The sequence below is a fragment of the Conger conger genome, chromosome 6, assembly GCF_963514075.1.
Source record: "Conger conger chromosome 6, fConCon1.1, whole genome shotgun sequence".
NCBI classification, from domain to species: Eukaryota; Metazoa; Chordata; class Actinopteri; order Anguilliformes; family Congridae; genus Conger; species Conger conger.
Window position 1 is genome coordinate 41,532,393 of NC_083765.1, and position 72,089 is coordinate 41,604,481.

The 72,089-nt window shown below is 41.6% G+C and overlaps 1 protein-coding gene and 1 long non-coding RNA gene across 2 annotated transcripts; one reads left to right on the forward strand and one right to left on the reverse strand.

Moving 5' to 3' along the window:
* Positions 1 to 27,170: 27,170 nt before the first annotated feature.
* ugt8 (UDP glycosyltransferase 8) lies at positions 27,171 to 55,224 on the reverse strand. The gene is made up of 6 exons (XM_061246502.1): positions 54,865 to 55,224; positions 44,251 to 45,077; positions 38,233 to 38,375; positions 32,805 to 32,881; positions 29,517 to 29,736; positions 27,171 to 28,135 (listed from the first exon to the last, which is right to left on the reverse strand). The coding sequence occupies exons 2-6, from the start codon at positions 45,073 to 45,075 to the stop codon at positions 27,781 to 27,783; spliced, it is 1,620 nt and encodes a 539-aa protein (XP_061102486.1). The 5' UTR covers positions 45,076 to 45,077; positions 54,865 to 55,224; the 3' UTR covers positions 27,171 to 27,780.
* An 11,327-nt stretch (positions 55,225 to 66,551) lies between these two features.
* Positions 66,552 to 70,648, forward strand: LOC133130321 (uncharacterized). The gene is made up of 3 exons (XR_009708945.1): positions 66,552 to 66,659; positions 67,331 to 67,430; positions 70,491 to 70,648. It is a non-coding gene; the product is annotated as an uncharacterized LOC133130321 (long non-coding RNA).
* Positions 70,649 to 72,089: the final 1,441 nt, after the last annotated feature.

Here is a 72,089-nt window from a genome sequence, read left to right on the forward strand (position 1 = left end):
CGTGGTCAAGAGGTTTAGTTGTTTTTCAGACCAAATGGGGCAGAAATGTGATCGTGACTTTGACCGTGGAATGATTATTGGTGCCAGAGAGGTAGGCTTGAGTATCTCAGAAACTGCTGATCTCCTAGGATTTTCACGCAAAACAGTCTCTACAGTTTATAAAGAAAATCAAAAAACATCCAGTGAGCAGCAGTTCTGCAGGCAGAAACGTGTTGTAAATGAGAGAGGTCAAAGGAGAAGGGCCAGACTGGTCGAAGCAGAGAGGAAGGTGACAGCAACGCTAATAACCACACATTACAAAAATGGTATGTAAAAGAGCATCTCTGAACACACAATACGTCAAACCTACAAGTAGATAGGCTACAGCAGCAGAAGACATAATAAGTATAAAAAATAAGTACTAATAATAAATTATTCTTTTTAATAAATACCTAGTAAAGAGCTTACTGAGTGTATAAAATACTTTTATTATTCTTTACCTTTTTTCACAAATATTTTTTGTTATGATTTACAATGTGATGTGATTTTACCAATAAAGTTTTATTCTTCTTCTTATAATTATTATTATTAGTAGTAGTAGTAGTATCGTAGTAGTAGCAGTTGTAGTTGTCGTAGTAGTCATAGTAGCAGTAATCATACACTCCTAGAAGAAATGGTCTGAAAGTGTTCTTTGGTATGGGTGACAGTTCTGTGTCGAACCTGTGCTATAAGAAGGGCCCTCTGAGGTTTCACGGAGAACCTCCTTAAAGGGGTTACATGTGAAACCTTTTTACAATCTCACAGAACTATACACATGAGGGGGTTCTGCATGGAAGTGTTACCCCGTAGGGACGAATGAAGAACCCTTTTTAATTAGAGTGTGGTAGCACTATTTGTGGCGTGTAACTGTTGCTACGGAGATACATGCGAGCATTTAATAGACGTGACTGTGAAGGTGTTGACAGCACTTCAAGGGACCGTGATTGTTAATAATGAGCTCATCTTTTTAACATTGCTGCTCAAATGTAAGAACTACGGAACAAGCTGTACGCGGGTAGTGAAAGAAGTAAAAAATCTGACACTGGAGACAGGATTGATAAGATCAAAGCATTTACCCAGAATGGCGAGGGATAAAGAAAGCACGGTGTAATTTAAAGGAAATTTCTCAGATAGCATCGGCACTGCCAGCCCTTAAACTTCACGGCCGCAACTGTCAATAGCCGGGCAGATAAAATTTAATAGAGGGGCTGATTGCCTCCGTTTCTCATAAACTTTAAAGTTGTCACTGATAAAGAGGAGTAAAAAGGCCACGTTTAGTATGCAGACTCATCCTCAGGGAGAACTTCCAGAACTTTCTCAGGGCTGCAGTCGCCAGGGCCTGTGAGGCGGTAAACAGCACGGCGGCTTGATCCGTGCGATCCGGTCGGCAGCACAGCACCTGCGTTTCCCCGTCACGGTTTCCCGGAGCAACAAGCGCCTGCCGGACCTTGGCTTCGCCGAGTCGCCCGGAAAGCGGAGGAAACGTTCACTGCGATCGATCGCGTCCTCATCATCCCGTTAATGGCGAGACTAAGACGTGACCGGCCGGATAAATCATCGGTTCCCCAGAACAATTAATCACGCCACACGGTCGATCGGCCAACGGCTTTTCATTAACAATAAAGACTTGTTATTTACTAAACCTCGCACAATGCTTCAAACTTCAACCAGCCAATCAATGCCAGTATTGGTTCGATGTGATCTGATTTTGAATGGGGGAAGTTCCAGTGGCCCAATGCACACTCTTGCACTAAGGCTGTTCTCTGGATTTCTGTAAAAAATAAAAAATAAAATAAAAAGAACTACTGAATAACATTTCAAGTATGCAAGTCAACCCCTTTTCCCATTCAGTCCACAGAACATGAACACACCTGTCGAGCTCGCTCAGGTCCCAGGTGAGCCTATATGCTAGGTAGTAAGGTAGTAAGTCTGTCCCACAAAGCAGGATTACTGAGTTAGCTGATTAAATACACAAACTAAAACAGAGAGCGGCTCTTTTTACTTCAGTCTGTTTCAGATTTGGGTGGGGTCTGCATATCAGTGTCGATATAAAGTCTGATCAAGCTCAGTTGACGATGATGTTGAGAGAATCGCATAACATTCCTCCAGGAAGGCCTCAGCTGGCAGTACAAGCTCAGACCAGGTAGGTCAGACTCGGCCACACTGTGCTTGTACATCATATTCTTATGGCTTTGTTTGTCTGCTTATTTGTTTGTTGTTGTTTTTTTTTCCCAGGGCATGGAAGGGGGGGGGGGGCGCCCTGCTAATTAAGCTTCACACTGAAGGCCCCTGTTCACAGCTGCCATCAGAATGAACACAGAGCTTAGCTGAATCACGGCGAGTATTTCACTGCACAGTCCGCAATCATCCGATCTATTAAATAATACCAGCGGCACCCAACACCCCCCCACCCACCCACCCCTTCCCCTAGTTACACCTACACTACATTCCTTCAATATGGAACTCTCTAAATGACTGTAGGCATATTTTAGCTTCTGCAAATAATACTAGACACAGATATGAATAGTTTCCATTGTGAAAAAAAACCTTAATGTATTAAAGTAGTTTATGATATTGAACAAAACCATCATTTCATTTATTTTTCCCTTTGCATGCTAATGTTTAACTATGTAGCTTTAAAATATGACTGGGACCCAGAAAGTTAGTGGTTCAAGCTCCGGTGTAGCCACAATAAGATCCAGACAAGGGATCAAGGTCCTTAACCCCGGATTGCTCCAGGAGGCATTTGTTCCTGCTTTGTCTAATCAACTGTAAGTCGCTTAGGATAAATGCATAAGCTAAATAACAAATTATTTAAATTATTATAAAGTAAAAAGGAACTCATTTCACAGGACAAAACAAGAAAAAAAATGCAAATGCTGGAGGCAACAGCATTTGACTGCTGAAAGCCTTTGAGGTACCCTTGACTGCCTTTATCACTGGTGAAATGCAGAATATTGCAGGTATTTTCTGTATCCAGAGTGACTATTATCCTCCTCACAGTAATGGGCATTGGAGGTGGAAAGGAGGGAAAAACACTTGTCTGGGTCGGTTCGGGTTTTTTTGTTGCATTAATTCATTTTTCCCAGTTAAATTTTCAATCACTATGGTATGGTATTTTGGGTATATAATTTCGAAGCTGGTGTCAAGGAAAGGCGTGATACTTAAAGTTAATGTATGAAAAGTTTGGGTGCAATTTAACCAGCCTTTTGAAGGATGACGCCTGTCGCAGTATTGGCTCTGGGATAAGGGAGGCTCTATTGAGCACCATAGAAAGTGTTGGGGCATCTCATTGTCTTCATAAGGGAAAAAGCAACTGTGCATTTGTGTGTCTATGTACTGCAAACGCATACACTCCCCCTACAGGATGGGCTCAGTATTATATGATACCATTCTGAATACCTGCCAGCACCGAAAAGTTCCCTGCTGAATCAGAAATTTTTGGAAGGCTCCAGAAGCACTTTCAAACCCAGCATGAGATATTCCACTAATTATTTTGATATAAATATTCATGCGAGCGAAAATACTCACGCTTTCATTTATTATGATAATCACATCTGGAACTAAACAGAGGATTGTGTCTGCAATTATGGTAGTCTCTCTCCCTGCATGAATCTTTCATATTGATGAGGTTCTTTGGAAACCTGCAAGCTTGTTAATGTGGAACCGGACGGTGTAGTTAAGGAGAAGGACATCCACTCGTATTCATATTCAACTGTTGACTTTCAATTTGCTGTGTGTGACAGTAAATCCTGGTTTTATAAATGAGAAATAATCATAATATTAAGGGGAAAAATATGTGTTGCATGTGTTATGAAAATAAATAATAAAAAAGCAGTTTGAAGCTTGTGTCGACTCGGTACACTTTGAAGTTGGAGAAGGTCATTTCTTGTTCACTGAAGTTGTGCACTCAAACCTGTCATTGTGTGGTAATGGAACAGATAGCTGAAGAGTCTTTTCAGTGCTAAAATGATATGACGGCCAATCATATGCATGAGCTGGTGTTCAGAAAATTATTTATCTGTGGCCCGGCTGCTAATTCAGCTGAGTTGTGATGCTGTTCGACCATGACGTCCGAGCAAAGCTGGAAAAAATCAGGTTTAATGTTTAGTGGTGCCATGGAAACCATGATTAAAGAAGCTGGCTAAGTAAAGGTTGTAGATTCAAATCCTGCCGGCACTGCGATGGTGCCCTTGGGCAAGGCAATTCGGTGGAATTGCTTCAGTAAATATTCGGCCGTATTAAGAGCTGAAATGTAAACTAAGTACTGTATCTTGCCCCAAGGTTAGGGCAACTGCTAAGTAAGTAACATAATTAGTGTTGACACTCGAGACGTCTACACACAGGTGGAAAATGCTAATGCTCTGTGACATGGTAATAAACAGACGTAGGTTTTCTTTAAGAGAAAGTCAACAAGCTTCCTCTTTTTCATACATCTCAAGCTGCAGGCTATTCAAGCAGATAAGGTCTGTAGGGTGTAAAATAGTCGTCACCGGCTCTCCTGTAGTACTGCGAGGCCTGCAGGATGTAAAATAGTCACTGGCTCTCCTGTAGTACTGTGTGACCTGTAGGGTATAAAACTGGTTCTCTCTTGTTCTTGATTGATTCATTGTGCACATAAGTCAGTAATTTACCGTACGGTATTTGGAATGAGCTAATTGTGATAAAACACAAAGGAGACACGGGCACTTAACCCAGCTTCAATAACACTGAATAAAAATGCAGAATTTACATTATGCCACAGCATATGCCATATGCTTTTGAAGGGAATAATATGTGCCCTTGAAGGAGTATGCACCTCAATCCGTTCTGTCATGCGGTCCTGGCCTGCCATCACTGTTAACTATAATGTGTTTTTGCTGTCATAGCTCAGAGAAAAGAGCATTTGTTTTCTTTGATACGAGACACATAAAGATGGCCCACTCTCTTGTCCAGATGGAGATTAAATAAGCGCTTGTGTAAGAGATTCTGATTGGCTGAGGCTAAGACAAATATATCTCATGGCACTGCATGTTTTCCCTGGTCTGCTTCCTGTTTGTTTCCATGGCGACTCAGAACACGCTCAGTCCCCTCTATGTAAAGTTCACCCTGTTTAACCGTTTAAAGCAACCTGCGATTACACAAGTTGAGTCGCCTGCAATAGATAGTGTCGGTATCAGACATTCTGAGATGTGCAGTTCACACTGCTGCAACTCCTCTCTGTAACATCCTAAAACAGTTCAGTTGCGCCGTGAATCTTTGGTCAGAAGAGGGGCAGCCTGTAGTATAGTGGCTAAGGGACATAACTGGGACCCGGAAGATTGGTGACTCAAGCCCCGGTGTAGCCACAATAAGATCCGCGCAGCTACTGGGTCCTTGAGCAAAGTCCTTAACCCCAAATTGCTCCAGGGGGGATTTTCCCCTGCTTAGCCCAATCTAACTTAGTCTAACTGTAAGTCACTTTGGATAAAAGTTTCAGCTAAATAACATATTATTTTTTAACTTCACTAATTCTAACTGAAAGCTATTGAGTTAAAAAAAAAACAGGTAAAATAAATTGTGCTTTTTCTCACACAGAAATAATGAAATAATGCAGGCTTCTGAACAATCTTAGGAGTGTATCCACTGGAAGGCATGCAATATGAAGGGGCACTCAGAGAATGTGTGTCCACATACTGACATGATCACATTAAGGACCATGAGATGGTATGTTCCCATCCCCCAAAATATCAGTACATTCTCAGACGACCCTCAACAGCTGCTAACATAATATTTACACTGTAGGGTGTAAAATAGTCACTGGCTCTCCTGTAACACTGTGTGACCTGCAGGGTGTAAAATAGTCACTGTCTCCTGGAGAACTGTGTTCCCCTGAAATATCAGTACATCCTCAGATGACCCTCAACAGCTGCTAACATAACAGTGGTCCACAGAAAGGCTTACAAGTGGTGCACTTGTAAATGAGCATCTTCTTAACAATGCAAATTTACATTGTTAAGACCAAACTATACACATTACATACTACATGGTTAGAGCACAACCCATGGTGTTTGTGATTAAATTATGTGTCATAATTGCAGCCAGCTTGCCATAATTGCAGCCAGCTTTATTTTCGCACGGAGAAAGTTTTCTGAGAGCAGGTCTGAAGTGTTATTACAGAGGGCGTGCTAGCCGTTGCAGACACCCTACCCGTATCCAGACACAGACGGAAAAAGACACCTCTTCAGCATACAGCACGATCCCCTGACCCTCTTCAGCTCTCCTCTTTCTTTCTTCCTGTGTTCCCTTCTGGGACAGTAAGGCTATAGGTGTATCTGTACAGGGATAGGTTAGCCGTGCAGCGGTATTTACCTTTGTTTATAATACAATACGATTTTGGTTTCTTAAGCTAGCCTTACACTTATCGATCGGAAACGGATAAGAGCACCTGAAAGCGAATGTAATGTAATAATGTTAGGTACAGTGTAACTCTGTAGGCTGCAGGAAAAAAGATGGATGAGGATGCACAGAATAACAAGAGGCCTGTTCCACAAAGCAGGATTACTGAGTTAGCTGGATAACTGCACTGAGTAAAACCCACAAAGCAGGATTGCTGTGTTAGCTGGATAACTGCACTGAGTAACACCCACAAAGCAGGATTACTCAGTTAGCTGGATAACTGCACTGAGTAAAACCCACAAAGTAGGATTACTGAGTTAGCTGGATAACTGCACTGAGTAAAACCCAAAAAGCAGGATTACTGAGTTAGCTGGATAACTGCACTGAGTAACAGCCACAAAGCATGATTGCTGAGTTGGCTGGATAACTGCACTGAGTAAAAGCCACAAAGCAGGATTACTGAGTTAGCTGGATAACTGCACTGAGTAAAAGCCACAAAGCAGGATTACTGAGTTAGCTGGATAACTGCACTGAGTAAAACCCAGAACAGGGCACTGTTCCACAAAGCAGGATGACTGAGTTAGCTGGACGACTACAGGGATCCTGCCCAAATCTGGAGCATGTGTATGGGCAGGTGATAGCTTATTGGGTAAAGTGCTTGACTGGGACCTGGAAGGTTGGTGGTTCAAATCCCAGTGTATCTCTGATAACATCAGTGTAGGGCCCTTGAGCAAGGCCCTTACTCCAGGGGTGATTGGCCCCTGCTTAGTCCGATCAACTGCAAGTCGCTTTGGATAAAAGTGTCAGAGAAATGATAACTGTAACTAAAAAGAGCTGTTCTAGGCTTTACTTTTTGCAGTTATCCAGCTAATTCAGTAATCCTGCTCTGTGGAACAGGGCCCTGTGCCGTCGTTAGAATTGCTAATGCTTGCGAACACGCTGGCCAACAGCAAATATGTTCACTGCAGCTCGACATGTTTCTGGTCTCTGTTTGTTCCAGAGTCTGAAAGTGTAGTCGCCTGGAACCTGACTCATCTGATTCTCCAGGTGTCAGCTCAAAGCTGGCTGAAAGTCCTCTTGGAGAGAGGGTGGAACATTTATCTCCAGGTCCAGCCCTGGAAACCTCTGATATCTGAGCGCACTTGGCAAATATGTCCAGAGATATCTGCTGCCTCAGTGAAACTCATTTATCAAGGTCAGGAAAGTTGGTACCTGGGTTTACGGACATCGCCTTGCAGGGTCAAAGCAGAATTTGTGCCAGGAGTGCTCCTGGTGCATAGAGTCCTCTGCTCTGAGGTAGTGCATATTTTTGTGTGGACTTTAAGTTAACTCTGGACTTTTATTAACTGTCTCAAACGTAGCTCAACATGTTTACAATAGGCTTTTAGGGTTTAGGGCAAGGCTGCTCAGCCCTATTTCTAGAACTCAACCTGAAGGTTTTCATTTCAACCTTAATTTGGCACACCTGATTCAACCAATTACCAGCTCAACAAGATGCCTCTAATGAGGTGTGCTTTGTTAGGGCTGGAGTGAATACCTACAGCAGGGATCATCAAATCCAGCATTGGTTTTCACACCTCACTCTCAGGTAAGGGGAGGGTGGAAAACCAGCAGTTCTCGGACCTCGAGGACTGTGATTTGTTCATCCCTGAACTACAGAAGGTTAGATCTTCAGGAGCAAGGTCGGGCAATCCTGGTTTAGGATTTTTCTTGTTACAAAATATGAAATACATAACTTAAAACGGAATCCATTAACAACAATCAGAATGGCAACATGTTTCTGCAGGTGAGCCAGAGCTTTAGAACTATATACTGACAAGTAATATTCAGGTATCTGCTCACAATTTAGTCCTGAAAATTGATGTGTGCTGAAATCTTCTTTTTTTTAAGCACATCTACTAATTGTGCGCTTATTATTTTTTTCAACTTGGGAGCACATGCTCCTCGTGAGGCATCTTGATGTTGCATAAGAATATGTTTAACATATTTTACTTCCCACCACTGTAATTATACTGAGCATTTTCACATGTATTGCATGCATGTATTCTGGCCCAGGAATATGACGTTGTATTCCCAGCACGTTTGGGAGGAAGTTATGGTCACACATTGCGGTTAAACACTGAGAGTGGTTCACGGGAACTACTGCCCTTCCAATGCAATTGAAAGACAGTTTTTGAGGGTTTGTTTTTCAGCGATGTCGCGTTCAGTTCAACTGAATAATGAGAATCAGAAAGTCAGATACGGTGGTTTGTATCTTGCACCAATGCGATCACTTACCACTGCGACTGTTCAATATCTAATATCTGTTCAATATTCCAGAATACGTATTTGGCCAATGAACGAGACTTACAGTTACTGTGTCATTCAGATAGGTATACTCGCATTTGTTACGTGAGGGTTAAATTGTAATTCTGATGACAGACCTCACATAAATTGATGTCCTTTAAAAAGGAAGGCTGTCCTTGTCAGACAACTTTGCCGAAGGTATTGTCAGAGGTTATCTAGTGAATCTTTCTTTTCGTTTGAAAAATGTCCCTAACTTTTTGTCATAACGAGATATGCGTGAGCCAAACTGGTGATTTGCAGTTCATTATAGTGAAAAAAATATATGGCAGAAAATAACTTCAGCATAGCTGCTAGCACAGCAACATGGCGCTTCAGTTATGCCACAAATAACATTTTAATGAATATCATGATGTGAGGTGTATTGCTGAAATACTTGACTTTGCTCGTAGTGTCAATAACATCAGCTAATAATAAAGCCGGTGCCTACGAACACGAACAACAGGCAGATTTCCCAAGGGTTCGGAATTTCAGGCACCGTCAACCGTAACAGCACGCAGAACAGCATAAAAACGCATTTCTCTTCCCCCAGAAAATATAGTCTGGGTTAAAAATAACAGCTCAAAAGAAATGTGTTTCTCCTGCAAGAAATACAAAAAATACCTTTCATCAGCAGGCAAATAGAAGACGTCCAAATGTCTCCAGGGTTGAAGTAGTAGGCCAATAGTAAGGATGCCAGAAAACATATTACAACAATATACTAGAATTATATATATTTAAAAAAAATAAAAACAGTATTTTTTGAGAAATATCAGTTTTGCCTAAATGTATACTTGATATACTTGTAAACATGCTTTTATGTATGCTGTTGTATATTGAATTTTGTGATGTCGGCAGCAACAGGCCCATGGACTGGCCTAGCCACCTTGACCCGCAGAAAAGAAGATTCCTATAATACAACACTGCCATCTGCTGGCAGGATGGCTGATATACATGTATAAAACACATAAAGCACATTTAAGGGCATCTGAATTCATTAAGATTGGAGAATGTCTGCTTGTGTGATAACTCACAGTATATAGGAGCATTTATTATACTTATACATTTTAACATATATGTATATGAGGCTGAAGTGACTGCTAAAGTAGAAAAATAATGCAACACAATGTTATTTTTTTCATTTCATGAATGCACTGCTTCAGTCTGTAGATTTTTTAATATAATTTCCCCTCAGCCTTCATGTCTAATAGTGTGTTCTCTCATTTGGTCGATTAGCTAAAGCTGTGCCCCTTATCTCCAGGGTTAAGAGACGTTGTGGCTGTGGCTTCTCACAGAACGTTCCTCCCTTTTAATGTGTGAGGTCAGAAATAAGCGATTAGAATGTTCTAAACTGAACATTCTAATGCTGATGTAACAACCGCCACTGGTGACTGAAAGCAATGAAGTTGTAGAACACTGACTTAGAATTCAGAAATAAGGGTTAAATATCATTGGGAATTCGAGGCCATCGAATACAGAAGACAAACATTTATTTTATTTTAATGAACCCAGTTTTGCTACTTTTTTTGCTACGAGTTTGAGGGTCATTAGCAGCTGATTCTTTTTACCTCTGTCTTCATTCACATTCTGTGAAATCATTTTAGTTACGACTGCAATAAAAAAAACAAGAGATTAAAATCAAATCCCCGTTATGATTTAAATTTGCTCCCACAGCCTGATCCCTTCTGATGTAATTTAAATAACATAAAGCGCCAAATTATGATGATGTTTTGACACTCGCTGAAGGATAATATAATGCTGCAGGGTCTTATAGGGCAAGTATTAAAATGGGAATAATAATTTTATTATTCTGCAACATTAACATTGAAGATAATTCAGCAGCATTAGATAAAAGTCAGGCCGGGTGACTCTTCTTTAAATGGGATGGCTTGTTAATCATAAAGTATTGTCCTCATAGCGTCCTCCTCTGAAGAGTTGTGATTCTTTTCTCTTCTCCACCTAACGCCACTGTTGATGATTGATGGGTGACACCTGAAGATGTGCTGACAGTGGAACAGGAAGTGTCTCATTGTTCCCTCTCAGAAGTGAAGTCACGGTGGAGGTGCGTTTTTGTTCTTCAAGGATCACATTTCCCAAATGTACCCTGAAAGTACAGCGATGTTATACTTGGGTACAAAGTATAGTTTTCCAAGCAAAAAAAGGTACAAATTAAGTATACATTGCTGGCCACGGTTACCACCCCTTTGTACCCCAGGCGACATTAGCTCAGGAGGCAAGAGCGGTCAGACGATTACCGGTTCAATCCCACCCTGGGTGTGTCAAAGTGTCCCTGAGCAAGACCCCTAACCCCCTGCCGAGCTGGTTGGAGCCTTGCATGGCAGCCAATCGCCATTGGTGTGTGACTGTGCGAATGAGAAGTATCAATTGTACAGTGCTTTGGATAAAGGCACCATTTTCCTCTTTATACACTGTCCGCACCTTTATTTCTGAGAGCGCAGGCATAAGTGAGGATTCAACACAAATACAGTGAGGCTCTGTACAGCGTCATTGTTCCCGAGCTCAAGGCCGTACCTGGCATCGCAGTTTGTGTTCTATTGTCTCCTCTCCTCCTTTCACTCCATCACAAATCGCAAAGCGAGTCACATCACCGCGAGGTCAAAGGCGTTCCGTCGTGCTCCCGCGAGTTGACGTCTTTATTTTCGGTGTTTTATCAGACTGAAAGGCCGCGTGTCGGTAGACGACATCTGTCTGTTTACCTCACATGCGGGCGTGACGACGTGAGCTCCGAGGGATGGCGCTCAGTTCCGAATATCAAGCGATTAGCATCACAATGCAAACAACAACACCGACTCGTGGCACTCCGGAGTTTGTGTGTGAGAGGAGGGCTCTCTCTCCCCCAGGACCGGAGTCTTTCCACTCTGTAATTACACTGTGATCAAACAGAACACTCGTTCCCGAACGCCGCGCGTGTTCTGACGCAGACGGCTTGATCGAGCAGCCGTTTCAAACGGTGAAGTTGTGCATCTTTTGTTCAGCCGTACGCAGTCTTTGTCATACATAATTGTTCTACTTTCTTTCCAATTAAGAGGCAATATCCCGTTGAGACGACGGCTCTTTCAAGCAAATGAATGGCATGTACACTCAGTGAGCACTTTATTAGGTATTTATCAGACTTATTTTTTAGACTCATTAAGTCTTCTGCTGCTGTAGCCTATCTACTTAGAGGTTTGATGTGTTGTGTGTTCAGAGATGCCCTTCTGCATATCACTGCTGTACTGTGTGGTTATTTGCGTTAATGTCACCTGCCTGTTAGCTTTGACCAGCCTGGCTCTTCTTCTCTGGCCTCTCTCATTAACAATGAGTTTCTGCCTGCAGAACAGCTGCTCACTGGATGTTTTTGTTTTTGTTTTTCAACCCATTCTTTGCAAACTCTACAGACTAGAGTGCGTGAAAATCCCAGGAGGTCAGCAGTTTCTGAGATACTCAAACCACCTTGTCTGCCACTAAATTAACCATTTAGTTGCTGCCCCGTGATTGGCTGATTAGATATTAGCAAGCTGGTGTACAGGTCTACCTAATAAATTGCTCGCTGAGTACATTTATTATATTATATTATTTATTTGCTCAAGACATTCTACACAACCCTCTATTAGGCAATGAAAACATGCAGCACACGCCTATGGCATGATGTCCAAAAGACTAAGTCAGAGATAATCTGTTATAACAAGAACCCGCACCGAGTTGAAAACTGAAACAATGGGGATTCTTCTGAGCACAGGAACTTGTTTGCATCGCACAGCGAGCTCCTCGGGCGAATGAGAAAGGAGCTCAGCGTGGATAGGCTCCATTAGGACGGGCCTCTGTGGAGATGCTGAAAGAGTTCGCCTGGGGTCACACGCCACTATGCCCAATTCGCCAGCTATGCACTTCAATGCGATGCAAGTGTTTACTCTACGAGACGTTTCCACTTGGTGCTACCAATCTTTGCTTAAGCATAACTTTATTATTTCTTCTTCTTGCTGACTTTTCATTTGTGTCCTCATACTCCCTACTGTAAAAAATAGACGCATTATCGCAATACTGTATGTAACCAACCTCAACCTCAACAGGCAACTACCCTGCCACCATCATTTATTCATATTCCTAAGATTCCAGGAACCCATTATTTTCCCAAACAGCAAAATGAAATATAATCCATATAGCCTTACACTGACATACGCTTCATTGAGAGTACACTGATGGTCTTCTGTATGTTACTCTGGGTAGCAGCAGCTACAAGTGAATGCAGTGTAATGTAATGAGAGGTTCAGAGAGATAAGACCGTATACACCACCTCTGTAGAAATATGTCTCTGCCTTCTCCAGGAGGACATACATTCCGGACAAAACATTCTAGCAGGTAAGATGAGGCATAGGTTCAGCCTTAATGCCACACCCTTACCATAGACAGATAGACACATAGATCGACACATAGATAGATAGATAGATAGATAGATAGATAGACACAGACTGACTGGTTGGTTGGTTGGTTGGTTGATTGACTGGTTGACTGGTTGATTGGCTGACTGCTCAGTTGATTGACTGATTCATTGATCCATTGTGATTGCGTGTTTGGCGCGGGTCCCGGTCTCTGGCTCTGAAGCAGTGCTTCCCACAGCGCAGTGTGCTGCTCTGCTGCCCCCAGCTCTACAGCGGGAGCAGGAGTGGGAGTGGTCTGCAGCTGGCCTCCGAGCCCACCTGGCCAGGTATCGGTCAGACTCTCTCGAAACGCGCAGCGCAGAGACGGACTGCTCCGATGCAGCAGGACTGCAGGGAGAAACACGCACTGCTGTGCAGCCACTCGGACCGGGAGGATGACCGCGAGGACGACACGGTCCGGATGAAAGACCGCAAACGGAGGTAAACCAACACAATCTTACCATGAAGATGATGTTACACTCAGACATAAAGGCATAACGTGCCTAAAATGGCTATTTGTGGTGGTAGCTTATAGGAGCATAACATTGTACTATATATTTATATATAATTCATTTGTACTTTTTTCGCTTGGAAAAAGTATTCATTTGTACACAAACAGAACATTAATTTACTTTTAGGGTACAATTGGGAAATCTGATCTTTGAAGAACAAAACTATACCTCCACTGTCACTTTATTTCTGAGATTATAACAATGATGCTGTCTGTTTTATCCACTAGTAATGTTCTTGTTATTATTGTATTATAATTTAAGCTAAAATGGTTTTGTGTAATTTATGAATCAACAATATTAATGTCACTCAGAAGACAGATTTATGACAGATAAATCACCTGTGAGCTCACAGTGTCACTCTTTGCTCCAAGCTATTTCCAGCCTTGATTGACTTCTGGTGCGGCTAATTAGAAACACTCCCCATTAACCGAAATGCTAATTACATTACATCCATATTTGGGAGGCAGAAAATAAATCAACGATAAACTGCATTTGTATGTGTGTCCACATTATGAAGGTCGATATTCTACTTTCTTTAGTTTTTACTGAACTGAAAGTGTCTCCTGTGTGTTGGCAGCATGTTGAGTAAACGGACGTGCCCTCCCTCTCGCTGGGCTTGTCCCTGCCCCTTGGTGGCTGTGCTCTGCGCCCTGCAGCTCCTCAGTGCCGTCTTCTACATCCAGACCCGCTGGAACGCGCAGGAGCTACAGCTGCAGATCGCCGTCCTCAACAAGAAAGGTACACAGTGTGTCGGCCAGGGTTAGCCCGCGTCGAGCCGACCAATCACGACCCCCACCCCCCCCTTCAGCAGCTACTGTGCATAGAAAACACCTGTGGCATGAGGCAGGAGGATGCTGGGAGTCTGACCGTAGCGCAGCGTCAGAAGCGGAGCGTGTCAGTAGAATAACGCAACTGTAGTTCATGTATGGTCACTGTGAGGCGTGAGGCCTCTATCGCAGCTGAAATCCCGCAAGAAAGAAACTATTGTTCGCTTGTCGCTTGGGCAAAACCCAACCGCCAGAAATGAGCTGAGCCCCGCAGGGCATTCTTGTCAAATCTTTCTCCCCTCACATTCTACATCCAAGAGACTCTGTTCTTTTACACTAAAATTTATATAGCGATGTGTAAAGCTATGTAGAATATATGTCGTTTTTGTTCCTCGGTGAGCCGTACAGGGTTCCTCGTTGGGGAAAAAAAGAGGTTTCGGAGCATCAATGAGTGGAATTTAATATGAGCACAAGAACAAAGATAGATTTGTTCTTTGGTGGTCATCTGAAAGACGCTTTGTGCAGTTTCTGTACAAAAAGCATTCTGGCAGGCAAAGACAGTCCAGTCTGTAACACTTTTATGAAAGCCAGGTGGCTCATGGGACCTCACTTAAATGGATTCTTTGTAAAATGAGAACAGATAATTACTTTAAACCAGATTTCTTACTCGCAGTTCCACCGGAGCCAACCTCACAATCTGTGTTTCTTCGGAATCATAGCTGTGGTGAATGTCATTGAAAATATTGTTTATGTTGGCATTCTGCGCACATCTGAGTCTTGGTGGGCGATACAGTTGTGCTACATGTAGTTCAATGACTGCCACTCCATGTTAAAATAATCCAGGTATGATCTGTAGTCACAGTGGGATTAATGGAATTAATTTGCAGGCAAGCAGCTGTTTTCTTTGTTTTCAGATAGGCATTAGAATGCATTGCATTGTTACTGTTCTTTCTGCTGTATCTCTCCCATAAGCAGGGGGATCTAATTAAAGGCAGTAATTTAAGTATGGCTTTAGGCCATAGCATAAAGAAAAGAGTTACTCTTTTTACTTAATTCAGCATGAACAAACCCTTATTGGTTTTAATTATATTGGCACTACCTTGTTATTAACAATAGTTATTTATCATGGTCTATCATATAACAGTCACCAAGTGCCACTTATATGACTAAAGACCGCTCATAAAAAAGCTCAATTAATGTTATAAAAAATAATTGCCTTGTTTTTCATTGGCTGTCATAAAGTCATTTACATGGGTTTGTGATTGAGAGACACTGGTACAGAGGTCAATAGTGTAAATAATATATGACTTAATAGTCATATATTATATATTGTTTGTGGACCCTGAACCTATAGCCAGTCTTCATAATCTTTGTAATAGCTGACCTGGCCCCTTAAACAAGTAGTCAGGGATTGTAGACTCTGCCTACATTGAATAAAACTAAGTGGGCAAAAGTAGGCCTGCTTTATTTTTGGTATTAAGCCTTCTAACGGACTGAATATAAACCATAATAAACATTTTCTGATAAACATGTGATTATGATGAGCCTGGGGAAGATTTTTAAAATGGCATGATGATGCTGCTCAGCCTTTTTGATGGGTTTATTGTTTGTTTGTTTGTTTGTTTTTTAAACATATTATAAATGTATTTGACTTTTATTAACTAATGGATAGATTATTTGTATCAGAATCTTGTTAAAAACAGTGCCCTCTATAGTGGCCACAATGGGACAAAGATCCATAATTTATTTATTTGCCTCTTTACTAATAAAAAAAATCACATGTGGTTAAAGTGCACATTATCAGATTTTAATAAAGCACATTTAGATAAATAGTGGTTTCACCATGTACACAATTACAGCAGTGTTTATACACAGTCACCCCATTTCAGGGCACCATAATGTTTGGGACACAGCAATGTCAAATAAATTAAAGTAGTCATGTTTAGTATTTTGTTGCATATCCTTTGCATGCAGTGACTGTTTGAGGTTTGCGATTCATGGGCATCACCAGTTGCTAGGTGTCTTCTCTGGTGATGCTCTGCCAGGGCCTATATCGCAGCCATCCTTAGCTCAAGCTTGTTTTGGGGGCTAGTCCCTTGAGGTTTTGTCTTCAGCATGTGAAATGCATGCTCAGTTGGATTCAGTTTGGGTGATTTACCTTTTTTTTTAGCTTTGAAAAATTCTTATTTGCTTTAACTGTATGCTTAGGATCATTGTCTTGCTGTAGAATGAACTACTGCCAAATATGTCTATACATTTCAGAATTAATTTTGTTACTATCATCAGCAGTTATATCATCAATGAAGATAAGTGAGGCCATACATGCCCAGGCAATAACACCCCCACCACCAAGTTTCATAGATGAGGTGGTATGCTTTGGATCTTGGGTAGTTGTTTCTCTCCTCCATACATTGCTCTTACCATCACTCTGATATAAGTTCATCTTTGTCTCATCTGTCCACAAGACCTCTTTCCATAACTGTAGTTGCTCTTTTAAGTACTTATTGGCAAACTGTAACCTAGCCATCCTGTTTTTGTGGCTAACCAGTGGTTTGCATCTTGCAGTGTAGCCTCTGTTCTGTTCATGTATTTCTGCTCATGAAGTCTTCTGTGGACAGAAGAGTGTTTCTGATTTGTCGGACAGGTGTTTGGGGATTTTTCTTTATTATGGAGATAATTCTTCTGTCATCAGCTGTGGAGGTATTCTTTGGACTGCCAGTCCCTTTGCGATTAGTACATTACATTACATTACATTACATTATAGTCATTTAGCAGATGCTCTTATCCAGAGTGACGTACAACAAAATGCAAATCAGAACCTGGGACAAGTGCATTGAAGACCCTAGAGGAAATTACTGTTCCAAGTCCTAGAGTGATAGTAAGCTCACCAGTGCTCTCTTTCTTCTTAAGTATGTTTCAAACAGTTGATTTTGGTGAGCCTTTGGTTTGGCCGATATCTCTAACCATTTTAATTCTTGTTCCTCAGTCTCATAATGGCTTCTTTGACTTTCATTGGCACAAGGTTGGTCCTCATGTTGATAAACAGCAATAATAGTTTCCGAAGGAAAAAGGGAAAGAAGAGGTGCTGAGAGCTCTCATTAAGGAGGCAAGTAATCACACCTGAGCAATTAAAAACACCTGTGAAACCATGTGTCCCAAACATTACAGTGGCCTGAAATGGGGGGACTATGTTTAAACACTGCTGTAATTTCTACAAGGTGAACCCAAAGTGTATAAAAATACTTGAGAAAATCGGAGAATAAATAGATATAAAATACTTCCATTACCACATAGCACAAAGATATGTGAAAATGCTTTAATCATTTAGGGACTTTTATGATTCCAGTTGCAATTGTTTTATCCCGCTCTTCATTTGGAACCACTCCAGATGGCTGACAGCCAAGGCAACCATTCATATCACCTATGCCTAGAAGTGCAATTACATTTAAATGCTTAGTTATAGTTACACTTGCACTAACAGGTAGTAATGAGACCAACTTTATGGTGGAAAGTTATTGTGCGGATTAGAAGCAAATAAGCGGATGTGGGATGTGCTTTGGTGTGATGAGGGAACAGAGATTGTTATAAATAGAGTAGCCGCAAATTGACTGAGACCCAGGGCAATCTAGTTATCAAGATGGATGCCTTGAAATAATTTGCAAGATATGTCTAGGCATCCAGTTTCAATTTAAAAATGAAAGATTGGTGTCTCTGAGAAAGACACGAGGAAATTAAGAAATTCTAGGGCTCCCGCAGCATGCTACATGACAAGAATATCTTCATACACAGTGACATACAGTGAGACTCATTGAGATACAATAAAACACAGTGAGATACATTAAGATACAGTGAGATACAGTGAGACTCATTGAGATACAATAAGACACAGTGAGATACATTAAGATACAGTGAGATACAGTGAGACTCATTGAGATACAATAAGACACAGTGAGATACATTAAGATACAGTGAGATACAGTGAGACTCATTGAGATACAATAAGACACAGTGAGATACATTGAGATACAGTGACATACAGTGACATACAGTGAGACTCATTAAGATACAACAGTTTGCTTGCATGTTAAGGACAAATGATGACTGAGTACAGGTTCATTACTGAATACAGCTTCATTACTTCATTCATGTCGGGTGTAGACTTTGCATCCATTCATTTTAAAGTGGTGCCTTATTTTATGAATATGTTTTCTAGTGGGCCTTGTGGTAAGACTGCTTTATTGCAGCTTTCATAATTAGCAGTAATTTGCCCCCATTAATTTTTCAACAGGGCAATTCAGACGGTGCTTCTTGCTAGTCTGAGTCAGGCCTAACACATGATATAGTGCACATGCTCCTTTTACCTTAGCGGTGTGACTCCTGAGTCATAGTGACATCATAGCATTAAATGGTATGTACACTCAGTGAGCACTGTATTAGGTATTTATTAGACCTATTTTTTAGACTTCTACTGCTGTAGCCTATCCATTTCGAGTTATGATGTGTTGTGTGTTCAGAGATGCTCTTCTGCATAACTCTGTTGTAATGCATGGTTACTTGCGTTACTGCCACCTTCCTGTCAGCTTTGACCAGTCTGGCCACTCTCCTCTGACGTCTCTCATTAATAAGGCGTTTCTGTCTGCAGAACTGCTGCTCACTGCACCATTCATTGCAAACTCCAGAGACTAGTGTGTGTGTGTGTGTGTGTGTGTGTGTGTGTGTGAAAATCTCAGGAGATCAGCATTTTCTGAGATACACAAACCACCCTGTCTGCCACCAGCAATCATTCCATGGCCAAAGTCACTTTGATCAAATTTTTTTCCACATTCTGATGGTTGATGTGAACAATAATGAATAAGTAGGTGTAATAAAGTAAAAATGTTCCAAATAAAGTGCTTGGTGATTAGGTTATGTACTATACTGTGCTCTACAGTGTCTGTAGTTCTTACATTAGCTCTTACTTCAGCAGACTATGATAATTAGGAAGCGTACCCTAGTGAACTTCCTTTTCACATGCGAGTACATTTCCATTGCGAGACAATAATTCCAGTAATGAAATGCAAATGTTGTAGCTAAATTTTTACAGGGCGTCGGAAATATGCAGGCCAATTTGCGTCAATGGCCCACAGAATAGTTTTCTTTTTTTTCTGTGCAGTAATCTTCTAGAGAGCACAAATAATCCATTCATCACAGGAATGACCCCAGGAGTCTGTTTGTGTGCGTACTGTGGGAAGCTCAGTGCTCAAGCCTCCGTTATGATCTAAAGCAACAGCATATCAAATGAATTTCATATTTTCTGAAATCCCCCCCTTTAAAATGGTGACCGTGCCATGAGCTTTTACCAACAACTAAGACAGTATAATTTCACACACATTTCCCTGAATAAAACTTGCTTTCATTTTCACAGCTGAGTGCAACCGTGTGAATGGAAAACACCCAGCGGACAGGGTTAAGGACAACAGTGAACAGGCACAAGTGAATCTCCTGACTCAGCAGGTGAGAAAAACCTCCAAAGAGATAAACTTGCTGTCTTTCTGTTATAATATCTACAGTATATCTTAAAATAGCATGACATACAATTGATAGAAACTAATCAAAGAGGAGGATAGAGAGAGCGTGAGAGAGGCATAACTAATAGAGACAGGCTTTCACATAGTGATGGTAGTAATGGGTTGATTTCAGAAATGGGGTGGGGAGATGGTTCTTTTTATTGGATGGGTGGGGGTGAATAAGGGTGGAGAAGGGGAATGGAACACTTAAATTAAGTGATTTTTCCACAAATTAATTGAATGAAATGAATACATTATTCCCTCACAGTAACTCTGACGTGATTAACCTTGCAGAAGCTACGGACTGTGGAGTCCAACATTGCGCGGGTTAATCAGTATGTCGTGTCTCTGAAGACCAGTTATGAAAAACTGAAGAGTGACATGCAGGGAGCGTCACGGACGCAGGTAATAAGACATGGTGGAGTTACGGTCAATAATGCAGGCGGCTCTTAAAAATAACAGCGGTGCTACAGGCTACGGCCTACTCACTACAATACAACAAACAGCCAATGACGCATCTCACAGCTACACCTTCTGAGTGACCAGTTCACCCCTGATCTGAACAATGCTGGAACATTGCTAATCATGTAGAAACTGGCCCCAATCTCTAACTAGCATACTGGGCAAATACAGTATTATGTATGAGCCATGCAGTGGGTTGGCAACCTATTCCAGGTCTATCCCTCTTGCCCAGTGCATGCTGGGATAGACTATAATTTTATATGAGTTTTTTTATTGCCACTGTAACACTATGGTCATACTGCTAGGTCTGCTGTCAAATGCATTTGACTCAATCTGATTTGATTTTGAATTTGCACTTTACAACTAAGTGAGCAGCCTCACTGAAACACTGAACTGACATGCATTAATAATAATAATAATATGTCTTTGGGTACAGCTATCATCTCTGTCTGACGTCATACTCCAGTTCAACCAAACGACAGTGGCTGATATCCAGTCCGTAAGAGCAGAATTGGGCCATTTAAAATGCCTTTTTGCCAATGTTACCAGATGGATATGCGGTTTGGAGGAACACCTATCTTCACACATGCAAGTACGTGTGAGGATGCGAAATCCACTGAATGCACACTGTAACATGTTAATAAGCCTAGCATGGCAGATAGCAATGTGCAGTCTGCTTGATATCTATATTAATGTGTTAATGAATTATTATCATTTTTTTTTAGAATTTCAGTTTTCCTGCGTTGGAACTGATCGAGGATGAAATGTGTAATTTCACAGCCTTTGGTGATTATTTTGAAAGCAGACTTAGTAAGGTAATTCAGTTGCATACCTGTACTATTCTGTAGATATAAACTCAGTGAGCACTTTATTAGGTATTTATTAGACTTATTTATTGGACTTCTGCTGCTGTAGCCTATCCACTGAGGGGTTTGACTGCATACCACTGCTGTAATGTGTGTTTATTTGCATTACTGTCACCATGCTCTCAGCTTCGACCATGAAAATCACAGGAGATCAGCAATTTTCTTCCCTATTCTGACATTTGGTCTGAAAAACAGCTGAACCTCTTGACCACGTTCATGCATTTAGTTGCTGCCACACGATTGGCTGATTAAATATTTGCATTAACAAACTTGCTGTACAGGTCTACCTAATAAAGTGCTCACTGAGTGTAGATGCATGATCTGTGACCCCATCACGCTGGATGAAGCCAATTACTAAAATAATGAGACTGGTCATATTGAACCAAAGTTTCCTTCGTCTACAGCCGGTCCAAGAGGGCATGTGACGGTCTCAAAGCACGGGTCGGCTTTAAACGAAACTAATAAAAAATCTGAGATGAATAACCGCCACGGAGGGACGGGAGAGGAGTGGTTACGGCTGGCCCTTGAATAATTAAGCGGCGGAGCAGAGCTGGGGAGAGGAGCGGTGTTGCGTTACCGCCCTCACTCAGCGTGCACACACGGAGCCGAACACCACCTGATATACGCAACACACTGTTCCAGCGCCGTCGACTCCGATGTCCGACACCCAAAACCACTGTGACTTACATTACAGCCACATTCAAGCGCAAAGCCCCGAAACTACAGCAGAGAGAGGGAGAGACAGAGAGAGAGGGAGAGAGAGAGAGACTGGGGGGGGGGGGGGGGCAGAGAGGGAGAGCGAGTGAGAGTGTGCCTATTGTTGCCGCTACCACAATGTAGTTTCGTTCACGTTGTTGTTTGCATTCTTTTTGTAATGTGTTCCTCTTCCTGTTTCTGTGTGTATGCTTTGGCAATATTTGCCATGTATTTCATGCCAAGAAAGCCTTTTGAATTTGAGAGAGAGACACAGAGAGAGGGAGAGAGAGAGGAGGGGGGTAGGATGATTCCAAAGGCAGGGAGCCTCGAACATAAGTTTAGGATTTTGTGGGGAGGTGGGGCCCGGCATGTGACCTCCTCCCGGCTGTGCCCCAGGAGGATGACATGATTTCCCAGTCAACTGAGGACAGTGGCGAGTTCATGAGATTACCCCCACAGGCCCTTATTGTGCTGGACTGTTTCCAAACGAACGAGACAGTGAAGAAACTGTTGTTTTGCCATTCCCCTGCAATATACGGAACAGAGGCCATTATGAGTGAGGAGCACATGTCCAAAATGGCATTCCGAGGCATTTACTTGTTACAAGAAGTGTTGGTATCCTGTTACAGAGCTAGCAGTAGCAGCACAGTGTTCATTTCAACGAGCCCCGGTGACGCCTTTGTGTCCCGCAGGGCCCAGACAGACCGACCCAGCACGTCCAGAAGCCCAGTGCCAAGATGGGCCTCGTCCACAGTTACCCAAACACTCCGGACCTCACACACGGCCCTCTGGCTAGACCGCATCTGCAAGGTACTTCATCATTTCTCACCTCACTGCTGCTTTGACATTGTAATGTTTCGCTGTGATGTTTTCTGGAAGCACATGATTTCTATCAGTATGAATTGTGTTTTTAGCCGAAACACAGGTAAAAACGAATCGCTCGTGAAAGAAAATGTTGGATACATCCGAAGCATTAACAGAATTCTGTTAACATGCTGTTTTTCTTCTAGAGAATACTTCGTCGACTGATATTTTACTGATGAAAATAAAGTCAACTCAAAATAAATACGGAGACATTCCCGCGGAAGGAGGAAATTCTTCAGGTGATTTAATTATATATATTTTTTATTTATGATCAAGATTAATATCCAACAAAAAGGTTGCAGACGGATGCCTTTGTGTTTCCTGTCCTCGTTACAGAAGTAGTGGTGTCTGTCGCAGAGGAAGTTCAAGGCAGAGACCGGGACCAGGATGGAGGAAACTCGAGGTCTACGGCTGACGGTAATACGACCGCAGGATTTCACGGTGAGGTCACCTGATCCCTCGCTCACACCATCCGTTCAGCCACTCCTTCTCTGGCTTGAAACGACACCGCCGTTTAAACCCATCAGTCCATAAGTGCACACAACTGCTTTGTTCAGCAAAGATTCCCATGAATCCAGAGCTGAAGCTAAATAGTAGAACATTCTTGTGTCTTAAGTTTGTAGGTTGTACAGTACACCGGATGTCAAATAAAAAAATGTCCTCCTGCGATGAACATGTCGTCTCATTCGGCTCTGGGAAATTATAATTAAATATCTGAATTGTTTTACAGAATCTGAAATGGTGGACTGAGGAGAAATGGAATGCGTCGGCCATTTCAAGACCGTCATCGTTAGAACGAACACACTATATGGATACTGCAGTCTGTCATTTATTCAGTGTGGCTAATTAGGTTTTTCATTGTTCTTATGGCTAATTATAATTTGTATTATTCTGTTTAACCAGATTTTTTTTCTTGGCTTTCTATTGTAATACCGGTAGACTACCTCGCAAGTATATGTAAGGACAAAATGCTAAATGAGAAACTTGTAACAGAGGTCATACAATCTGAGAACACGAAGCTAATTAGCGCATTGCTTTTAACAAGGCAGTAGGGTGTGATTGATGTCACCTGCAAAAGACAAATCATCAAAGCATGGAGAGTTCTGCTTTTTGTGTAACAAACAGGAAAGAAACAAAGAAATGACACAATGTGGGACTCGGGTGTGAAAAAACTACTTCAAACAAATGCAAATAAAATATGCCATTTATTTACCATTAGTCTTTTTTGTTTGTTTACATGTTATATTTACAATATGGACACACATCACAGTCAATTTTAAAAGTTTAAAACAATAAAAAACTACCAGGCCAGAACAGGCGAATAAGCATTGCGTATTACCTGGGGTCTGGTGCCTGGACTAACGGAATTTCAGGGTGTATCAAAATGAAGACCTACACAGAATCATCAGGCAAGGTTTCAGGAAGCCCTTTTCTGGGAACAGAAATAAAAATAAAAAAGGAACAGTATAGTGAAATAGACTCCTTCATGGCCTTAGTGATTAGCTGCGCGGGAGGCCATGCATGCCATTAGTTTAATGCGTTACCCATCCTTACTTTTTATATTTCACTTGCATTTTATAATGGAGCCATTCGTTTCTTGAGGATGAACATGAAATGTCATAAATGCAGAACTGAGAGACAGAAGACCAAAGAAAGTTCTGTACAACTTTCACCTCTGATGTGCTCACTAACAGGAATCTTGTCAACTGCCGTCCCTTAAGTTTTTTTTTTTTTTTTAATACTGAATTTTTTATTAAAAAAAAGAACGGATGAGAACACATCCATTTCACAAATGTCTCCATCCTCCCCTCTATACTTCTCTAGTCATGGCCTTAGTACATCTGCCAGCTTATTGCTATACGCAAGAGTGAACAAAACTCTTTTTACGCAAAAAGAAGCAATTACATTTTTGCATATATTTCAAGTATTGACATAGTTATTCGCTTCACTGTGCAGATGGTGCTGGCTCATAGAGAAATAATCTGCTTTAAAAATATAACAAAGGCCTCAATGGGATTTGATTTCCTTTTTTATGTTCACAAACTTAATCCTCGCAAAAGAACTTTAGTTTTATCAGTCATGATTTATAACACAAGAAAAAATTCTAAAGATTTTAGTGCAACCACACTAGGTAAACAGTCTTAAACATTTCAACACTTGCATAAAAGTCATCAGCTGCATTAAAACTGTTTAATCAAAGTGTGTGTGTCCCAGATTTTATTTAAAATTGAAAAATAAATATTTCAAGAATACTACAGATTATCAATTAAGGCAACCATTTCTCTTGAATGCGACAGCATTAAAGATGACTTTGGATATCCCTGCCTTCTGGTAATTATAATGTGCTTTGCATTATCTAAAGTAAAATATTTAACCAGGATAAAAGGGTTTACACTTCCAATGAAAACTCTTCAGTCAAATCGAACTTTAAAAATGTTTTATATGAAGCAATAGAAACAGAAACTGCACTCCTTCACACAGTGAATGTGTTAGTTAATGATCACTGTAAAGCACTTTGAGTGTGAGAAAAGTGCTATATAAATACAAATACAATAATGTCAATTAGACATGAGAAATAAAATTAGTGACCTGTGGTTTAACGGGAAAGAATTCTAGGATGAATGCTTTTGAAATTACTTGACTGAAGGGTTGTATTTGATTTGAGACTGGGCCATTCAAAGTCTCAAGTCAGTTTTCATTGGTCCAAATGAAAAAGGGGCCTGACTAGCCGTAATGGCTAGTCAGGAGTATGCTAATATAAACATCAGGGAGATGTATCCCAACACAGTACACAGTCATTACCATGCTAATCTGTCAGCCATCATAACAAACCCGTTCCTGATGGGTTCTTACATTTATCAATAATTTCTTCAAACAACCTCTAGCACACACTTTCAAGTCAACCATCGCACACACACACATGTACACATGTATATGTGTACACACATAAACGCACCAACACACTTTATGAAATATGAGACCAAAATCGTACAGACTGCAGGATTCAAAGAAAATAAAAAATAATACATTTCATTAGGAATGGGGGTGTGTGTATGAAATGAGAATCAATAAATCCATATGCAGTCTATCAAAATACAGTGAAATACATTTCTGGGCATATGGAGACCACTATAATTCTTGATAATGTTGGAACTATTGATCAGTTACACACATATACAATATATATATCATATATATATATATATATATATATATATATATATATATATATTATATATTATATATTATACATGTATTTACTGTTGACATTTACCATCTGAGGATGTATGTGGATAGAAAGGCAGGCATGGTAGAGCCTGTTCCACGTATGCTGTTATTGGGTATTCACTTCACACACTGACAGTAAGAATGGCTAACAGTTATAAGTGAAGACTTTAGCATTTAGCAAAAGTCATTGAAATATAATATTGGGATAGCTCAATGCTCACCTGAACTCAATATGTTCTGACCGCCCTTTGCTTCCGGACATTTAGAGTTAATAAATTAATCTGGGACACACACACACACAACAAAACAAGCATACTGCATACATCAATGAAATATTGTACACACATATACACACATCTTCATTTTAAAAAAATGATCCAGATCGACTCAAACACATTTCTGAAGCACTACACAGTTTAGAGTCTGACGTGTTGTTGGGAATCAGGGAAGTTGACAGATTACACATTTGCCATTGGTTGAAAATGTTCAAATGTGCAAGTAAGTTTGAATGCAAAGCTTCATTTACCCCTTCATTCAAGGAGCAAGATAATAAGATAAGATAATACAATATATGTACTCTATGTGCATAGACAAACACACATACAGTATATACATCAGATAATCATTGCGTTAGAATGCCATACGTTTTGCTTTAAACCGTCATGGGAAGACAGATTCAGTAATGCAATTAATTTTATGACTTAAAAAATAACTATTTAAATAATTTAAAAAAGAAGAACATCTATAGCAAGCTAAATTCTGTGCTAGCATTTGCCGTCAAGCAAATCTAAAAGGACATCAGAGCCACAGCCGCATTGACAAAGGTGACATCATGATGCCATTTTCAGTAAAAATTTTGAAAATGGCAGCCTACAAATATTCCAATCTCTCTCATCAGATTTTTGATATCATATAAGCTGGAAATTGAGTTGCAAGTACACCATATATGTGCGGACAGAAGCCCACGAATCTACTCACGTGTGTGTGTGTGTGTGTGTGTGTGTATGGGAAGGGGGGGGGGGTGGGTGCCTCTGGGCATGCTTCAGTTCCGATATTAAAATTAAAAATAAAATGTAAAAAAAAAAAAAAAAAAGATGTAAAGATGTCTGCATAATTCATATTATATGCTGATTAAAACAAACCCATCTCAATTGAAAATAAAATTAGTACAGTACTACAGTAATAAATAGATTTTGTTCCCTCTCCATTTTAAAGATTTACCTGATGTTCAGCAGTACAGTAGTTTCATGTTAATATGTTAATTTCCTTCAAAGTGGGGATGATACAGACAGAGGCGACCTTCACAACAGCTTGTTCACATTCACACCGCTACAGGGACTTTCCACAGGGAAGAAGGTTTTGAAAAAACGAATGAAAAAGTCCATTTTTTTGTTAGTCCTATTTAGGTATCTTTTTTTTTTTTTTTTTGCACACTCACACAGACACGCACAGATAAAGACTTTGGCCTCCCAACTCTTTTATTAGATGGATTCTGTGTGTGTGTGTGTGTGTGCGCGAGTGTGTGTCCTGTCGTTGCGCTAGCGTTAGCCTTAGCCTTCGCTGTGCCTGAAAATCGGCCGCTGGGCTATGACTGCATGGCCAGCGTATTCTGTCGCTTGTCGTTGTAGTCGTTGCTTTGCTTTGCGCGATACAGTACTAGCCGGACCGAACCCATGAGGGGGAGGCGAGGGGGGAGGGGTGGGGGGGTGGGTGGGAAGGCTGTTCTATTTCACTTTTTTCTCGAGTTTGATGTGCCCGTTCTTCCGGTGCTTTCCGTTCGGTAAGCCGTTGTGGCAGTGTCCGTTGGCCTTGTCACCCGACGAGGCCCCGCACCGCGTTGCCGTGACGAGCTTGGCTATCCGGTAACCGGCGTAAGCCAGCGCCAGCAGGGCCGCCGTCACCACGGCGACTATGTCTAACAGGAAGTACTGGTAGGTGGGGATGCTGTAGATGGAGGAGCGTAGGTGGTCGGCGCCGTGGTGTCGCAGGATGTAGCTTATCCAGTAGACGGCGCGGGTCACGGGGTGACCCGGCTGGTCCTTGTGAATGTGAGAGAGGACCTGGGCTCGCTCCTTATACCTGCAACATCAGGGGGGAGAGGTGTAACATGCTAGCACATACACCTATGCACCACCTCTACCATGAGGGTCACAAACAGACCAGGTCAAATACGTTAAAACTTTGGGGAAGCCTGTAGTCAAGGTACATGACTGGGACCCGGAAGATTGGGGGTTCAAGCCCTGGTGTAGCCATGATAAGATCTGCACAACTGTTTAGCCCTTGAACAACCCTTAACCCCACACTGCTCTGTCCCCTGCTTAGTCTAATCAACTGTAAGTCGCATTGAAAAAAAGTAGTAGCTGTTACGGAGCTTAACTGGTGTATTGGAGCCTATGAAATGCCTATCAAAAAGTTCAACCCACACCTTCTGGTCCTCATGGCTGGCTCAAGGGCACCAGTCAAGATGAAATTGAGCACTGATAAGTATTTCAATCCAAAACAAAATGAGGTATTTGACCCAGGTCTGGAATGTGTATGTTTGTCATATATCCTGCATCAACAATATTCCCCTTTGCAAGGACAATAATCCTGTGTCTCGAAGGCAGCACTATCAAAATCACTTGGAGCTTTCCACAAGTGAGCTCAGCAAACACAAAGATGAACCCCAAAGTCTAAGTGCATAAATACTAAATAATATACAGTTAAAGCAACATGGTGTACATTTGGTTTACCAGGATGGGCCAAAGCAATTCAATTCTGTTGATATTGACTGATGCTAATGTGTGTCCAAAATGTGACCAGAAGGACTTGGACTCTTGTCACTAAACTGAGATTATGGAAATATTAAGACTTTAACATGAAAAATGATTTTGCAGTCACTAGATGGCACTAGAGTCTCAGCTGCTGAGACAGGAACATGCAAGCCGAAGTGTTTTCCCTTTGGGAGACGCATGTCTAAGCATTAGACATGACTGGCTGAACACAGGTCAGCCCCAGGTTTTTACAGCCAGAGGTGTTACAGCCAGGCACTTTGACTACACAAATCAGCTGAGTTCACACACTGCATGGGCCCTCCAGTAACGTTTAGGTGCTTAGGAGACACTCAGGCCTAGTGGGACAGGGCTAGGACCAGAAACCCAGTTAAGGTGTGCGCACACACACACACACACACACACACACACACACACACACGTGCAATAACCACTTTTATCTGACTCTGGCTTTCATGTCTGAAGAAATAATTTCCCATCAATCAAGGTGTGTGTGTGTGTGTGTGTACACGTGTATGAAAGTCTGTCTGTTTGTTTGAACATGACTGTTTCTGCATGCGAGCGTGTGGTTGAAGTAACAAAGAAACAACCTCTAGCACACATAAAACCTGCAGAGTAGGGGGACGTGACGGCTCTCCTCCTAACAAAGCGACCCGCAGCTGAAGCGTTCTGTGGCAGTCAGACGTTACCTGTTGTCCTTCATGATCTTCACCATGGCCTGGTACAGGTCCTCCTCGCTCATCCTCTTCCACTCCAGCATGATGCCCATGCCCTTGGCCTCCACCCTGGTCATGGTGTCGTAGTGGTCTCCGAACAGCGGGACTCCCACCACGGGAACGCCGTGGTACATGGCCTCGTAAATGCTGTTGAGTCCTCCGTGACTCAGAAAGGCTCTGATGTTAGGGTGACCTGACAAACACATTCCAGTCATTTCAGCCATCTGGCATACGCTCTTATCCTCAGCAATTCACATGGAGAGTCTTTTTATCTACAACCCATTTATGCAACTGGAAAATTACTGAATTGACTCCGGTTAAGTTCCCTATTGGTGAAGGAACACAGCACAACCATCTTAACAAAGATGCTTAAATGTATGCAGACCTCAAACCTGATGAAACTCAAAACAATGAGCCATGCAAAAAGGAATCAGCAATACATTTTAATTACATATGAGGATACTGGCACAAAAACACAAGGAAGCAACATCGTATTTCAGCCTAATCTAATAGAGTTCTTCAGTCTTTATTTTTTTGTAAAGTAAAAGGATAAATTGGCAATGCCCCACCAGGGAATCAAATATACATACAATTATAGCTGGAGTAGTTTGGGGAGGGGTAAGAGACGGGGCTAGCCTTTATAGCATTATGATATGCTTTAATTCAGAAAACAGTTTTTTGATGACCATTAATGGCCTTCTTGAACAGACTACATGTCTCTGTGTGTACAGAGTATTGGTGTTGCTTAGTTACGGTCCTGGTGTTGCATAGTTACGGTATACTGGTAGACTTTATTATGCTTGTCTACGTTGCTGCCAAAATACAAAAGAAAGCACAAGCGTAATAGCGTTATTCAAGATTCGAAACTTGTACAGCAACAAAAGTTACAGATTATGTGCCTTTACAATATTTTAAAAATCCAGACCCCATCTAGCCTTTTGACAATGAACATGTACATATGGGTTTGATTGTGCACATTATATATCAACACAGGGAACATATGAGTTGTATTTCCCATTTTGTGCATATACAGGTATGAGCCACAACAGTGACCTTTCATGAATTAAGGTCAAGGTCGCCCATGCGCCATTTTAACATACGGAGACTGCGGTTATGTGAAACAAACTCTACCCCCTCTTCATATGATAACGATTTTTAACTCAAGGTGTGAAACGCAAGGTCCTCTAAGGTCCTTAAAATACATAATAACCGTGGAAGGCGACAACTGCCCCCAACAGTAGTTTAAAGACGAGACAGCAGGACAATAAGGTATGGCGTATTCAGTGCCTGTCGGTCAGGTTACTCATTCACTCATAATGATTTCATGAGTGATCTATTGCTCTTTCTCACTGATAATGATATAATAGGTGATGTATTTCCCAGGCAGAGATCAACACCACCTTCCCTGTCCATGGCCCACGATTCCACACGGCTGCTGAATTTTAAATTCACACACAGCCCAGCTGTCCGTAAAATCTCTGCACTTCTGCATTTTCAACAAAAAAGCCTTCTCTTGCCAATATAGATTTTTGTGATGATGATTATGATGATTATGCATTATGTTTTTGGTTTCACGAAAAGAGAATTGGACACACGGACAGGGACATAACCTCCGCCCCACCTCCAGGAAGAGTGAACGTCCCAAGGTGAGCTTTCACAATCTTCAACCTCTAAGGAAAGCTATGAGATGGGGACATCACAGCCAACCACCACAACTGATAAGGTGGTTTTGTAGCCCTTTGATCCCACTCATACATTCTAGTCGAAATAACTATCAGTCATAAAACTCTTTCCGCGTTTCAACCTGCCACCTTTGGCATGCAGGAGAAATTTTGATCTCTCTTTGTTCTGTGTATTTACCTATCTGTACGTGCGTTGAGAAAGTATTTGAATACTGCTTTGTATATGGTTCTGTAGACCAGCCCAGTAAGGCCCAATGGCACTAACCACTGCAAGTGGTTTCAGTATCCAAAGCTCTCAGCATTGAATAATGGGGGGAAATTCATTTCAAACTACTTTGTCACACGGAGGCACACTTGTTGAAGCTCTTGGCAGTGCATGCCAGGATCCCATGGCTTTTGGGCATGCTCTGCAAATACAAACTCACCAATCTGGCAGCAATATCAACCAACAGATATTGTGCGACACCAACTTACTGAAGTCAAGAAAGATGGACAAAGATGGTTGTGCTTGGCTGTCAAATATAAGATGCTATTTTGTGTTTGCCACATGACTGACTGACATGGCTGACTAATGTCATGTATCCAGATAATTTTATGAATTGAGCCAGATTGGGGTTCAGTACATTCACCCAAAGCACAACACTAACCACGATTCAATCCCGCAAACCTTGGATTACAGGCCCAGTTTTCAAGATGAATTATCTTCCCTTTTTCCAAAGTGCAACACAGAATATAATAACCAATAATACTACCACCCTATAACCAAATACACCTGCAACCTGGACCAAATCATAAACCTGTGCACCATACACCAAAGCATAGCCTAACCATCGGCCCAAATCTCAAATTACCATCTGGGAGAAGTACTAACTGTAGCAGTGACAGTCCAAGCCTGGGATGTAGCAGCTTAGTGTGATGTGCTGTGTTTAATGAACACCTCTTCCATCAATTCATCCACTTTATTACATCTCAGTTTCCATTTATGCTTCCACCTTTCCATCACCGTGGGTGGTCATGTGCCTGTCTTATGTCCAGTTATCTCTTTTAGTGAAACCAAAAAGTGGAAACCTTCACTGACAAATGCATTAGGTCACATTTATTACATCCTAAAAAGTGGGCATGTTTCTCTCTCTGAATTGCATGCACTGCTGACACAAGGCTTATACCATCGATGTTCATGGCAGGCGCCTAAGGCTTCCTCAACTCCAACACCAACTCAAAACAAAGGCAGGAAACCCGGCTCCAGCCACATCGCCTCTATGGAGAGATGTATGGAGGAGCCAGCCCCAGTGGACTGCCGACAGCAGCCGTTGCTTCTGAGCATGCTCAGTGACCTTAACCCTCCCCCCACTCCTAGATCTGTGACACGGGTCTGTTGTCCCTTCCCCACAAGTGGCCGATTGTGCCCGTCGAGCAGCGGAAAGAGCCGGAACCAGAGGGCGCAAGCCAATGAGGTTCCAGGAGGATGGGAGACTCACGAAGGTCAGCCGGCTCATATGTACAACAAAGCAAGGGGCAGATACAATCAAAGCGCAAAGCTACTCGGTCATAAGAGTGCGAAAGGAAACACCAAACTCACCAAGTAGGTCATTTTGCGGCATCCATTCCACAAGCTTGGTATTGTTTCCTAAATTACTGGGTACAATTCCAGAAAACCTAAAAGGCAAGGATGACACATATTTAGGTACAGAAATATATACATTTAAAAATGTAGATACACAGTTACAGTACATGTGAGTAATGATATAACACTGGCATATTGCCATACATAATGAATCAGGAATGGAGCTGGTTGAGAACTGCGAATGTGACCTCAAATTAATTATTTAATCTACAGACCGTGCTCCATTTTATTATATTGTCCTGTTCTCTATGAGACACTCATTTTATTCTATAGATGTGCCAAGGCAAGCCTTTTGTATAAATTTGCAAATAGTTAAATTCCTTTACTCAATGGAAATTGTGACCTAAGGGTCATCTTATATTTCCTTTTTTTCTTTTTTCTTCTTTTTTACGAGAGATGTAACACAGAGTGCAATATTGATCATTCATAACTGCACATGCTTACAGATTCATACTGCATTTGGATAACCTATCAAATCATACATCAACCATAAATCAAACTGTCATTGTTAGAAAGACTGCGTATGCAAGCAAAGAAAACATTTAATTCCTTCCGTACACAAACAAAAACCTCAAACTATTTCCGGTTTTTCTTTCTTTTTTTTGCACACATCAGATAGAGCTGCCATGGAAACTCTTGGACTCAACTAAGTGAGAAACACTCAAAATATGAACTATGTTCATGAACATGTGAAAATGATGTGTTCTCCTGATTCATATGATTTATATAATAAACAGTGCTCATACAAGAGATATATGGTTTTCTGTCCCATAAAAAAAATAAAGCTAATAATAATAAAGCTAATAATAATAAAGCTAATAATAATAAAGCTAATAATAATAATAATAATAATAATAATAATAATAATAATAATAACAATAATGGGACTTCTTGGGGGGGTGGGGGGGTGGGGTAGTACACCAGGACTTGAGCCACCAACCTTCCGGGTCCCAGTCATGTACCTTAGCCCCTTGGCTAGAGGCTGCCTCCAATCCTGGCCCCAGATATATATATATTTTTTACATGCGATCCATTTACACCATTGGATATATTCTGAATCAGCGCAGGTTATGTACCTACCTAACCTACTTACGTGTCCTACTTAGGAATAAAACCCGCAACTTTTAACCTACAAGCCCAGTGCGGACCGCCCCACTACAGTGTCACCCTCACACATAAATGTATTTGTTGTGAAGGACATACATGTGAAGAAATTAACTATGTTGATTAATTTTAATTGATATGGAGGGAGTTAAGTAAGTTAATGGTGAACCGTAAGGATCAGATGTCATTCACCAGAGTCATGGAGGTGGAACCAGATACACCTGTTGTATGAAAGGTCTATGATAGTACATGAAAAGCAATTCAAGATAAAAGTTCTTATCTGTATTCACTGCAATAAAACCTTGGCAAACTTCAGAGCGCGGAATAACAATTCCTTTTATATAAAGTTGGTTTTATATAACCGGTTCACAATCTGCCTGAAAAGAAAATTCCCCTAATCGCCTTCCTGTAAACTGAGAACCCTTCCAGCCCAATCCTGAAATCCTGTTATTGCCAGCACTGTCATAACATGAAGTTATCTAGCAACATGTTATGAAAACAAATATAAAAATACAGGTTTTTATGATATAGAGCAGGGATCTCAAACTCAAATCATGGAGATCTGCTGTGTCTGCTGGTTTGTGATGTTCCTATACTTATACTTATACTTAAATGTGCTGACTTTAAGTCATTCGTGGGCTAAAGATTGGGCCCACCTTATCTTCAAGGCCTAAACTGCCAGCTGATTGAAAGTAAATCACAAAAAGCAGCAGACACCGTAACCCCCTGCCATAGATGCTATTTAAATTGCTTCACATAGATATTGTATGTGCAAATGAGGCTTTTTTTTTTGGCCACCTCCAATGTCCTGTGCATGCTACACCCATATTCAGGTTTCTAACTGGGGGATAGATAAAGACTCGGACACAGATATCGCCTGCATCCATTAAATACCAGCCTAGTAATTTTAATATCCAGGTGAATTAGTTGACTTATTTAAGATGCCAGTTTACTGACAGCACAATATCCCAGGCTGTCAGCCCCATCACGTTAGATTAGAGCCCTAATCCTAAATATCGCTCAGCTGAGCCATATGTAAATTTCCTGACAAGCGCATTGTCAAGGATATGGGAGAGGGGGAGAAACAGGCATTCCGATTGGCTGAAACGCAAACATTTACATCCTGAAATTCCTGTGCGAGACAAGATCGGTGTTACCTTACAAACCCTGTAGCTTCTAGGCTACTGTCCAAGAGCAAGATTTACAGTACTGGGAGGAAGTATGGGCTGTGTTTGAAACCACACACTGGCATACAACCCGTACTACATTTCAGGCTGATTTTCATTGATATGTAGTACGGGCAGTATGCCAAGTATGTGGTTTTGAACACATCCATGGTCCTACGATAGGGTGGTAGTCAATAATTACTGCATGACGGCTCAGATCAGACCGATCTTCCGATGAGCATTGCTCTTGAAAAACGTTACACTTCCAACCAAACCTGGGTCAAATGCGGAGTTGTTTTGGATTCAAATACCTTTCTTTGCAATTGAGCCAACCACGAGGACAAGGCGGCTGGGTTTTCACTTTTTCACTAATTCTTAGGTTCCAATGCACCAGACAATCTCAGTAAACCGTAGAAAAGTATCTGAATCCAAAACAAGTACGTAATTGTTTACAATTACGTCTGCTTCCAAACCAACATTCTTGGGTGCATTATTAAATCCATCCATCCATCCATTATCTGAACCCGCTTATCCTGATTAGGGTCGCAGGGGGGCTGGAGCCTATCCCAGCATACATTGGGCGAAAGGCAGGAATACACCCTGGACAGGTCGCCAGTCTATCACAGGGCACACACACCATTCACTCACACACTCATACACTCATACACTCATACACTCATACACTCATACACTCATACACTCATACACTCATACCTACGGGCAATTTAGACTCTCCAATCAGCCTAACGTGCATGTCTTTGGACTGTGGGAGGAAACCGGAGTACCCGGAGGAAACCCACGCAGACACGGGGAGAACATGCAAACTCCGCACAGAGAGGCCCTGGCCGACGGGGATTCGAACCCAGGACCTCCTTGCTGTGAGGCGGCAGTGCTACCCACTGCACCATCCGTGCCGCCGCATTATTAAATAATAATCATTATTATTATTATTATTATTATCATTATTTTATTTTTTTTGTGACCAACTAGCTTAAGTACTTTTGAAATATGGTAAAAATGTCAGAATAAGACCTTATAAAAAGAGCAGGAGCACTTCTGCGGATGTCTTCCGGGTTGAACAGAGACACGGAGTAGTGAACTCTAGGTCAACTGTTCACATTTTTGGCCGGCAACGTCATACTGACTCAGCGGTGGACAAACACCCGTATCAGTGAAAACATGTACACATTACTTCGAGATAGACATGCACATAAGATAAAGAGCTGGTCCGTGCCATGAGGTATATTTTTGTAGTGCATAGCATGACATAAAGAATGAAAAACAATCATTCAAAAACAATTGCCATGCCATTTAAAGAGTCCACCCACAGGTATTCATGAATACGGTAATAAAGTCGTTTTAAACTTTCTAACCCAGGCTCAAAGGGGGGGGGGGGGGTGGTTCTACCTGTGCCAGTATACAGCTGTGTTTCTCAAAGTCATCCAGCTGTATTCATTTGTTCCAACTGCAATCGCAATCCCAGAATTTTAACAAGCGGTTAACTTCTCTAAAATAGGTACCTGTCATTTTTAGATGGATTATTTTGTCACATTTTGCCTGCATGCCATGAAGCGCCAAGTCATACGCTCATATTGCGCTTATTTACAATATTGCAAACAATTACATACAATGAGGTAACATATCTTCCCATTCAATTTATTAACATAATGCAGGTTTGGCTCATTACCATTTATTCCTTATCTACCAGGTGTCACTCTCACTAATTAGGAACCTCACCTCAGTCTTTTTAAAAAACTCTCTGTACAATAAAGCACAATGTGAATATGGGACCTTTATTCTTCCTGACACTCAGAGCAATTGTAGACATAATGTGGCATTATGGGTAATTATAGGATTGCGATTGTTGCTGGAATGAAAATCAGCATACACAGCGGCCTCCAGAACCAAGTTTGAGGACCAGTGACCTCCAGAATCTGCAAGGACCCCCCCCCCCCTTTAAAACCCACATTCTGGATTTCAGACCAACTTCTGCTCTTAATTATTTCATTAGCCCAATCATGTACATGATCTGTCATTTTTAGCCACATTCCATGATATAAACAGTGAATCGGTCATAGTCCATATGGCTAATTATCTGATTGAGACAGGGCAACTGGTGGCAGCAAAATCCTGCATACACACCGGCCCTCCAGGACTGGAGTTGCCAATCCCTGTTCTAATCATGCATACACACCAGCCCTCCAGGAGAGGAGTTGTGCATCCCTGTTCTAATGGATCAGTTTCTGATGAAGACCCATGGGAAACACATCATTCATGTGTTGAAGCATAAGTCGGTGTGTGGTTTTCATTTATTTTATATTACAATATCATTACACTACATTACATAATCTCTAGCCCTGGTTTCCTTTTCTCCTGGGTAATTAGTGCTACTGATTGGCCAGACTGTCATCACACCTGCCTCCCAGGTAAAGGGATGATGGAAAACCAGCAGTTCTCTGTCCTCGAGGACAGTGAGTTGCTGATCCCTGCACTACATTATAGATACATTATCTTATATATCGATATTATACAATATAATATTGTACTACTGGACATCATGACTCGTTTGACATTTGGACATTTGCACCCAGAGTATTTGGAGTGCTTAGGTGTATCGTTCTGACACTCCTCCATGCTCAGGGGAAACTCACGCACGTGACGCAGCGTACCTCCACATGGGGAAACATGCTAGGGAAACACGCTAGGGGGAGCACACTCATGACTGACGCAGCGTACCTCCACATGGGGAAACACGCTAGGGAAACACGCGAGGGGGAACGCTCTCATGACTGACGCAGCGTACCTCCACATGGGGAAACACGCGAGGGGGAACGCTCTCATGACTGACGCAGCGTACCTCCACATGGGGAAACACGCTAGGGAAACACGCTAGGGGGAACGCGCTCATGACTGACGCAGCGTACCTCCACATGGGGAAACACGCTAGGGAAACACGCTAGGGGGAACGCTCTCATGACTGAGGCAGCGTACCTCCACATGGGGAAACACGCGAGGGGGAACGCTCTCATGACTGAGGCAGCGTACCTCCATATGGGGGAGCGCGCTCATGGGAACACGCTCGGGGGAACGCTCTCGTGCGTGACGCAGCGTACCTCCAGATAACCTTCTGTGGGAGCCTCCCCAGAGCTCCCGCCAGCTTCTTGGCGATGTCATCAGACAGGTACTTCACACCTGCTCCAAAAGAGACCAGCACAAACCCTTTCTCCTCTGCGCTGTTGGCCCAAGATAAAAACTCCTTAAGAAACAACAACAAAAAAGAAAACAAGGAATTAGAATAGAAGATTTAAGTAATGGGACAGACAATTTCCATTTTGCAGTTTGCATTTATGCCTTCGGTTTTCGCAAATTACCAAATGTTATTTTTTCTTTGGTCAGGGTATTATTTCTTTAATATTCCAGATTATTGACTGTGCATATGTAAATATTACAATTATGTCACTTCCAAATTTTCATTTGTGCTTTTTTTCCACTTTCTCCCAAGTACTTAACTGAGCAATTAGTGCTACTAATTGGCCAGCCTGTGTTCACACCTGACTCCCGGGTAAAAGGAGGATGGAAAGTTTTGCCCGCAGGGACTGTACTAGACTGCATGGATCCATTAGACTGCCAGTGTGGGAGTTTGAAACTGCATACTAGAACACTAATCATACCACAGTAAATTTCAGGCTGATTTTCATTGAAATAGTGCAGTAGTATGCCATTATGTATGCAATTTCGAACACAGCCAATGTTTCACCCCAGGACTATGACACCGGATAAAAATAATTAACAAATTGTAGTCTTCAATCAAGACTTTGATAAGCAGAAGGAGGTGCGTCAGATCTGGGCTGTAAGAAAGGCTTGCACCCACACCAGCCCAGGATAAGATTGGACACTCCTGCATTTGACATAACAGCACCATGTTTCAGGTGAATGAATACGACTGGTGGAAAATCCAGATTCAGAAAGTAAAAGTCCCTGGATTTTGTTGCATTCACGAGCACAATTCTTCAGTCAGCCAGATTTATAAATAATGAAACCAGCTGGCTGAGTTAATGGGTGGAAGAAAAACATGGCAGGACTTTCTGACCCCTGGACTTTCCACCTCTGTGGTGAAGACACAGAGGGTAACACATATAACAGAGACATTGAATTTCACTTTTAAACTTGGACTTGAGTCAGGTCATGCATAAAAATAACCAGACCAAACTTGTTAACACAACCTGAGAAAATCTAAAAATAACAACCAGTAACAGATTTGTCCTGACCCAAATCTTATACTATGCAAAATATTGGAATTACCAATAAACCAAGATGCTTTTACTAAATAAATGCATAATTTAGCAGCCAAATATAAGACACAATTGGATTGGTCAAAATAGGGATAGATGATTCAGATAAAATGTTCATGTCACACATCAGCGTATACTGCCTATGTTCTAAATATCCCAGAGGTTTCCACTCTTAAATTAGGTCATTAAAATGACAAATTTTACAAGAGTTCACTTCTGCCTAAGTACCATTTTATATATATATATATATATATATATATATATATATATATATATATATATATATGCTCATATTTTTTATGTATTTATTACACATATACTGTATTTTTACAACCTATACTTACACACATTTCTGAAATATGGCGACAATATATTTCTTCAATTCAGACATGTATTACATACATTCAGCAAGATCTAAATAATATAGCAATATTTTGAAATGTGTACACAAAGTGTTCATAATTTCAAATATACATTTACATATTTAAATACAAGTTAATGCATGTATTCCATACATATATTACACAATATTGAGATATTTAGAATTTCCGGACATTTAAATATTTTACTTTTCTGGATGGACTAGATATTTGGAAACAATGGAAACCATAATAGCATATATTGCTTCTAATTATAGGTTGGCCTTAAGCAATGTGTATGAAATCATTATCTTTATATTGAACAAAAATACAGTGCAAGGTTCCATTATATCTTTAAACAAGGCCTGGGTTACTACTGGTCTCAAACTGTCATTACGGGGTTATGCAAAAAGATGTTACTATGAGCGTCTGAAGCACTGCATGCACAGTTAGGCCAAATACTGTACATTATGTAGTCAGAAGACAATATTGAAAATTATGATCTTCCACACCAATAGGCAGGCTATCCAAACATGGCTAACGTTCCATTTCTGCTCCTGTTCATCAGTAACATTATCAGCATCAAAAATGTACAACACATGTTATCTTATACCCTAGGTCTACGACAACCCTCGCTTTTCTGAATTGCACAATTTACATTCCAAAGCAAAACCAAAACATTTACCAATTCCGTTTCACAAGGCCCATGCTGGTTTGCGTTGTCTGGTCTACAAATGACGCTGTATGAAAACAGCAGGTCATGAAACTGCACATTTTTGCTCACAGGCGGAATAATTTGTGAACAAACTAGAAATAAATTAGAATTTTCTGATGCAAATGCGGTGCAAATACAATAAAACACACACGTGTATGCTGGCATTTACATTTTTACATTTTTGTCATTTGGCAGACGCTTTTGGCATGCATGGTACACTTAGATATTAATCTATTCGAGTACAGGGTCAATTTGTCATGTGTAGCTTTGTCAGTTACAGTGCCTCATTGTCACCAGACTGCCAAAGTCCAAATATTTCTGGCATCTAAAGAGCTAAATCACTTAGGTTATGCATTATGTTTGACTCTGGTCTGGTTGCGACATCTTCCTGAAAGTCTGTGTAGCTCATGCATGCGTGTTCACCATTTTTCTGTGTGTATATGAGAACACAACTGTGACTGGGGAAACTTTTGCCCCCAACCCCCAAATTAAATTTTTGTTTAAAAAGCTGTCTTTATTGGGAGGCACGGCTTCTACGATGACATCATTGATACTAAGGGGCTGGGCGGGGCCTGGCAATGAGGGCACAGGGCAATGGTTTGGTTGCATGGGCAGACTGGATTTCTGTAGGTGGCTGTTCAGGTGCTGTGCTCCATGTCAGTGCCCTTAGTCACAGGGTGTATTTGTGAGCTTCATTTAAGAGTGACTGTGACACAGGTGGATTGTTATTTTTGGTTGTTTTTTGTGGGGGTTTTTTTTATAATGACCCCAAGGACCCCTTGAAAAACCAGAATACTGATCAATTATTAGTGAGTGGACTACCCTGGTTATATATATACACTGCTTATCAAAACCTGCTTGCAGTGCAATCTGTTTTTTAGCATACAAGTCTGTTTATTTAAATATAGGATATTTGGCCCGTGACGTATTCATGGAGATACAGCAAAGTTACGCAATTGGTCCGGTGTAATAAAAAGAGGGCACTGTCAAAACTGGTAACAGGACCTGAGAAAGGCTGGCCAACGTGGGCACTTTTAAACGGAACACTGCTGAATTAAAGATGAAACGAGGGGGAACTCGTGACTGCAGGTCTCCGTTACCGCATGTAACTGAACCCCGGCTCTTTTCTCTGCGGCAGGCTGGACCGTGTGCCCATGATGTACACTGACCGGGCCCTGCCAGTGGGCTGTACACACTTTCAATCAGGGAGAGAGGGAGCGAGAGAGAAAGAGAGAGAGGGGGTGAGAAAGAGAGAGAGAGAGGGGGGGGGGAGAAGAGAGAGAGTGTTGGGGGACAAAAGAGAGAGAGGAGGAGGGGAAGAGAAAGAGTGGGGGAAAGGGAGAGAGACAGAGAGAGTGAGAGGGAGAGAGATAGGAAGGGATGGACAGAGGGAGGGAGAGAAAGCAGGAAAGTCACACAGAGAGAGGGGTAGGGGGAGAGAGTGATGGAGAAAGAAAGCAGAGAGTGAGAGAGAGCGAAGTAAATAGAGGGATGGAGGGAGGTTGGGAGAGGGAGAGAGTGAAGGGGAGTGATAGAAAGAACAAGAGAGTGAGAGGTATAGAGGGAAGAGAGACAGAATGAGAGAGGGGGAGAGAGTGATGGAGAAAGAAAGCAGAGAGGAAGATAGAGGGACAGAAGGAGGTGGGGGAGGGAGAGTGAAGGAGACTGATAGAAAAAGTGAGAGAGAGGTAGAGAGGGAAGAGAGACAGAAGGAGAGAGAGGGGGAAAGGGTGAGATTGATGGCGAAAGAATGCAGAGCGACGGAGATAGAGGAACAGAGGGAGGTGGGTGGAGAGAAAGAGCAAGATAGAGAGACAGGGAAGAGAGACAGAACGAGAGAGAGAGAGAGAGAGAGAGAGAGAGAGAGGAAAGGGAGGGTGAAAAAGCCTTCATTTCAGTATACACAGCTGCACCAGTAGACTGGCAGAAGCCCTGGCGGTGACAGGCGGTGACAGACACTGGATCCTGTGTCCCCCACACACACTCCACAAAGAGTACATTTACAGGGCCCGCATAATGTCTCCGCCTCTCACAATACTCCATTGGGAGCTGGGAGTTTGGCATTCCAGATCTGCACAGAGGACACTGCCTGCCACCTCTTGTAGCTCACTTGTATGGGCCGCGATTCTATAGCCCGTGCCATCATCTCCACTGATAACAACCGCCTTTGTGATGGCCTAACGCATGGAAGCAAAACCATAATCCAAACAATTTCTACCACAATTGTTACTACTATGGTAAATTGTAAATGGACTACATTTACATAGCGTTTTTATGCAAGGCGCTTTACAATTGATGCCTCTCATTCACCCATTCACCCTCACACTCACTCACCAACGGTGATAGGCTGCCATGCAAGGTACCAATCACCCTGTCGGGAGCAATAGGGGATTAGCCATCTTTCTCAGGGGCACTTCGACACACCCAGGGCAGCAGATCGAACTGACAATCTTCCAACTGCCTTGGAACTGCCTTCTGCTCTTACCTCCTAATGTCACAAACTTGTAACTACTACCAACACAACTACTATCACTACTACAACTAATATTGCTACTACTACCACCATAAATACTGCTCCCATCATTATCATAACAACAAAAACTACAACTACTACTACAACTCCTAAAAAGGAGAAATTGGAGGAATTGGAATCGGAATGTTGTTTCAAGTTCAGACATTTCTGGTCTGAACACATTTTTCAAGGTTTACACTCAGATGACATTGACTCAGGCGGTAGGAGCAGCCGTCTGGCAGCCGGAGGGTTGCTGGTTCGATCCTACCCTGGGTGTGTCAAAGTGTCCCTGAGCAAAACTCCTAACCCCAAAATTGCTCCTGACAAGCTGGTTCTGTGCCTTGCATGTGTATAAGAATGGGTGAATGAGAAGCCTCACTTATACAGCACTTTGGATAAAGGCACTATATAAATTCCAACCATTTACCATTCTCCAATGTACCTGTAAACTGTACCCTTCGGTCAGCGGCTGGTGCATACCATTGGATTTGCATACTTACGAAGTTTGACATGCAAGACCGGGAGTTAAATAGCCTGTGTGATTATCTCAGGCATCAGCTACAGACATCTCCTTCTGCTTACAACACCACAGATATCCTGCCAGTTTCATGCAGTTAAGGGTTCCAAACACTGACCCCTGGGTCACCTCAATGGGTCCCATCAGGTGTCAGTAATCAGGGACTGAAAATGGACTGAGAAATAGCAATTTATTTTTCTTGTCTGAGAGCCAAATTACGGTATTTTTGGACTTGGGTCTCACTACATTTACTTTGCTTCCCCGATCCATTCCCAGTGCCTGGTCCACATAATTACGTGACCATAACCCTGTATTGTAAATTCCTGCATTTGCCCATGTTTCTGTTCGTACAATCGCTGCATTTCCAACCCCTTGGCCCAGGCCTTCTTGGAAACTTTTTTCACAATTATTAACTTGAGAAATATTAACCTGGTTAACGAATGATTAACCCTTTCAGTCCCAAGCCCAGTATGAAGTGTCTCCACCCAAATCCCAAGGGCTTTTGGCATTGATTGAGAAAATGGAGAATGATGAGAACATTTAGTAGGGTTTTAATTAGGGCTCAAAACAACAGTACAGCAATCATTTTGATAAGTTGAAAAGGTATAAGGTCATATGACACTCTTGGGATTTTACGGTAGTTACGCTTCAGTTCCATATGGCTTGGGACTAAAAGGGTCAAGTAAATCAATGAACATTTTAAACCGAGTTGAATGAGAGGGTAGGAGATACTCACTTCTGGGAGGGGGCTGGGGGGCTGGGTTAGGATGCCTCCGACATATACCACGTGCGGGAGGGTGGGTCGGGGAAACTCCAGGGCCATGTCCGTACAGAGCATCCAGAGCCGGCTGCCCTGGACCAGCTCATGCATGGACACCTGAGGCTGGACGTTGTGCTTCTTCATTATCCGGTCGTACTTGGGCAGCACCAGGAACTGGACCCCGAAGCGGGACACCAGGTAGACAGCCGTGTTTGTAATCCTCTGCAGGAGGCTCATCTTGTCGGTGAGGAGGGAGTTGAACTCCGGGACATAGGACAAGGGGGCGGGGGCACCGACCTCCGCGGGGTACCAGAGGCCCGTGCTGAAGACGGCGTAGCGGACGCCCAGGAGATGGGCGATGACGAAGCCGCACATCTCGTTTGGGTCGACGAGGAGAAGGTCGAACTTCTCCTCCTTGAGCCGGGACATGACGGACTCACTCCCCACCATCACGTCACAGTTCTGGGAGTAGTGGTCCAGGATGTCGAAGAGTTCCAGCGCCGTCAGACGCCCCGAGAAGATGTTCTTCACCTTGCTCTGCAGGAAGTCGTCCGCCGAGGTGCTGTTGAAGATGCCCGGGTAGCGCTGGAGCCGGTAGTGTTCGGAGGGGGGCACCTCACGACCCTCGGACACCAGGAATACCGTGTCGTGCCCCTCCTGGTGCAAGGCCGACGCCAGAGTCTTGAAGATGTACAGGTGGCTCTCAAACATGATTGGAGGCACGATGACAATTTTGGCAGCCTGTGTCAAGCTAGCAGCAACGCACCACAGAATCACAGCTATAGCAGGACACAACTTCATGGCTGTTGGAGGGGGAAAGAAAAACAAAGATGTTGTGAACATGATAGCAGGAGCAAAAGCGGACCATGTCTGTGGAGGACAACTAATAGCCTAGTGGCTTGTCAGGTAACTGGAAGGTTGGTGGTTCAAGGGCCAGTGTAGCCATGATCAGATCCGTTTTCCCCTCTTTTCTAAGCCTCAAAATGGTTCGATTTTTCCCCAAAGACAGCTCTGTGGTCTTCATGTTGGTCTTTTCTAACAAGGCTAAAAGCAAGAGTAGACATTCAGAACTATTAATTTTTTAACCATACACCTATCAGTCACATGTTCCAATAAATTTGCTCACTTAACAATTGGGTGGGCTGATACAAAAGGTGATATGTTTGAAGTTGTTTAACAAATCTAGATTAAAATAACAGGAAATAAAAGCTGAAATTCTGATCCGTCCACCGTCATGTAAATCTTTTGACCTCAAACTCAATTGTCTTCAGTTTATATCAAAAACAAAGGAATTGACTTTGCTGTCCCAGTACCTTCGGAGGGAACTGTATGCCTAACAATGACTCTTTGTTTGTTTTATCTCCTACCGTCACCTTAGATAATAGCATCATATAAGAGGAATTAAATTTCTAGAAAAATGATTAATCTATTCACACCCCTCTACACAATCCTTACACCTGAAAGGCCCTAAATATCGCTACCCACTTTGATCCCACGGGTAGCCACCGAAACAGAATCAAGTTATCCGTCGACCTACTTGTTTAAAGAAATTTAAAATGAATGTCATTCTTTGTAACAAGACAAGAAATGTGGATGCTCATTGTTCCGCATAAAACAAGCATTAAACACACTAAAAGAACTATTGTGTGGACTCGCCCACAGTAAAGGACAAAGGGTGTTAGGGGACAATATCGAATATCCATTTTAAGAAGTGTCTCCCAAGAGCTTGCACAAACTAACAAAGGCCAACTTCATTGAGATATTAAAATGGTCGCACCCAATTGAGGCCCATTCAGCTATACACATGTGCTTGCGCAGGCACATTAAGAGACACAGACACAGGATGAATTCCACGCACTAACAGGGGGGAACCTCGCAACCCTCGGACACCAGGAATACCGTGTCGTGCCCCTCCTGGTGCAAGGCAGACGCCAGAGTCTTGAAGATGTACAGGTGGCTCTCAAACATGATTGGAGGCACGATGACTATTTTGGCAGCCTGTGTCAAGCTAGCAGCAACGCACCACAGAATATAGCAGGACACAACTTCATGGCTGTTGGAGGGGGAAAGAAAAACACGATCGTGAACACGATAGCAGAGCAGACGTAGACCGTGTCTGTGGAGGGAAACCTAAGGCCTTGTAGCTAAGGGGCTTGTCTGGGACCTAGAAGGTTGGTGTAGCCATGATAATATCCGTGTGCAGCTGTTGGGCCCCTGAGCAAGCCCTTACCCCCACATTGCTCCTGCTTAGTCTAATCAATGCCCCTTTGGATAAAGTGTCATCTAAATAACTCTAATGTAATGCAATATCGATCTTGTAAAAAAAATTGAAAACCCCACACCCTAATCTTCATTGCTCTCATGTATTGAACTTGGTATATATACAAGGTTTCAGCTCATGGGTCTTGACCTGGTGAAAACCTGAGGCTAGGAATTTGTACCATAGTTCAATGAATGTGAACAATGAAGAGCAGTGTGCTGAGTGTTTCATTCTTCCTCCATTTGATTTCCCCTATAAATCCAGCGCGCACACAAAGACCAGGCTGTGCGTATGTTGATTCTACCTCTCGGTATGTGATGGCATATCTTTCAATCTCCAATCTTTATTTGGTTTGCTGGTAGGGTTTAAAACATTAAACAATGGCCACATTAAAACTGACAAAAGACCACGATCAAACAATACGACAATAAAAGAATAAATAAACAATATAACACAACTTCTCGTCAGAAGCGACATAAAAGCAATGCACTTTTGCATGTTACAAAGTGTACGTTCACAATGCGAAGGAGCCATTAATGAGCCATTTCATGTCAAGCCTGTCAATTTCCATTTAGACAAAGGATACCATGGGTCTCTGGTTTTCCATACTCAGCTGTGGCCAATCAGTAGCATTACTTGTTCAGTTAATTACCTGAGAGGAAAGAAAACCAGGGCTGGATTTGGATTCAAGGGTCCAGGCCTGGTCCGCAACAGCATACTTGTCTACTATTGAGTCTACAAGTCACATTCGTGTTGTGTACAAGTTGTAAACTTAATAGTAGGCAAGTAAGTGGTTTTGGACATGGTCGTAGTCCTTCTGACAGGCCCTATAAAATTAAAGTTGAAGGGAAAGTACTAGAACTTCTTCTGCACAATATATGCCAATCAACCACTCTTTATTTGTTTTATCCCCTACCGACACCTTAGCTAATGGCATCAGATAAGAGGAATTACATTTCTAGAAAGATGACTCACCTATTCACACCCATCTACACAATCCTTACACCTGAAAGGCCCTAAAAGTCGCTACCCACTTTGATCCCCCAGGTAGCCACCGAAACAGAATCAAGTTATCTGTCGACCTACTTGCTTAAAGAAATTTTAAATGAATGTCATGCTTTGTAACGAGACAAGAAATAGGGATTGTTCCGCATAAAAGAAACCACATATCAAACACACTAAAATAACTATTGTGTGGACTTGTGTGGACAGGTATTAGGGGACAATATCGAATATCTGTTTTAAAAAGCGTTTCCCAAAAACGAACTAGCACGAACAAACAAAGCCCAGCCGATTCAGATATAAAAATGGTCGCACCCCATCGAGGCAAAGCCAACCATACAGATATGCATAGACAGATGTAGAGACAGAGCTGAATTCCATGCCTTCCACACTAACAGGTTTATGTTGAGTTCAATCAAATGATACAACCAACACATTCCATCACAGATAGTCTCCAACACAAACACTGTCCCACTAGCAGGCAGTCAGAAACCATGTGCCACGGCATAGCCGGATGGTTTGGCCTATTTTGATGGTGACGCTTAAATCATTAACGGTCTGTCTTAGTCTGAGAGTTGTGGAGGATTCGCATGAGAGACAGGACCCGTGCCTGCAGACCGTCCATGAGCAGATACTCATCAGACAGGCCAGGGAAATTCTCTCAGACCCTTCCACGTGAGCCCAGTTCCTCCCTTCAGGCTCAGCCTATAGGGCCTCTCCGTGTAAGCTGGTCAGATACAATCCACCTGTCAATCAAACTGCTTAACAACAGTAGGTAGGGGCACGTGCACGACTAAACTATGCTTTACATCAGTTGTTTTGGAAATAAACCAATGGAAGCTGCATTTGTGGCCGTCACACATGAAGTTAAGTTACTTTAGTAAGGAAGTCATGAAAGCATAGCTGCTACTTTGAGGCAACACAGTGTTGGAAGGGTGGACATTTTATTTCTTGCCCCACAACTCCCCGTGAGTCGGATGCAAAATTGCAGGTTTTTGTTTTCTCCGGAAATTTGGCCTGAAGCGAACTGCCAATCTTTCTAAGAAACATGTGTCACAGCAACAAGCGCATTTCTACAGGCACTGTTCAAGAGTTCACTTCACATATAATATATGTATACCACAGTAGGGCAGGGCTACCAGTGACTGTAGGCATTGTTAGCATTTCCTGTTTGATTCTCAGTTTAGCAGTTGACAAGGCTGCAGGCCACTGGCACGGGGCAACACACAACCCAGTCTCCAGTGAAGGACGCAAGTGAAATCAGAGTTGTACCAGAAGGTGTCACCTGAGCTGCTGCCATGACAACCTGACGTCACAAAGCCACTTATATTATATGGCTGCAGACAGGGCTGCGTTACTATTGTGTTTAGTGACAACTTACTTCAGCCTTGGAGCAAGCTTTATTTCATTTGATTACCTCGATGATTACATACAGGCGGATTGCTTCAGGCATCCACCCATTGTGATATAACAGTCTGTTGAACTTATACCATTGCTACTAATGGAGGTATGGAGAGAAGTGTGAGAAGTGTTTTTCACTTTCGATTATTGGACGGCTAATCAGCACCTTTTTTGGGTGTGTTACTTCATAATTTTTTATTTATTTATTTCATCATTTGCTGTTATTTTTTTAATGCCAAACGTCCAAATATGAAACGTCCCTGTTCTACACCAACTACAACACTGTATGAAAGAAAAGCTGAAACAGAAGTATACTAGCTTCTACGATATGACATGTATGCAAGTGGAACAGATCTTTGGGGGGGGGGGGGGGGGGGGGAAGGGGGAGGCGGGGAGTTTAATGAGAAGGAGGAAGTGAAGCCATAGCCTATGTATCAGAACGGAGAATTGACACAAACCATTTTCCAAGAAGTGCATGGAAAAAAAAGCTTTGCTAATTGTAATACAGTATTACAATTTAATAAATTTTATGGAATATATACTTCAAGATGTGTTTGTATGGGTATGTATAACTGATGAAATTGAGGAAAAGGTGAATCAGCTTGTCTTTAAGTTATTAGACAGATTTAGCGATTTATTTACATATGACTACCATCAGCTCTGCCCTCTTTATCCGGAATGAAGACCATTGGAGTAAAAATGTCTGTATGAGTCATATACAATAATTATATTTACATATAATATAATCCAGGTGTATTCGGACGAATATCAACATTATATTAATGAATACAATACCTAATCAATAATATCCAAACTTGTAATTGATAAATTACGCCAGATTATACAGAACGTCGCTACAACCATCGATGTGCAATATGGATGTGGCTGGTCACAGCAAATTAGCTTTATACTCTGGGTGACTGGAGCACGTTAATACTTTTTACTAAGGACAACGACCACTGTCACTGTCATCTAACCCTACTGAACCTCTTTGGACCTTTGGATCCCCCTGCACTGGTTTCTGTACAGGTGAGTGGGGACTGAGGGTCCTGGGGTGACCCGGCATTCCCGCTCACCTGGCTACAGAAGCCCCATCTCTCATCCCAGAATGGGAATGCCACCCCACACTCTCCAACTGCCCTCAACTGACTCAGGAGCAGCATGACAGTGACCAGTTTGTAAGGTGTAAGAGGTCCCTACATGGTCATAAATAAGGGTACAAAAGTGCCTAAAAAGGTACAAATAGGTGTATATAATTGTACCCCTTTTGGTACCTTTTCTTATATTTAACAACATACTCAGTTCTCCCCAAAGAGAACGTGGCTGTACTTTCAGGGTACATTTGGGAAATTTTAGCTTTGAAGAACACGAATGTACCTCCACTGTACCTTTATTTCTGAGAGTGTTATGCGTTTTGGCCAAAAACGATCCACTGCTTTGTTGATGGCGTCGTCCAATCAAAACCAAAAAGGTGTGTTTGGGAAAACATGGGAATGGGGTCAAACTCATTCTGGCTAGTCTGGGAACAAAGGGCCGCTTACAAAGCCTACTCCCACCATCCTGAAGGCCTATCATACACTGGTTATAATAACACATTTACACTCAGTGAGCACTTTATTAGGTATTTATTAGACTTGTATTATTCTGCTGCTGTAGCCTATCCACTTATGAGGTTTGACACGTTGTGTGTTCAGAGATCTTCTGCATACCACTGTTGTAATGTGTGGTTATTTGTGTTACTGTCACCTTCCCATCAGCTTTGACCAGTCTGGCCCTTCTCCTCTGACCTCTCTCATTAACAATGTGGTAACAAGTGCTGCTCACTGGATGTTTTTTGTTTTTTGCACCATTCTGTGCAAACTCTTGCGCATGAAAATCCCATGAGATCAGCAGTTTCTGGGATACTCAACCCACCCTGTCTGGCGCCAACACTCATTCCACAGTCAAAGTCACTTAGATCACATTTCCTCCCCCATTCTGACATTTGGACTGAAAATCAGCTGAACCTCTTGACCATGTCTGCATGTTTTTATGCCTTTAGTTGCTGCCACATGAATGGCTTATTAAATATGCATTAACAAGCTGGTGAACAGGTATACCTAATAAAGTGCTCAGTGAGTGTACATACAATAGACTATACAGGGCAGCAGTGTAGTACAATGGATAAGGAATCAGGCTTGTTACCTTAAGGTTCCATTTCCAGGTAATACATTGCCATCCCTTGAGCAAAGTACCTGACCTAAAACTGCTACATCATACACTGCATACCCAGCTGTAATAATGGATACTACGCACAATGAAATGTAAAAGGTATGCAAGTTACTTCGGTTAAGATTGTTTGTTTAATATCAAGTGTTTGCAAAGGGTAAATAACTGAAAGTTCAATTAAAATCAAAGGCACCAAATACAATAAAATTTTTAAGTGAATTGTTATGTGTTGCTGTAGGTCAATTGACTTAACTGTGATTTGTTTTCAGCGCCAAGAGTTATGTAGCTTGCAAACTACATAACATCCATTCATATTTCTTTCAGCTTATTAGTCAGGGTCAAACCCTAAATACAATGTCACTTTGTCATTACAAAGTTCTTTTTGTGACCTCTATGCCGAGAAAAAGTATAAAATAAAATATACATTTTTGCATTAAGGTAATTCTGTTATTTGTTTTTGACTGAGGCAACTGATAAAGTAATTATAGATTAGATTTAGTATTATATGAAACCAAAAGGCCAGGTGGATTATGTTTCATCTTAACTGATCTTTTACCAACCCCTCTAAAGACAGAAATTGTTTTTTATTAAAGAATTGGTGTTCAACAAAACCAAATCTATAAGGGCTGTGGGTTCGTCATGCGGGAGAGTGCGATCGGTTGTTCCAAAGAGGGAAAAGCATTCTAAATCTACCTGTATGTCTGCAAATTCTCACTATTACTGTTTAGAAATGTAACCCAAAGGTCAGCTAGAGGTATGTACTGGACTGTACATGTCAGCGGTTGGCTGTTGCTATAGAAACCCGTCACATGTCAGCACCTTTGCATCCCCAAACAACTGCCCAGCTTTTGCCGCTGACGCGAGCTCAGAAACGCGTCAAACGTGAAGCAGAGGTCAGAAGAGGTGAAACCCTGAATGAGGCAGTCCGTTTGAGTCTGGCACAGTCATTATGACTTTACATGCTGCCTGCCTGACTCCAGGAGTTCCGGAGGAGAGTCACAAACACACGTGTTGTCACGGTTGCCTCTGGGTAGTGCATGTCAACAAGAATACATATTGCGACATGTCTCGTTCTCCTTTTGGGAATGTTGTCTCCTGTTAACCCCTGACTGTTGAAAAGAGACAGATTCAGTCCGAACCACAGCCAATAAGTCAAGTAGCGGACTATGACAGTTAGTTTCAATGCTGAAAGTATCCAGATATCCAGCTGATGGAATTGTGAGTTTGCATTTCATGATGTCAAACTATGGAAACTTTATGGAAACAACGTTCTGCCTCTTTTGTTTAGTTTAGCTGACATGGACACAGACAAAGCTTTGCATACAGTAGCCTAGTTGCTTTCCAGCAAGCAGCAACTTTAATGTTCACACACAAATATGCACCTAGCTAGAATGCTATGACAATAAAAAAACTCCATACCTCAAGCCTTATTTCCTACATAATCAGTAAGCAAAAATGATGTTAATTTATTTTAAACTAATGTAGCTGTACTTCCCCCCCTGTATAACGGCTGCACATTTTGCTAAAATAAATGTTTCCCAAAAACAAGTGTAGCACAATTCAGCACTGAGTAGAGCTTGCAATATGGAGTAGCAAGCAGGAGGCGTTTGCGAACAAAAGTAGCTATTCAAACCTCACTGTGCCAGTGTTAACCCGAATATGTATGGATTTAGTCCAAAGAGAAGATAGATTGCCGAGCATCTAATATCTAACTCCAGTCCTGAAGAGCCACCAGTTAGCCTGGCCCAATCAGAAAATTTGCCATATGCATCATGACTGATTAACTTGTAAAGTAGACCACAATACATTTTTACAAGACCAGATTAATTAAATAATTAAGAGCAGAAATTGTTCTGAAATCCAGATAGGCCCGGTTTTGCGTAAATTTAACCACTGACGATAACGTTTCGTGTCTTGCTTGCTGACCGGTAATATTGCAATCATGCTCCCGAATGTTCTTCATGCAATTTCCTATACATGATTTATTATTCGTTTTTTTAATACAGGGGACTTGCTCTGCCCATGATGGCCCCGTTTTAACTCAGGCTGGAAGATAGCGGTCACTTAACTTATGCCAGGCCCTGCTACAGGTTCCGGTAATCGAGGTTATAACATTTAAAACTGTTGTTTGAATGGTTTTGTTAGTCCTTGTGACTGCACCCACATCTTCGGGAGAGGTGAATGCGAAGCCACGCCTCTGAAACGCGAACCGAGAACGCGACATCTGACCAACCATCAACCTCCCAAACTGGTCAAACTGGATTTGCCGAAATGACTGATATGTGGGTATGAACAACATCAATGGTACGTTTCAACAATTTATGGGGAATCCCTTACAAAGCTTTCCTTTCATTTTCTGATTTAACTACTTATACACCAAAAAAAATATTTTTCTCGAGTAATCCTTATTTCTCAGCGAAACGGGATTATGTAAATAGTATATTATACGTGGGATAATCGTTAAAATGTGCTTTAAATAAATCTAATCTGCCCACGCAATCACTGCGAACAATCAGCTTCTACTACAGTATCACAAACCAAACGTGTCCCAGGATTTCGCACTCATAATTAATACTGTGCAGCGGACTGAACTTTGTGATATAGATCCATATAGTGTTATCACAAAGTGTATTGGTCCAAATTAACTCATTAATAATATGAAAAATAAAAAATAAAAAATAAAATAAGATCGTAACTAACAGTACGCTACAGGTTGATGCCTACAGATTAGATATCTACATTTGTGGATATATAGAATTAATAGCCCATCCTCAAAAAATAATGCATAAAAACATACTGTTTTAGTGTTTTCATTTGGTAAGGAAACTTCAGTCAGAGGTATTAAATAAACAATGATTTGGTGTGCGATTACTTCTGTCAATCACCAAGAGAGACATCTATTGGTCCAGGACTGAACTGCAGATATTTCAAAAGTGGGGAAGAGGGTGAAGTCCAATAATGGCATTACATGCAAGAAGTATAAATATATATATATATAAAATAAAACGTCTGTAAAAAATTAGGACATGCTTTTTTATGACAAGCTTAACTGTCGTGAAGCCGAAAACCTTTTTATACAAAAACAAGATCCTTTTTGGATTAGGATACTAAAAGCATACGTGTAGCTCTGTATTAAGTTAATAGTCATAAGGATCAAAATTACAATTCGGTGTCACACCAAAGCACAAATCATTCACAGAGTGAAGCCGTGTTAGAGTCTGCATGCATTTTTAGCTGTTGTTTTTTCACACGTGGGGAATTTGCCGAACTTTAAAGTTAAGCGTTGAGAAATGGAATAAACCGTTTATTCAATAATGCTTATAATGACGTTAAAATATTCGTATCATTTGGAAAATGGAAATATGCGCAAGCATCTTTATAATATCTCAGTTTCCTCACTCACGAAAGTCGACCGCTAACAACAGGTGAATAGTCTTTCACCGTAAAATATGGAGTTTGTCCAGCAACATATCATCAACCTGCTGGTCAATGCTTCCGGTGGAACTACGCATAGGTAGCCGAACTGGCTTCAACATTCGTCTTGGAGAAGGGCCACAAATTAATATAGATTCCAGTAAGTAGTGAAACCCGCAATATTAAACAGATGGACCCCGTGACAATACACACGATTAAAATATGAGGCGTCCAGGTGCAGTTAAATTCAATTAAGACGACTTCAGCACCTCAATACACGCTCTAAGAATATCCAAGTTACCTACCTTGTTAGTTGACCAGGACTGGCAGGTGCTGGCTCCAACGACAAGTCAGTTAAATGAGTTGTGAAATATATCCAAAGAAATGCGCTTTAGTGGACAGCGCTTTTTTCCAGCACCCCAGTTTCAGACGGGTAGATCCGGCACTTTGCTACCAGAGCCACCCTGCGTTTCAAGGAGGCGGGGCTGCCAAGATCCAATTCAAGGGATATGAAGGGAGTGGCACTAAAGGCTTTGTAGGTAAACAATGACGAGATACACCTGCCCTTTAACCACTGCTTGGATGAGAAAGCGGCAGTTGCTTGAGCTTACAGTTGTAATACACGGATGCTATCATTCACCACTGTGTCCCCTATTCGGAACAGATCACTCACACAGCTCAACAATTGGCTGTATGGCCGAAAGTCAAATCGCCGGAGACCTAATCTAGTTCCACGAAGTTCCACGCCCCAGTGAATATGAAAGACGCCATTGATGTTGATGAGCATTATATTTCCCTAAATATGACTGGCGTGTCCTCGATCTGTCGTTTTTATGGCTGGTCAGATGGGGAATGGAGTAGATGAGCTCTCCACGATTTGCAAGTACAGGTTTTTCGTCTTTCTTTAACTTAGTTTTTTTCTTTTACTGCAAAATTAAAATGAGTAATTTCTAGTGCATAAATTATATATTTAAACAATAATATATAAACCGTTCAGCATACCATGTAGTAATACAATATGATATTATTATTATTATTATTATTATTATTAGTAGTAGTAGTAGTAGTAGTAGTAGTAGTAGTAATCGTAGCATAGATTAAAACGAAATTATAAGAGGTGTTAAACAGGACGTGAGACACCTGCTGGTTCAATGCCAATGTTCACCTCGGCCTGATGCCAGCATCATCCCTTCTTAGGCTACCCATAATCTTTCTTTTTAAAACACAATTCTTATTAAGGTACTTGAGTAGTTTTTCCCCACACATAACATTAGAGTGAATAGAGTTGAGAGTTAAGGATATGGGTTAATTTAAGAATAGGATTGGCTTAGTTTGCACCATACTCTTTTAGAGAGAGAACATGAGGACATTGGGCCCTGAATCATTAATGTCCCACATTGGTCAGATATCAGTCAGGGCTTTTTGTTCTGAGAATCAGTAATAGATGGATTAGGATAAACCAAGACTACCTGCCACTTCAAGCCCTTAAAAAAGTTTTTTTTAAGTCAAAGGTGACAAAAGAAGACCATTTACAAAGAAATTTTAAAAAGAATACCAGAAGAATATATGCACAGACATACACAAACACACATACAAATAAATGCAAAAGTATTGGGACAGTGACACAATTTTTGCCTTTTGGCTATGTACTCCAGCACATTGGATTTGATATAAAACAAGTAATCTTTAGTTAAAGTGCAGGCCGTATATACGGGGACTATGTATAAAATGGGCTGCAATTCCCCCTCAGATCACCCGATATAATTATAAGCACTGTTACAGCGAAGCAAACAGTCTGCAATTTAACCTCATATTCATTGTTTTGAGGTGTTTTTCAACTGCTAAAATGTCTGTCTGTCTCTCCTGGCGATCTTTGAGTCACGACCACTGTTCCTGTTTGCTGATGCAGTTTGTTTGCGTTTGACTGTTAAGCCGCTTCAAAACGCTATTGTCTCATTTTGCTTTGGAAACTCACATACCAATCTGATGATTCTCAGACCTCTTTTATAGTAGACACATACTGCTATTTGACTGACCTGTGTAGCTGGCTTTCAGCATTAAAGTCCTATTGCATTGTTTCTATAATACAGTACAGTATACAGTACATCATATCATACAGTATACAGCAGAGCACAGTAACTCAAACTCAAGGGCCCAACATTTGTGCGGATAATATCGTGGCTACACCAGGGATTGAACCACCAACCTCCTGGGTCCCATTCATGTACCCAGCCACAGGCTGCTCCATGTACCTACATTTACATTTTAGTCATTTGGCAGAACGTGACTTACAAGTGCATAGGTTCTTCCACAGGAGGATCTTCCAAAGGAATCAGTGTGTGTGTGTGTCTATATACACTCAGTGAGCGCTTTATTAGGTATTTATTATACTTATTTTACTTCTACTGCCGTAGCCTATCCACCTTAGAGTTATGATGCGTTGTGTGTTCAGAGATGCTCTTCTGCATACCACTGTTGTAATGTGTGGTTATTTGAGTTACTGTCACCTTCCTGTCAGCTTTGATCAGTCATCACATCTCCTCTGACGTCTCTCATTAACAAGGCGTTTCTGTCTGCAGAACTGCTGCACACTGGATTTTTTGGGGGGGTTTTTTTGTACCATGCTTTACAAACTCTAGAGACTAGTCCCAGGAGATCAGCAGTTTCTGAGATACTCAAACCACCCTGTCTGCCACCAACAATCGTTACACAGTCAAAGTAATGTTTTCCCCAATCTGATGGTTGATGTGAACATTATCTGAAGCTCCTGACCCGTATCTACATGAATGTATGCATTGCACTGCTGCCACACATTTGGCTCATTAGATGATCGCATGAATAAGTAGGCGTAATAAAGTAAAAGTGTTCCCAATAAAGTGCTCAATGAGTGTATATGTATATATATAAATAAAAGTATTATTGCACTCTCGCCAGTTAGTTGTGCCAACAAGGCCATTGTGGTATTTTGTCCTCCATTTACATGGTGGCAAAGAAGCAGTAAAACTCAGTAAATATAGCCACACATTCAATGAGACACGCCTGTTTATCCTCTCAGTCTGACAGTACTTTAAGCCCACCACCACTATCGGGTAGCCTTTGTTTCACACCTCAGCGCATTTGCAAATGTAAACACCCTCTAAAAGCTTATGCTTCGGGGCAGTCTTAATACTCACAAGTAATTAAGTAAATGAGTGCTTTACTTTTTAAATAGACACGCGTAACGCTCTTATTTTAACCCCTTTTGATTTTACACAGAGGGGCGCAGAGGATATCTAATTGAGGAACTACATTTTTACACATCCACATGTTTTATGAGGAGGCTGATTAAAGCGTTTCATAGTACACTGTGAAAACCAATGAATAAGTCAGTCTCAAAAAAGGTATGCTCATTACCTTCATCAGTGACACGAGGTTACATGCTGACGGCTGACATACCAAACTAAGTTCCTCAATTTTTTCGAAAACATTACAATCATTTTGGCAGTGTAGCATGATGGTTAGGGAACTGGGTTTATAATCTAAAGGTTACAGGTTCGATTTCCCGGTAGGCCACTGCTGTTGTACCCTGGACAAGGTACTGAACCTGAATTGCTCCAGTGAAAATATCCAACAGTATAAATAGGTTTACTCTGTAAAAAATGACAAAGTTGTTCAGGTCATGCCTGCTACACGCCTGTTATGAAATGTGATGTAGATAAAAAATTAGTGCAGTTATTTTGTTAATGTAGGCAATAAATTATAAGGTGTGTGTGTGCGCGTGCAGTGTTGTCTCATTAGAATATATGTATGTATACATAGTTACATGGTTACCCTGAGAGGGAATTTTTTGTTGTTGTTGAGATTTGCCCAAACAGCCGAGCCACAGTAGCATCACAGGCTAGGCATTAGCAAAAAAAACAGACTCACGGGAGAGATGCAGGTACAGTGGAAAGTCACAGTTTAAGGTCAGGAGAGTGAGTAAGCACTGTTGCAGATTTCCTCAGTCCCCTTGCTCCTCAGAGACCGCTCCAGGGCAAGGCAGCAACATTGTGTTTGAACCATCATGGAGCAAAAGAACACAAAGGGAGAGAGGAACGCAGCCTGGCTGCTTAGACTGTAATGACATAAACTTTGGAATTGGCCATAAACACCAGCACTCGCATATGATCTAGCAGGCCCAGCAATACAAACTTAACTGTAAACACACACTTATGGCAAAGGAATATACATAAATATAATTGAATGTGTGTATATCTCAGACAATATACTGGTAAATAAGCCTGCAATACCCATATATATATATATATATATATTTTTTTTTTTTTTTTTCTTCTTCTTTTTTTACATATTGTAGCGTTGTGAATATATTTCCTCTTAAATACATAACCAATTCCTAGAAAGGCAATAAAGAGATTGATTGCAATTACTCTAGTAAGGAACGAATGAAGCAAATACTTCACTACTTTTATTTTCGCCAATATCTACTAAGTACTTGTATGCAGTAAAATCTGAATTGCAGACCATTCGTTTGCTTGCATGGTTTTAAATTCTGCATAATCTTTATTGTTGCAGTTCAACTCCTTCCACGACGCCTATGCGTGCATGCCTTCAGAAACAAAGGCACGCTATTTGCCCCTCTGTTTGAACAATGACCTATTGACAGACAGTACATTACAATTCGTACAAATGGACGTTTATTTGCAACACAGTGCGTTTTGTTCGGCCGGCTCACGCCCAGGGGGACAGAAATGCCATGAGTCATCTCATCGCCGTGCCTCTCATTGGTCGATATCTGGGCTTCGTTCAAATTATCAGGCGAACAGTTGCCATCGTATTTCTGCATTTTTTTATTTCTCTTTCCAACAGCCGTGAAGTGTATTACGGATGCAGGCCGCAGACAAGTGAAAGCATGCTCTTTCAGGAAACCCGATAATGCCGTTTTGCCCCCACCCCAGATAAACTGCGATTGTACGAATGCCATAATTATCTCAGCTATGGCTTTCTGAACAGTTTTGAGAATAATCATTAGCGTTTACCGAAGCCTACAGTTGTTTGTTTAAAACATTTGGTACAGAACAACTGAGGGAATCTAGACACAGCTAAGTTTCATTCATGTGAACAGTTAGCGTAAGCATTAGCAGTGTGAATGGCTTTACAATGACAAAATACAATTATGATTCCATATTCCTTCCGTTTTGATCTTCTGAATGAACAGTTTTTTTTTCAGTGGCGGTTTTGTGGGAATCTGCATGCATTGTGTAGCGATTTCATACAAATGCAAACTGTATTTGGAAGTGGAAAACAATGTCCAATAATTGCTGTGTTAATTATTGTTTCCTTATGTGGCAGGTGGCACTTGGTTGGGGGTTGGGGGGGGACGACATGTAGACTCTTCGAGACTGAACGCAAATTTCTATGGAAACTAGTTGCGGGGTTAGGCTACGTAAAGACGTTTAAGCTGTATTGTGCATTGTATAGTGAAGTGAAGCCAATCAACAGGGCTCAATCAATAATTAAGAGACAGCCAGTCCTGGGGCGAGCTCTAAGAAGTTGATTTAAATAATAAAACAGAAAACACATTTTAAAGAATGAAAATATAAATAAATAATTTGGAAGAACTTTTCGGCGCTGTAATTAATTGTGTTCCTGCTTTAAGAACATAAAGAACACTTGATCCGTCCACTTTTGTGAAGTTGTGATTGTGATGTTATTTTGTGCCCATTCAAACTCAAAGACACAGGCCTATTAACAATACATTAAACGAGATATGGAGAAGCAATGGAGTTCTCAAAACTACAATGCCCCAACACAAAAACGATAATGAATTCCCAGAAGAGGGAACAAGGACAAACATTTTTGTTCCTGTTATGTTGTTCATTATTTTACACTGCTGCTATTTCACATTAGTGGCCCCAATCTAGGAGACATGGTGTAAAGCAGCAAAGAATATGTTGTGGAAAACCATGGTATTTATAATAATATTTTATTGAATTTTTATTTATTTAAACTTTGTTGAAAAGAGATTACACAAAGGGGAGATGTAAGACATGTGATATGGAAACTGGAGATTGTGGGAAAGTCAAAGTCACAGTCACCCATGGTCCGGCCTGAACTCGCCTCGTATACTATTGAGTATGCAAGTTACATATAAGGTAAACTTATATAGGCTACTCAATAGTAGGCAAGTGCGCTAATTGGGACACTCAGTCTTGATACTCAGTTGCGTGCACATCCATTTTATAAAAATTGGTCCTGGAGAGCCACAGGGTGGTACTGGCTTTTGGTCTTTCTCACCACTCGGGTAGCACCACATTTGATCAGTTAAAGCAGTTTATTACACAGCTCAGCTCACAGCTCAGGTCACCTGGGTTCTTGGGTCTGAATAACTTGCTGAGCTTAAAGCAAAAGGCAAAAAACCAGCAGACTCTGTGGGTCTGTAAGACCAGGATTGAGGACCCCTGTTCTAAATGTACCATACACATAACATACAGTCTGAACAACACAGCAGCCGTAGCCCTGTCTGATATATGGGAAAGCTCTGTTTTCCTTTCGCTACTGTAGGTGACCCTCAGTACTCCGTGTGTGAGTACATTGTCTCAAAAAGGGAAAAAAGTTCAGCTCCCCCCAGTGCCTAGAACGTTCTCCCTCGCTGTTTCCTTACCACACTCTGCCACATTAGCCCGCCGCAACCTTGCCTGCTCGTGCATGACAATCTTGGAGCAGCCACAGCTAAGTCCCCAGGCTGATGTTACCATAGACACGGGGGCTAGCAACCAAACTGTATCCAAGCCAAACACATACAACTTCTGTACTCTAGGCAGACGCACTCTGGGGGTAGTGAGTGTGGATGATACCAATTTAAAAATAATGCGGGGAAAACAATACATCTCAGCAAATAAATATAGCATAGCGTGCCAAACATCGCTCAGAGAACCTGAAATCTGTACAAACACAATTGCCACCCTCTGTGGGGAATGGCTCCCAAAGCCATTAGCGAACAGGGATAGTCACAGCCCATGTGTCTAACTTACGAACCTTTTATCAGTGAGCCGGACACCACAGTATTATGGAAGTTACCATCCCTTAGCATTAAAGCTATCTTTAAAGGCACATATTTAGTGATTTTATTAGCGATTGTCCTTTGGTATTCGTGCTTGTACAACCCTGTGTTTGCGTTGCTACTTTTTTGGTTTCTATAGCTGTAGGCAGGGCTATTCATGTTGTATGGAACCTGAGTCTTTACTCATATTGAATTAAAGTCTTACATTGCAGTGATCCATTCATTTAGCATTACTCTGAATTATAATATTTTCTCATGTACTCATTTAGTATAATTTGTTTTGTAATACATTCCTGCTAAGCATCTGTGGCATCTCTTTAAAAATCGCCCCACAGATGAATATGAATGGGATATTCTTAATTTGTAGGCCTGAAATATGGATTCGTACTGCATATTGACAATGGTTCTTTAAGATTACTGTTCCCCTTCTGCATGTAAAAAACAGTGAAGACTTTCTGTACTGCACTAATCATGGAGACAATGTGAGTTTTGTACAACAGGCAGAATGTGATGTCATTCACAAGCTTTGACAAAAAGAAGAATTGCTAGGAGGAGTGTAAGAGATGATAGTTGGAATTTCAAAACGGATGTGTTTATGTAGAGATAATTAAGACCACAGAGCTACTCCTCCAACTCAAATGAAAGATAAAAGTTGGGTAGTTCAATAAGTTCCACGGGTGAGGCAACGAAATGTACCCATGAAACAAGGCATAGGATGCAATAAAAGATGTCAGCATTCAGGTTGTTGCTTTACCTGAGATACTTTCACACATCGTCCCTGAACGTAGTGTCATAAGTGTTTTCCCCTTGGCAAGGCGCTGTTTTTGTGCTTAAAATGGCGGTTTTGTGGAGTCCGGGTTGCCTTTAGTGGCTGTTTCAGAGGTAAAGCACTTTGCACAGCAGAACACAGAGCACAGGTGTGGGTATCGGATAAGACACTGGAGCTGGATATTAATTCTTAATCAACCTCTGATACCTAAACTAGATACCCAACTTCAAATGTCTGCAGGGCGAGCGAGACACAAGTTATATGGATGCTGTAAGTCCTGGGACCGGGCTATAAATATTTCATAGCATGTAGCTGATATAGAGCGTTGACTTGTTAAAAGCCTTGGTTAATCATTTAAGGGGGGCGATTTGGATTGTGTTTCCAGAGTTATCACGTTAAATGACCAGCCCTGGGAGAAGTACTGTGTGTGTGTATGTGTGTGTGTGTGTGTGAGCATGACGCATTTCTCACTGTTTGGGCAACCAAATATATCTGCAGGCAGACGTTGGCGTAGCCAAATCATTTATTGCCCTGGCAGGCTGATACTAACAGGCAGAACAGGCTTGGGAAAGAGTGTTTTCTGGTGTTGCTGTAGGTCAGCTGGACACCAATCAGCATCTTTGGTGTTGTGAAAACATTTCAGAGGAAAGTTGGAAAAACCAGTCTATTTCTGTTTACTCAAAATTAAGTTTCCCTATATTAAGATATTTCATCATTTTCTGAGACTTCTAATAGATAGTGCACATAATTTGACCAAAATATGAATGTATATACACTCACTGAGCATTTTATTAGGAACAACTGTACACCTACTTATTCATGCGATTATCTAATCAGCCAATTGGGTGGCAGAAGTGCAATGCATAAAATAATGCAGATATGGGTCAGGAGCTTCAGTTAATGTTCACATCAACCATCAGAATGGGTAAAAACATGTAGCTAAGTGGCTTGCATGATTGTTGGCTGGTTTGAGTATTTCTGTAACTGCTGATCCAGAAATGTGTAGTTGATGAGAGAGGTCAGACTGGTATATAGGCAGTAGAATAATGGCAGAATAGGCAGACTGGTTCGAACTGATAGAAAGGCAACGGAAACTCAGATAACCGCTCTGTACAATTGTGGTGACCAGAAAACCTTCTGCTACAGCAGCAGAAGACCACAATCGGGTTTCCATTCTGTCAGCCAAGAACAGAAAGCTGAGGCTGCAGTAGAGGCTCACCAAAACTGGACAGTTTAAAACATAGTCTGGTCTGCTGACTCACGATTTTTGCTGAGGCATACAGATAGTAAGGTCAGAATTTAGCACCAACAGTAGGAATCCATGGACCCAATCTGCCTTGTGTCAACAGTCCAGGCTGGTGGCGTTGGTGTAATCACTTGAATGCTACAGCCTATTTGAGGATTGTACCTATCTTATAATGTCACAAAGCAAAAAAAAGTTTTCTCAAACTGGTTTCATGAACATAACAATAAGTTCACTGTTCTTCAGTGGACTTCCCAGTCCCAGATCTGAATCCAATAGAACACCTTTGGGATGTAGTAGAACGGGAGATTCGCAGCATGAATGTGCAGCTGACAAATCTACAGAAAATGCATGATGTAATCATGTCAAGATGGAAGAGAATCTCAAAGGAATGTTTTCAACATCTTGTGGAATCCATGCCAGAAGAATTGAGGCTGTTTTGAGGGAGGCCATACCCAGTAATTAGTATATCTTCCTAATAAAGTGCTCAGTGAGTGCATGTGGGACAGCTAACACACTTAAGGCCATAAAATATTAAGAATATGATGGGCCAAAGTTTGGACTGATGTTCGAGCAGAGACCCCTAGACTCTCGGGCCATGGGTTTGGAATCCAGAATGCTAAAATTGAAAAACAGAAAGTATGGAATGAAACAGAATAGTAATGGGATTGTATGGTCCTTTCAACAGGCGTCCAACCACAAGAAAACAGTGCTTGTCTGCTCCCTCAAAGCACTCTGGGAAAAGGCACAGGACAGTAGCAGGACGCAGCCCTGGTGCCCCAAGCTATGCAAAACTGCGACGGTTGCTGTTTAAGTGAAAGAATAAGTTGCGACAGAAGATTAAGCAGCGGAAGCATTTGTTTTTAAAGATGAGTGAATGGCAGATAAACCTCTCCGGTTCGTTTGTGGTTCTGTCACTTTCTGAACGCTTGTGAAACGTTTTCCATTGTTGAGTAAACACAACCTTATGCAAACACTCAGGGCACTGTGTAAACAGGACGTCTTTGTGCCTTGTGTCCATTGCACTTTCACTTTATCTTTTTGTTGAGAGGAACACCTGGGTGATCAGAAGGTACTCGACGTAGCCAAGTCAACTCAGGACAGACATTAGCGGTATGGCAAGGTGATGAAAATGAGCAGTATGCCAAGATGATCTACATGTTCATTTTAGGGCAAGGTTCAATGTAAGTGCAATGCAGTCAGTCCTTAAGTTTTTGGCAAAGGATTTATCGCCCTGAGTTCTTATCTGAAGCTCTGTGTTTATTCAGTTTGATAATTTCATTTATTTTTGATTATTTCTGTGATCATCAAACACATTATCGTATCTAAGAATTTAAGGAAATTAAATTCAGTTGAATTGCTCAAATTTGAGGTTAAAAGTTTTTTAAATGTTATGTCTGTGCAGGTCTGTCATTTGCCCCCTCTCCCTCATGAAGAGCTGCCATAGCCGGACTTGCTCATCCTGCCAGCCCCGTGAATGGCTTCTCCACTCTCGCTCCCCAGTGGTGGAAAGTCCCCATCTCCATGAGAACCATTCACTCGCTACCATTTTCCACCGCAGTGCCAAGACTCTGTACCTCTGTACACTACACCTTGGATATTCTATTGTCACTTGTTTTTCACATGTTTCAATCGTTAGCCCCTTGTTGTATTTTGTACTTTAATCTAGGGTTTTTGTCTTTGTATTTGTCTCGGTACTGTAGTATCTGACCTGTTCTGTTGTTTGTTCTAGGAACTTATGTGCGTTTTGGATAAAAACGTCTGCTAAGTAATGTAAATATAATGTAAGTGTGCTGTTAGTTGGAAGCACCCCAGTATCTTCACAAGCTAAACACTATGCATACTACTGCATACAGGCTGTTTATTGTGAATCCAAAAATGCATCATTCTGCCTTATTGTGCGTGTTATATTATTGATCAATTTAATCAGTAGAATTATCGCATCTGTAGTAATATTGTATAATAAAGTATGTATCATTTTTATTACTACCATTCAACTGAAAGTGAAGCTGCTTACCCAAGATCCTCTTGTCCTTTCCATGTTATTCCAGGTCAGTGAGCTGTATAAGTATCTCATTATGCATGTCACCTTTTCTGCACTGTATCTACACAAGTGAGACGGGCAATCATTTGCTCTCCCCCAAAAAAGTACAATTTCGAGACTTAAAATTATAGCTGTGGTAATAAAGTCCCAGTGATCTCCAATTTTAGAGAAATGGCCTATAGTATCCTGGCTGTAATTTTACCTCCAAATCCAAACTCACCGGCATCGATAAATTTCCCCCTAAGAACCCTGTAATATACACCAAACCGTACATCATGTTCTCATAAAAGTTGCAGGTGTCAGGGGACTATTTGGTTTAAAGGCTAAAATATTCCACATCCGTCCATAAAATAGATCATTTTAAGGATATGGAACGGAGTTTCCCCCCCCCCCCCAAGTTATGCTTCCTGTTTCAGTTATTATCATAGCTCTACCTCCCCCTAGGGGACATTATAGGATATTACAATCATTCCACACGCTGTCTGGAAACTAGACCTGAATGAAGAGACGAGATCTGTTGGTTTTTGTTTTCGTTTTAACGACTGCAACCAAGACAAACACAAGAAAGCAGTTGAGTTAAACGTATCGGAAATCTTTTTGACTGAACTATTTAGTAAGCATACTAGCCGACTAAAGCGGCTCGTCAAGACCACTGTTGAATACCCCTGCCATACAAAAACGCTGAAATAACGCAAAGAAAAGGGACGATGTAAAAGTGTATTTTGCATGTTTATGTATTTTGTCGAATTAAACCAATGTCTACTGTAAATAGGTGCATTTATTTTGAGGTGATCTTGCATAAAACCTCGTATTAGCACATATATTTCTCAGTGCATTTGTAATACGTGCTCGTGTAATTAGAGGCTGAAGGCTAATTAAGTGCATTAGCTTAAGTGAGCTCCCGTGAGGGAAACAACACACAGTGGGAGTGCGTATGGAACAGCTCAGCGCTCACCGGCCATCTGTTTCCTTCCGCAGGCGGGGAATAGTCTCTCCCCCGTCACTGTGAGCACCTGCCCGACGTGCACCTCGTTGGTATCGTCTGACTGCCGCCCTGGCTCTCGCCTTTATAAAGTATTTATCAAGCAATTAATATCCTTCAAGTGGGTTACGAAAGTAATTAGATTTACATTCTAGTACACACACCTTTTCACACTTCTTTACATCGAGTATATTCGTATACGCTAAAATGTGTTAACAATGGAGATTTCAGATTTAAATTGGCCGCAGCACCTACATGCCAGCTTGAACATGTGTTAAAGCAACTGAAATAGTTCGAAGGTAGTTTAATTTTAATAATTGTACTTTGACTGTTTATAAAATGAAAGTGATTTTGATGTTTCTGTATGTCCAGTGGGTCGGCTTAATGGTGCATAGTTCCATTCAATTTAAAGCCATTCCTGGCATTACTTCCTAACGAGTCAGCGGAGGAAAATGCTTGCTGTGTTGGTCTATAACGAGGTGGTAAAATGCTGAAGGAACAGAAGGCCATTATCACAAAGGCAGTAAAAGTAGGGTCTATGCAGTCTCCACGAAAGGAGCCTGAGATGAGAACGGCTCCTGTGTGAATTCGGTGCTTTAATTCACACCTAGGCCTGTTTCTTTTTTATCCTCCAAGGCACCGTTCACTCCTCACTTTATTAATGTGAATGCGATAAATCTGTTTATTTTCACAGCACACTAAGGTCATAGAAGTAATGAGGAAAAATCGTACACGATTAGCAAGAGCCATAGCCTGCAAATCATTTCTCACGATTCCCAGCTCAAAGAAGAAAAGTAAGTGCAAGCCCCATCTCTTGTTTTTTTTAACTTGCTCCTATTTTCTCCGTATTTGGAATGCCTCATTTGAACGTGCTCATGCTCAGCACTGCCTCCTCCTGTCCAGTCCCAGAGTGTGGGAAAGGCAAGTGGTCTCCTGAAATGTGAGAGGTTAAGCTGTTGCTCTCATTTCTACTAAAGTACCCCTGTTAGACTCGCTGGGACGCTGAGTCCCAGGAGGTTGCTTTTAGGGTTGCCAGATGCCCGTTGTCAGCTTCTAGGATTGCCAGATGCAGAATGTCAGTTTTTCACATTAATTGTACAGTAAAAGTCTAGTTTGTGATCCTGTCTGTACAATATAATGTTTGATTTGAATAATTGTTTTGAAATAATTGCCTACTGTTTATGGTTTTCATGTGAAATTCCTGCTTTAATTACTTAATTATCCCTAAAACCGTCTGATATTTTTTACTACATTTCTTCATGGAGTGCATGAATGACAGCCAAAGACTGTAACTTGTGTCCCTGTATGAAACATGTCATTAGATGTGTGATCTAATCAGTGTTGGTGTAAATGGGCATATTGATTGTACTCTTCAAGGGTTCTGATTATCTGTATGTTTACACTAGGACTCGGAACTGTACTGTCCTCTCAGGTCCTCTTAGCACTCATACTTGTGTTTGATTTGCACTTCATTGTACGTCGCTCTGGTTAAGAGTGTCTGCTAAATGCCATGTAATGTAATGTAATGTAATGCATATAGCTCATTTAACCATGGTAACTGGTGGAAACACAAACCTACATACACACTGGCCCTACAGGACCAGAACTGCATACACACTGGCCCCGCAGGACCAGAACTGCATACACACTGGCCCTCTAGGACTAGAACTGCATACACCCTCCTGGACCAGAACTGCATACACACTGGCCCCGCAGGACCAGAACTGCATACACACTGGTCCCACAGGACCAGAACTGCATATACGCTGGCCCCACAGGACCAGAACTGCATACACACTGGCCCCGCAAGACCAGAACTGCATACACACTGGCCCTCCAGGACCAGAACTGCCCACCCCTGATATAGACACTCCTCTGGGACACACCCTTCACACTCCCTGTGTCATTGAAAGTTGAGAAATACAACACCTCCCTCCTCAGCTGCCTAGGTTATCCTTGTATAAGCCAGGGGCAGCCCATGGTCTAGCCTACAGTTAATTACACGCAGCAGGGGCCAATCCCCCCTGGAGCAATGTTGGGTTAAAGGCTTTGTTCAAGGGCCCAACAGCTGCACTGATAGTATTGTGGCGACACTGGGGCTTGAAACACCAACCTTCCAAGTCCTAGTCAAGCACCTTAACCACTAGGCCACAGGCTGCCCTTATATTAACAACACAGGCTTTCCCTTCCTTTAAGACATTCAGGGAGGGAATTTATTAGAATGGACAGAAATTTGATTCCTTTTGCACTCAGTCCTCCGTGAGAAGACTACGGCCTGTCTGTCCAGCCACATACCTTCTGTGTTTGGTTCATTTATTGTACAACTGATAGGCAGTACTTGGGCATTGTTTGATTACTGTGTGATTTTTCTCATTTCCAAACACAAGTGCTCAGAAATAGGTCAAAAATGCCATAATTTGGTTGGATTGCATTCCTGAGCCACTGAGTGGATTATTTCCAGGCACACGTCACATAACTAACACTGTGGCTACAGTGCTCGACTGGGACCTGGAAGGTTGCTGATCCCAGTTTAATCGCAATAAGTGCCAAAATGAGTGCGGCGTCAGCTAAATAACTGAAATGTTAATGTTTCAGTTGTGGCACACGAGATGGAGATAAAGAGTGAAGGGTGAAAAGGGAAAAGAAAGGTCACCCAGGCCACAGCTAAGTGACATTACCACATCACCCAAAATTCAACCCATTTGGTAAACATGCCAGGAACAGGATTGGCTGGTCCTGGGTCTATTTCATGAAGCAGGGTCTTATATTATATGAATGCACTGAGTGAAATTAAGAATCTGCCCAAATCTGGAACATGGACTGAAGTAAATACAGCTGTTCCGGGTTTTACTCAAGTGCAGTTATCCATCTAAATCAGTAATCCTGATTTGTGAAATACCTGATATATATATCTAAAATTATACATTTATGTATACATTTCTGGGTTTGTTGTTTAATCATCTGATCTCTCATCCTTGTTGTCACTGGCATTTAGACCAATATCAATAACTGGGTTTTTGTATGAAGTGGTTTCATCATCTCGTCAAATTTATGTTTCAGCCAATCATGTAGCAAAATGCAATGTCCATGTTGTCAGACACTTGCACTGCATTAAGTCACCACTAGGTGGTGGTAATGTATTTCGATGAACTATTAGCAGCTCCTACAGAACCTGCAACAGCAACTGCGCTGTCGTTTTTCAAATTTCACCCGAAGCCTGAAGTTTTATTGGTGAGCGAAAAAAGGAAACTGTGCCCAAAATGAATGGAGGCAATATTAGTATTAAAATGCAAAATAATTCACATGATATAAACTTGGTCTGAGAAAGAGGTCATAATAATTAGCAAACATTTTTATTGCCTATGTATTCCTTCAGGCTGTGTCTTCTGTCTGTGATGAGATTCAGTGACAGCAGGTTCACCAAACACCACTAGCTTTATTCAAGCATGCTGGCGACGATGGACGTAGCACAAAACTATGCACAATGAAAATATGACCTGCATATTTGAAATGCAACCTATGACTACACTCTAAGAACTGATGTGTTCTCATGGCCAACACATGTTGTGTTGATTTTGACACAGTTAATGTGTAAGCCATTCGTTTGAATGCGCTCAACGACTGTGATTAGGCAGCACAAAGCTCTGTCGTTTTTTAAATCTTTTTTATTTTAATTGGAAAATATATATTTAATCCAATTGAGTGGCCAACGCGTAAACGTGTCAACTGATTCTCGAGTTGTCTTGCACACCGTGTGTCAAAAGGGAAATAAAAAAATGAAGACAACCTGTGTCAAAGCACACTTGACACAGCATAAGTGTAGAAGAAATTACACATCTCTTCTTTGATTGTAGCTCCTTACACCAGTCAGCTGCATACTATGTCAACTGAGTCGGCATTCCCACCCTAAAACACATTCCCAGTGTGGGCTCTTCCCTGTGTGATGTCACAGAAACCGGAATGGGAACTCGGAAAGGAGTCTAACCAGGACTAAGCATCTGTGCTCTGTAAATAAATGACCCATAAACCTCTTTTTCCAAAATATTTAAATACTTCCTAAAGTCTATAAACAGAACACTTGGACTCGGCAGACAGAGAGTCCATAACACCGAACAGTAGCATAGTATCATCATCTGTATTTTGCCATTTCTTTATCGAGCCTCGATGATGCAAGTGACATTTACATTACGTTATATTAACGGCATTTGGCAGACGCTCTTATCCAGAGTGATGTACAACAAAGTGCAAAGTGCATACCCATAACCAGTGAGCTGAGAGATCCGAGAGGGAAGTACAATTTCAACTGCTAATAGTACAACAAAGATAAGGACTAGGGCCTATTTGATTATCTAAATTTTATTTTTTATTTATTTCTTTTTGGTAGAAGAAGCTACACATGACGTGTAGCAGACCCTCTCACCCAGAGCGATCCAGAATATGGCATACATAATGGTTTAGGCAACAAACTGAGCCAATGGCAAGTCATCAGTGTGGAAACCAACAGCAGCAGATAGTACAGACAGCTTCATAAAGTTGAGTGCCATAGCAGGTGTGAGAGCTGAGCTGAGAATGCCGTGCTTTAGGTAGCAGATGGGTTCGAGGGTATAGTATCAGATGTAGCAGTGATTTGGCTGGCACTTTGGTGGAAATGTTTACATTTCAGACAGACAGTTGCATTTATATAGCGCTTTTCTCACACTTAAATCACTTTACAGCGATGACGGGTTAACTCGCCTCAACAACCACCAATGTCCAGCACCCGCCTGGGTGATGCAAAGGCAGCCATTTTGTACCAGAGCACTCACAATGTTTGATGATTAGCGGGTTTTAACCTTACCTGAACCTTACAATGTAGGCAGAACAAACAGGATATGCTTTCACTCTGATACATTCACCCTCTCACACACACAAACACACATGCTACATGCTGTATAACACAACATAATATTAATACAATGGATATGGGAGGTCTGAGTGAGACTTAATCCACACTGAGCTTTCATTACACAAAGCTGCAGGTTGCCTTGACAACAAAATAATGTCCATGCAACTTATGTTTGACACAAACAAACAAAAATAATAACATTCGCAAAACTGCTCTTAACTTCAATAATTTTAATAGCTGTTTCTATGGTTATGTGTCTACAGTAATTATTATATAGCACAGTAGGGTGAGCAATGCAGTTTTATGGTTCTCCTCTTCTGCGTTCAACCTCTGTGGATGTTATTGCTTGAGACACGCCAAGCCGCTCGTGCCAAAGATTGCAAATGAGGGGAACAGTCAATGTTTTGGTCAAGTTACGCCAGGAAATGAAGGGTTTTCCCTGATTGGCAGTAGCGGGTATGTAATCATCTTCTCATCTTATCAGCCTGAGTGATTCTCCTCTCTGTAATTAGGGCCTGATTGGCCTTTATTTACACATTTAAAAAAAAATCATACACTCGCAGCTGCA

Bases quoted from the DNA above. Each gene is read 5' to 3' on its own strand.
- ugt8 (XM_061246502.1), bottom strand. From the start codon at position 45,075: ATGAAGTTGTGTCCTGCTATAGCTGTGATTCTGTGGTGCGTTGCTGCT. The intron at 38,376-44,250 runs GTGAGTATCTCC...TTGTTTCTTAAG, and splicing joins CCCCCAGCCCCCTCCCAGAA to GAGTTTTTATCTTGGGCCAA. The intron at 32,882-38,232 runs GTACGCTGCGTC...CTTGCCTTTTAG, and splicing joins CCACAGAAGGTTATCTGGAG to GTTTTCTGGAATTGTACCCA.